The 64025-nt window shown below is 48.6% G+C and overlaps 2 protein-coding genes across 4 annotated transcripts; one reads left to right on the forward strand and one right to left on the reverse strand.

The window, feature by feature from the left end:
• The first annotated feature begins 24869 nt into the window (after window positions 1–24869).
• HAND1 (heart and neural crest derivatives expressed 1) lies at window positions 24870–28199 on the forward strand. 2 transcript variants are annotated; one of them, XM_014786154.2, is made up of 2 exons: window positions 24870–25639; window positions 27270–28199. In XM_014786154.2, exons 1-2 carry the CDS (start codon window positions 25088–25090, stop codon window positions 27369–27371), a joined length of 654 nt encoding a protein of 217 aa, XP_014641640.1. In that variant the 5' UTR covers window positions 24870–25087; the 3' UTR covers window positions 27372–28199. The 2 variants fall into 2 exon arrangements, with proteins under 2 accessions (XP_014641640.1, XP_004428668.1); XM_004428611.3 differs by having other exon boundaries at window positions 24884–25639; window positions 27267–28199.
• A 12325-nt stretch (window positions 28200–40524) lies between these two features.
• SAP30L (SAP30 like) lies at window positions 40525–54447 on the reverse strand. 2 transcript variants are annotated; one of them, XR_015551927.1, is made up of 5 exons: window positions 53735–54447; window positions 49662–49784; window positions 47340–47438; window positions 43379–45792; window positions 40525–43242 (listed from the first exon to the last, which is right to left on the reverse strand). XR_015551927.1 is itself a non-coding variant. In XM_087429517.1 (4 exons), exons 1-4 carry the CDS (start codon window positions 53930–53932, stop codon window positions 45664–45666), a joined length of 549 nt encoding a protein of 182 aa, XP_087285643.1. In that variant the 5' UTR covers window positions 53933–54447; the 3' UTR covers window positions 40525–45663. The 2 variants fall into 2 exon arrangements, 1 of the variants encoding a protein (XP_087285643.1); XM_087429517.1 differs by having other exon boundaries at window positions 40525–45792.
• Window positions 54448–64025: the final 9578 nt, after the last annotated feature.

The following is a 64025-nucleotide window of genomic DNA, read 5'->3' on the forward strand; positions in this document are numbered from 1 at the left end:
TGTCTGTCTCACTCACCCCTGTATCCACAGGACCTAGAATAACACTCAACATGCAGTAGATACTCAGTGAATACTTGCTGAACTCATTACCCAGCCTAGTCATTTATAAGGTTCCCCCCAGTTGTATCCAACCCCGGGGTCCCTGAGAAATGATGCCTTTTAAGCATCTGAGCCAAAATATTAGAGCGACTCTCCCTTTGTAATCCATCTGCCTGCCTCCCTCTCATCCTCCCCACCCACATGCATCCCTCCTGGTTCTGCCAAGGAAGGCCTCCTGTGAGACTCTGCTTCTTCCTGTTGACAGTATCTCACCTAACTCGTCTCCCTCCTGCCTCCTCTGCACCTGGCATTCTCCTCTCCCCACACAGCAGAGTGCCCTGTGTGCAAACGCAACTCCCATCTGCACAGCCTCTTCTTAAACTCTTCAGTGACTTCCCACCCCTCGCAGGATAAAGGTTCCAAGCCCTCTGTGACCTGGCTTCTGACACCCTCACCTCGCACAGCTCCCTCTCGTCTACTGAGCTCCAGCCTCACAAATCTCTTTTAGGTCTTTGAACTCAAAGCCCTCTCTCTTGCTGCTGGTCTCTGCACACTCCGTTCCCTCTGCCTGGAATGCTTGTCCTGCTCCCTTTTGCCTTCAGGGTTCAGCTTAAACTCAACACTTCAGCTTAAGTGTTGCTCCCTCCAGGAAACTTTCCCTGACCCGCAGCAGACTCAGTCACACCCAGGACGCCCCGTGCACGCTCGTTTCTCTGTGTGTACTGCTTCTCTGCTTACTTGTCTGTCCCCACTACTGGGCTGAACGCTCCCATGACTGGGGTCTTGTCGGCACAGGGCCCAGCCAGGGCCCGCTGTATATTACGTGCTTGTCAAACGTTCCAATCAACAATCGGGTGAATGAATAAACGCATCTCTTCTCCCAGGCCTTCACTGATGCCCGCCTTCCTGCCTGCAGTCCCTTCCTCCTTTCCCTCTTCCCCAATCCCACCCACTGAGCCAAGTGCAGTTCGAGTCCCACCTCCTCTGGGAAGCCTTCCCTGATGACTCTAGCAGAAATGCAACTCTCTCCCTTCTGCCTCCCATGGGCACTTGGGTGGCACCCCCCCCACCGAGAACTGGGCGCAGGTGAGCTCTGTCTCCCCCTTCACGCTGCCAGCAACGTGAGGTAGGCAAAGTGGCTATCCCCAGCCCCAGAGGCTCAGGCTCAGGGAGGACGCAAAGAAGGCACTGAGTGTAGACAGTGATTGGGAGACACAGTTGAGGATGCCCAAGCAAGTGCACGTGTCACCCAAGAGTTAATGTGTCAGAGAGTCAGAGGGGCTTACGGTCAGAATACATCTTCAAGCCACTTATCACACCTGGCCTGCCAATGAGGAATTTCATTGATGACTACAGAGAGCTCACTATCTGCCAGGCCCCGGCTGAATTCTTTACCATAGCATCTCATGTAATCATCACAACTGTCTTATGCGTTAGGCACTACTACTGCCCTCATTTTACATATGGAGAAAGTGAGGCTCAGAGAGGTGTAATAACCTCCCATGGGTCACACAGCAAGCAAGTACCAAAGAAGAGACTCTTAATTCCTCTTGATGACTAAGGCATGCCACCTCTAGAGCATTGCCCACAGATAAACATCCAGCCTCCACCTGCATCCTCTGTCGTCAGAGAGCTCACTATACGCCAGGTCATTCTTTGATTTGTTCATTCAGTTAATAAATATATATATATATATGTTGAGCACTACTGTATGCAGGCACTATGTCTGTCACTGGGGTTGAGGGAAGCACAAGATATCTGCTGTCATGGAGCTTACATTCTAGAAAGCGGGGGTAGACAGAGGCCAATGAAAAGTGAAAATGACAGTGGTAAATTCTAAGCAGAACTAAAATAGGCAGATGTAACAGAATGACAAGATGGCCCCTTTAGATAGAGTGGGCTGGGAAGGCCTCACTGAGGAGGTGATATTTTAGCAGAAACGTGAATGACAAGAAACAGCTAGATTAGAGCTGGAAAAAACATTCTAGGCAGAGGGAACAGCCAGTGCAAAGGCCGTGAGGTGGGAATGAGCATGGGGTGTTTGGGGAACCAAGAGCGCAGAGTTGGGGCGCGGGCGGAGGGGGATGGGGTATGAAATGAGGGGTGAGGGGCGGGCAGGAGCAAGATCCTGTCAGGCTTCCTCAGCCAGAATGATAGAATTGACTTCTGCGTGTGGGGCCTGACTCTTTACACCTGATGACCCTCGCTCCGTCATCAGGACCCACAAGGACAAGCCTGTCCCTCCCTCAAAGGAGGCCCACTAAGTACCTGAAGGCAGCTCTCCAAAATGTGTCTTCTGGATGCTCTGCCCTGCCAGGGGCCCATTGGTCTCCCGAGTGGGCCTCTCAGCCTGCTCTCTGCTCACCTGCAGAGCAGCAGAGTGGGTGCCATGGCAGCCCAGCGTGGAGACGGGGACCCGAGTCAGGCCCCGCCCGCAGGACTGGCTGGGCAGTGCTCGCGAGATGGCTCCCCAGGCTGGAGTTTGAGCTACAATGGAACTGGTTTCTTTGTGGAAAGAGCACTCGTTAGGGACTCTGAGGACAGGGTTTGAGTCCGTGTGACCTTAGATGGGTATCTCATCCTCTCTGGGCCTCAGTTTCCCTGTCCGCAAAATGAAGGGTTGGAACTTGCTCCCTAAGGCTTTCCCGGGCCTGAGATTCAAGTTCACGCCTCCCCCTCAAGGGCCTGGCCCCAAGCAGGACTCTGGGAGGCGGGCAACAGGAGGACAGGGTGAGGGGGCCGCAGCTGCCCCTGACCCCCAGGGCCTCGGTGCCTGGGACCGGAAGCAGAGATGCAGGAAGGACTCCAGCCCTGGTGTTAGCAATGCTCCCATTTCCTGCAGGGTGTGTTCCTGGGGAATTTTCCCCCAGAGCTGCTAATCCTCCTCCACTTCCCTTAGCTGCCTGAAGCTGAAAGGAAGCTGGTGGGAGGTTCTGTCCCTACCAGATGGATGACTTCAGGCAGGCCCTTTACCTCTCTGGGCCTCAGTTTCCCCAGCTCTGACCTTCCTGGTGTCCAGGAAAGGCTATCTCAGTGGGCCTAAAGGCTGCAGCAGGGTTGCCATGTGACAAGCTGACCAGCTACTGCTTTCAGAGGCCTCTGCGGGGGTCCTGGTGCCCACCACACAGGGTGATGGTGCCTCGGTGGGGCCCTTTATTGGGAGAGAGCCGGCAAGGGAGGCCTGTGGGGGGAACGTGCTTTACCCACAGGAGCAGGCCCGGGTCGGGTTGCGAGTCTGGTTAATGCCTCCGTGCATTAAGCCTGTCGCCCGTTGACAGGATTTTTTGTTTAATTGGAGGCATAAGAAAACAATAACATCTGTCGGCCTGAGGAAAGCAGCGGGAGCCCAGCGATGAGAGCTCTCCGGGAGGGGTTGGGGGGGTCTGAGGTCTGGGCTCTGCCATGTGGGCTGGGTGACCCTGGGCAAGTCTCTTCTCCATGGGCCTCAGTCTTGCCATCTGGCAATGAGCAGTTTGGACTACAGCTGGCCAACTGCGAGTGTGGTCCAGAGAGCAGTGCATCAGGATTTCCCAGGGAGCCTGTGAAATTCAGATTCCCAGGCCCCGTCCTGCCCCACTGACCCACAGTCTCTGGGGGAAGAGGCCCAGGAATCATCGTGTCCTGAGTGTGACCTGGCAGGATCTGCATCACGGAGCAGGAATTAGCCCAGCGGTTTCCAGATGTCACCACAGGGTCTGGCGCACGGGAAGTGTTAGCTGTCCTTATGAGCTAAAAGTCAAAAGGGTGTGCACCAGAATTAATGGGTGGTATAATTCTAGTGATTTCAGTTTTTTCCTTTTCTCTTTTTCACCTTTGAGCACTTGCTGATATTTCTACAGTGAACATGTGTAGCAGTGTAACTGACAAAAATAATTGGGGAGGAAAATGAGATGGCTCTACGGTTTGGAGTATAGTCAGTCTTCTTGGTAGGTGCTCGTGTAACTGTATTTAAATTTTTTTCTTAATTATATGACTTTCAGATTACAGCAGTAGTGCAGGCTTGCTAAGCCAAGTAAACAATAGAACACAAATGTGTGCACATGAACAGTTGCAATCCAGCCCCTCCCCGCCCCTACCCCTGCAGTACCCAATGTTAACACCCCGAAGGGGATCATTCCACACTGGTCCTCGTGCTCACACAGAGACTGACACCTTGGTGTGTGGTCTGTTTGAGATTTGTTGTTGTTGTTGCTTTTACTGAAATCTAATCATCTTGTACATACATTACTCTGCAACTGATTTTTCTCTCTTGACAATATGTCGTGGACATCCCTAGGAAAGAAAACCAGCTCTATTTCATTTCTTTTTAGATTTGCTCAATAAATATTCAATTTTCTTTCTTGCCTCCACAAATGAAAATAAATGAAAATAAAAGCTACTCTGAAACTTCAGGGTTCCAGCTTTTTGTTTTTGGTGAGGAAGATTAGCCCTGAGCTAACTAACATCTGTGGCCAATCTTCCTCTTTTTGCTGAGGAAGACTGGCCCTTGGCTAACATCCATGCCAATCTTCCTCTATATATGGGACGCCGCGACAGCATGGCTTGATAAGTGGCGTGTAAGTCCACGCCTGGGATCCGAACCCGAGAACCTCGGGCTGCTGCAGTGGAATGCACGAACTTAACCACTACACCACCAGGCCAGCCACCAGGGTTCCAGTTTTGAGCTCTGAGCTGGACTGTTCCGTACTCATCCCCCTCAAAATACACACAAGTACACATACAGGTGTGTGCACACACACATATGTGCACAAATGTGCTTACACACACACACACACCTGCCTTCTTTCTTCTCCTTGCATTGCTGGTGAACATGAACTCTCACCTCCTTCAAGAGCAGGGAGTAGGTCTTAGTCACCTGGCCTCCACTAACGCTGTGGAGTCAGACCCGCCTTCTAAATGAGCATCTAAAACCCTTAACAGCCAAAGCTGGAAGGAGCCCCCGAACCAGCCCCATCTTCAGGCTCTGGAGATGGAGCCTGCTGATTTGGGGGGAGGGTGGCTTTTGTTTTCACCCAGCCATCCACCAAAGCCATTAACCCAGAACTGCAAACTGAGGCCACATCCGGCCACAGGTGGGTTTAGTTTGGCCCAATCAGCATTAAAAATGTGTTTTAAGTTAAAACTTTTAAAAACTGGGAACTTTCATATAATAACTTAGATTCCCTGTTTTTCTTGAAAACTTCAGGATTTGGCTGCTCTGGGCCCAAATTCCCAAGTGGCCACAACCAGCTGGCACTGAGCATTGCTGCCCCCTTAAGACAGGGCTCTGCCCTCCAGCTCGACACAGCCCCCACCTGGCCTAGTCCAGCCCATGACTGCCTGCCTGGCCTGGAACACTCTGCAGGCCCTTGGGGAATCCTGAGGGGACACTGGGAGCCCAGGAAACGGCCCTTACCATGGGCCTCCTTTGGCTTTTCATTGGCTGAAATATGTTCCAAGTCACCCCAATGTGACGGGAGTGACAACACAACAATAACAATAGCAGCTACGATTTATTGAGTGCCCACTACGTGCTGGGCACTGGGCTAAACACTTCACGTTCAGCACCACCTTTAATCCTCCCAAGACTTCTGTCCAGGCACTATTGTCGCCACTCAACTGACATGAAACGGAGGCTCAGAGAGCTTAGGTAACTTGCCTGCTTGACACCAGCAAGGGGTGGAGCCTGGATTCTGATCGAACTCCAAAGCCCAGGTACCCTGCCCCACCACCCCACTGCCTGGGGGAGCAACAGCGAATTGCTCATTTGCGTATTAACCTCACCTGGGGCCCTGGCGGCTGTAGCCCACATCAGCCTGCCCTACCACGTGGAGCTAGCACACCAGAATGGTTAAAAGCTGGGCTTCGGTGTTAGACAGACCTGAGCTCAAAGCCCAACTCCTAGTAATACCGTTTACTAGCTATGTAACTAAGGCAAGTGACTAAACTCGCTGAGCCTCAGCTCCCCCATCTGTGAAATGGGAAGGATATTAACACCTGCTGCTCAGGGCAACTGGAGGATTGAGAGAGTGCATTGAAATGCTGTATCTGTAGAGTTCTTTGGTGGCAGGCATAAGAAAGAGAGTCTGCTAAAATGTGAGCAACAAAAAGATAGAAGGACATGGAATGCTCAGAATCCAAAGAAAAACTGAGGAACCAGGGGAGCTCCAGGAATCAAGAGAGCAGGAATAATGGACACCCTGGTCTGGCAGCCACCACTGGAACAGGGAGGTTCCGACCTCTTTTCTCCCCCGTCCTTTATTCAGTGTCCTGGGAGACTGGCCCGCCTTGGGTCACATTCCTACCTGGGTTATGTCAGGTTTCCAGGAAGCAGAGCTTGAGACGGGGATTCTTGTGCAATGTATTTGTCGAGAGAGCGCTGTCAGCAGAAGAGGAGGCGGGTGGCAGGCCTGGTAGGGGAAGAAGCTGGTGGAAGACGTGGTTTCGGGAGACTTCTGGTCTCCGTCTGATCCCACAGGCAGCGCTGGAGCCTGGATTGCACCACAGAGTTGTGGCCAGGGGCTGGGTTTACCCTACATAGTCAGTCAGTCATGGACCACAGGCCGCCCCCAGGGGGAGAGGTGTAACCTCTTGGGTATCTCCAGGTCATTCACTAGGGACAATCCTTCAGGGAAGGAGGCCACTGTGAGCCGGTAGCATTCAACACTCGCAGCGTCAGGGAGAGGGTGCACCAGCCCAGAAAGGGAGTCTGGGCGGGGCCCAGAGCCTCTGCTGCATCCCCATTACTGAACATCCCAACAGTCCACACACAAGGAGGGGGAGGGAATTACTTGAAAAGAAATCAGGCCGCTGTGTGCAGAAGAAGGAGAAATGGATACAGACAGACGGGAAAAAAGCAAATATTCACTGCAAATCGTCAGCCCTGCACCTGCTCTGTGTATAGTATCAAATTAATGGTGGCTATTATTATAAGTGCAACAGGATATTAAAATGGAAGTGGCAGCCAACAGGCCAAGATATAACAGATGCCACATTCCAGAGTAAGGTGCAAGACCGTGGTACAAAATTTACAGAGTACACAAAAACTAGCTGCTCTCAATCCCTCACCACATTGTGGGTGGGTTGTAAAGGATTGGAAGTAGTGGAGGATGAGGGGAGATTTTGAAAAGAGCTGTTGGTGTGCCGTGAGTCCCCTCTCCCCTCAGGAAGCAGTGATGAGGGCACTTCCCCTTTCATCTCAAGATAGGAGGGTGGTACTACGAGTAACTACTCAGAGCTCAGAATGTGTCTCCCACCTTTCAGTGGACACGGTGGGCTGCTCTTTGGCCCCTGCCTGTTCTGTTTAAAGGGCACCCTTTGTGCTGACCAGTTGCTTTGACCGTGGCACAGAGGAGCGGAGGCTGCACAGGGCAGCTCACCGTCAGAGCTTACTAGAGCAAAGGCCGTTTGGTGTGGACTCATGTGGGATGGTAGAACGGGAGCCAGCAGCGGGTTATCTCAGGGTCTGGGGTCCTGGAGGGCAAGCAGACAGCCGAAAGAAGCTGGAGGTCCTGCCGGGTGCCCAGGAGCTGAGGATGCAGTAAGCCGCCAGCCAGTGTAGAGATGTATTCACCTCACGGAGGACTCCAGGTGAGGCGCTTCAGAGATGGAGGAGGGCAGAGCGAGTCTCCCAAGGACCCCGCGAAGGCCCCGGGACAGTCTACTGTGGACGCCCGCCCAGTCCAGAGCCCAAACACCAGGCTGCCTCAATGGGACCCATCAAGTAAGAACTCCCTTCCTCCACCGCTCCAACTCCAGAGGGTTGGAAATCAAGCTTGTCAAATTCTACAGGGAGGGGGAGATGCACAGGCAGAAGATGAAGAAGCCAAACGTGCTCCCTCCCAGGCTTCACACAGACCTGCACGTTCGCAAGCTGGGGTGGGGCCGCAGGGAGAGGGCTTAACTTGCAGTCCAGTTTGAAGATGCGACCATTTGCAGGGACTGAGACTGAGTCCCCTGAGACTGTACTCAGTGACCAGAAGTTGTAGGACTTTTTACCAACTGAAGTGACCAGGAAACTCATGGCTCTGCCCAAGAGTTCATACAAGGGGCAGGATAACTTCCCCCACAGAATAAACAGAAAGGGACAGGGGGGCAAAATTCAAGTTCCTTCCACGTTGAAGCCTATATGTTCTGTGTGTTCCAGTAATAGCTACTTGAGGAAAGGCATTTGACACGACATTTCAAATATGTGGCTTTGGCAGATTGGAGCCTGAGTCAGGCCTGAAGTTCTCTTAGGAAAACCAGGCCCCATCACTTTGAGGTCTGGTGAGCTTGAGCCCAAGGTTGCCCTGAGACTTGGGTTCCAACCTGGGCTGAACAGTCCCAAATCTGCATGATGCCATCGTCAAAGGATCTAGTAGGTTGGACACCCCTCAGGTGTCCACCCCTAAGGGGTATGTCACACCCCTCGGGTGAGAGAAAGGAGTGTCCGAGCAGGCAAATGATGTGGCCATGGTCTCCAGGCTGGGTGGAAGAGGTTTCTGCCTGCGTGGTCTCCTTACTCTGGATTCTCAAATTCTGCCCATGACGTAGCGGCTCCCAGTGATGCTGCTCTGACATAACAGGCTATGAGTGGGTCTGTGGGTTTGACAGCTGGGGTGGGCTGACACACACGGCTTCCCTGGGATGGATGCAGTGTGTGCACAAATGAAGAGAGAAGCCAAGGGAATGACTTCCGGGTCTCATTCTGGAACCAGCAAACCGTCCAGAGCTAGAAAGCCTATAGAGACCATCCAGTTCCTTCAGCACACTTTACAGATAGGGAAACCAAGGCCCACATAGGGCCAGGGACTTCAAGGGGCTCAATCTGGGCTCAGCTGCAAGTAGATTTGAGCCCTGGACCTTCGTCTGAAGGGCACAAGAGGGAGATGCATTTGGGGCCAAGGAAAGCTCAGGCCAAGGCACCAAGAAGGAACAGTTAGGGCATAAGACAGGGGGTGGAGACAGGCATTGTTCCATGTGGATTTAACAACGGGGTATGTGACGGGGAAACAGGCTCTAAGAAAGTTGTGGGCAGGTACTGAAGAAGGTTGGCTTCCGCGCTGAGGAGTCCATACATCACCCTGTGGGCAAAGGAAAGTCCCCAAAGGGGCTGAGTGAGCGAGAGATGTAATAATAATAGCAAGTATTGATGAGTGTTTACCATACGCTAGGCACTGTTCTAAGCATTTTAATGTGTATTAGCTCAATTATTCCTCACCTGACCCTGTGAGGTAGGTCCTGATATAGAACACCCATTTAACAGATGACTGAGGCACAGAAAGGTTTAGCCACTTCCCCAAAGTTACCCCCTGGTTGGAGTCAGGATTCCAACCCCAAAAATTTGACTCCAGAGCCTGCTAAAGCCAGCCTCGCCATCTGCAAATGTCTTAGAAAGAGCACCCTGGTGGTCAGAGATAGATTGGGGTGGAGGTTTGGGGCAGGGAGAGCGATTAGGAGCACGTAGAATCTCTCTGCGAGCAAAGGCAGAACTATGGGACCTATGAGGACCACACAGACTTGCAGAATTTCCTGGGTGGGAAGAACACAGAATAGAGTGGGAGATCCTAAAGGGCAGCTAGTTTCTCCTCCTGGTGTTTGCAGGTGGGGCCGTGGAGACTCAGAGAGACAAGACAAAGTAGCCCCAAAGACACACTGCCAGCCGCCTCAGCCAGGCTTGAATCCAGGCGGCGTGGCTCCAGTGATGCTAAAAGATCTTAACTATACTTTCTGGGGACAACATGATATCCTGTAAGATAGCCTTTAAAATGGGCATATCCTTTGATACTTTTAGGAATTTGTCATAAGGAATACTCATGCAAAGACATATGTAATAGAATGTTTTAATAATAATTATAATTATTATAAAAATTCCCAATAATAGGGGGATTGGTTAAGTGAGTTATGATATATTTACTTGAATACTATGCAATCTTGAAAAAAAATATCATGTTGTAGGCCAGGAGTTCTTACCTGGGATACACGCCTGGGTTTCAGGGGATTGTGAACCTCCTAAAGTTGTGGGTGTGATAGGGGAATGTGGATTTTTCTAGGAAGTGGTTCCATAGCTCGCTTAAGATTTTCAAAGGATCTGTGACCCAAATAGGCAAAAAACTACTATTACAGAAGAATATTGAAAAAAACTTTTATTTAAAAATGTAGACAGAAGAGTCTCAACAACTACTAACTTCCGGCCAATCTTGTTTTGAAAATTGGATGCCATTCCATTCCCCTTCGAGTATTATTTTGAAGGGAACCCCAGACACCATTTGACTCAGAAACTGCTCAGAATGCATCTCTAAAAGGACTTGTTAAGAAAGCATAGGCACAATGTCATTGTCACACCTAAAATTTAAAAAACTAACAATAATTCTTTATCATCATCAAATATCCATGTGATGTAAATAACATTCATTGACCAAAAAAAAAAAAAAAAACTTCACAACCCATTGCTAAGTGAGAAAAGCAAAACAGGGTAGATTCTATGACCCCATTTTGAAAACCATACACATCATACTGGTAACATAGTTATCTGGGGGTGATAGGATTATAGATAGGTGTTTTCTTCTCTTTCCCAAGTTCTCTGAATTACTTTTTCAGTTAAAAAATAATACAACAGGAAGAATAAGAGGGTAGACTTCTTTTTAAAAGTCTAAATCCTCTGATTCAGCATCCAAATTTCAAGAGTTTATCCTGGTCCACTTTGAGATGGAGAAGACCTGGCCGCCCAGAGAAGTCGGGATCTCGGCCACAATCACCCAGGGAGCGGAGGCTGTGAAGGGAGATAGGAGGGTCCCACTGGCTTTCCCAGCCTCTTGAGAAGAAACGTAGAAGCAGAGGTTCTGGGACATCTCTCAAGCCCTGGTCCCCGATGTCCTGCCACCTCCACTCTCTTACCTTCCCACCTTTATCAAGCCTCACACCTTCAGGGCACTTTGCTGCTGGAGTTGACAGACCAAACGAAACAGAGGCGGGCGGCAGATAACCAGAGCCCTTTCTGGCCACACATAGGCCTGTTGGCTTGTCGGGCCTGGAAGAGAAGGCGTCTTGTTTCCCCAACACATTCCAGAGTCATGTCCCCCAGGCTGCTTGGCCTCCTGGCCAGATCCCCCCAGCCTCCCAGGTCTTTCATGGTTGGGACAAAAAGGGAATGAAAGACCTGACATTGTTAGGCTCCTTTTTCCAAAGGCATCAGTCTCAGATTTGCTGTGTTACTTTGGTCAAGTCCCTCCCCTCTCTGGGCCTGTGTTTCTGCATCTGAACAGGAAGACGGTTAATTTCGGAGACATCCATCCCTCTTCCCACCCACCCAACTCTTTCCTTCGGAGTTGCTACATTTATCAGAAATAGGAAGTAGATTCACTACACCTCTAAATGTCAGCCTGGAATTTCATGGCTGCCTCAGGCCCCGGTGTGAAGGCCAGTTGCGAAAACATTTTTTAGTGGAGAGTACATACAAGATAGACCTTGTACCTCAAGACCCAGTGTACACACATACACATGAAATAAAAGTTTCGTGCAGTAACACCTACCCTTCCTTCTTGAGGTGCACTCTGATATTTTCTATTTTATTCTTTTTTTTAAAAAAAAAAAATTCTGATTGTAATCCACTAAGATGTTTTCCCAATCCATGAAACAGGCCTCACTTGCACTTTGAAAAACACTGATTCATGCAGCTATGCCCCTATTTCTGACAAGGTGGTACCAGCCCAGGCAGGCACCAATGGATTCTCTCTCTCTATTTTTTTCAAATGGATTCTATAGTAACTATTACTGGACTTCCCAAACTTGAATGTGCATATGAATCCCTTGGAATGTTTTTAAAATGCAGATTCTGATTCAGCAGGTCTGAGGTGAAGCCAAGATTCTGCATGTCTCACTAGCCCCCAGGTGATTCCGGTGCTCAGTTAGACATAGAGATCTCAGACATCCATTTCATTGGTCCAACTCTTCTTACCAATGGGACAACTTTTCTCCCCATATCTTTTCTTCCTCTCTCCTTCCCTCTTTTTTCCGTCCTTTCATAAATGTGTTTGGAAGATCAGCAGGTTCAAATCACAACTCTGCCTCTTACCATCTGGGCACCGTGGACATGTTACTTAAATTCTCTGTGCCTCAGTTTCTTTACCTGCAAATGGGGATAATCACTGCACTTCTCCGATGAAGTACTTTTGCGATGAATCAGATAATCCATGTAAAGAATACTTAGTACATTGCCTACCACATTATGAGTGCCAAATAAATGTTGTTAGTGTTGTTCTTATTATTTTTATTGCCAAAGTTGTCTTGGCACTTTTTTTTATTGACTTACTGAAAATTCTTATTTTCTTATTATATGGCTCTCATAGGAATTATATTTTAGATTGTATATTTAGTTTGGAGTATGAATTTATTTAATTCCAGAAGTATAATTATAAAATACAACATTACAATAAGTTTGGAAAATTGAGGAAAGGCAAAAACATCACCCATAATTCCAATGATTCCACCGACAATGGTCATGTTGCGGTATCTTCATTCAAATGTCTATTTGATGGTTCCGGTTTTTAGCTGACACCTGAGTACATCTTTTTCTTTTATAAAAGCCAGTGAAATATCTCACTTGCATTTGGATGTGGGTTGATGCTATTTGTTTTGTCTTAAAAATAAAGCCTGGGGGGCCGGCCTGGTGGCACAAGCCTTTAAGTGCACGCGCTCTGCTGCCGCGGCCCAGGGTTTGCTGGTTCAGATCCCGGGCGCACACTGGCGCACGGCTTGGCAGGCCATGCTGTGGTGGCGTCCCATATAAAGTGGAGGAAGATGGGCACGGATGTTAGCCCAGGGCCAGTCTTCCTCAGCAAAAAAAAAAAAAGGAAGATTGGCAGATGTTAGCTCAGGGCTGATCTCCTCACAAAAACAAACAAATAAATAAATAAATAAAAATAAAGCCTTTCTCATTAAAAAAACAAAAAAGCCCAGCATGTGTAATTTTGTGTGCTGCTTTTTTTACTCAACATTGGATTATACTCACTTTTTTCCCTAGAAATTCATTCTAAAAGCGTAAATGGGAGTAGGTGCAAAGTATGACTTCTGGAGTCAAGGACTGGACACAAACCTCACATCATTCCAACAAACTTGTCTGAGGTCTGACTCCACACATTTCTAGCCCTGGTGGTGGACACACAACTTAGGACCATACAAATACATAGCCCTTCAGGACTGGATGGTCCCTGGGGAGGATCTGGGGCCTGGGATCACATAATGAGGGGGCACAGAGCTGAGATCAGAAAACATGGCCTTCCTTATGAAGAAGGCAGAGAGAGACTTAACTAAGGTGGAGAATCTATTTTAGCTCAATTTTACTAATTTGGGTGAGACTTTATTTTTAAAATTCCATGTGCCAGCTCTCCTCCTAAAAGATTGTTCCTTCAACCACGTCTTCCTAAGCACCCACCATGTGATGGGTCTGTACCGTATGATTAACTTCTGTGTGATCATATTGCCAGAGGCATCTCCTCAGAATTGGCTGTTATTAAGCAAGTTACCATTCATTCACTCAACAAATATTTGTTGAGTAATTTCAATGTGTGGGTACTCTGCTAGGTGCTGGGGATACCTTGGTAAATAGAATAGATTTGGCTCCTCTCTTCGTGGAGTCTGTAACCTCATTATGACAAGTCATCTATTTAGATGCAACCTGATGAGCACCTGACCCTACTATTAAAACCGATGAACATGAACTCAGTATATCAAGAAGGATTCTTAGTATATAGTGTCTGGGGTGAGGGAGTGAAACAGAGTTGCATTGTGTGGGTGATGGGTTCATATTCTTCTTTAATGAGAGTACATTATTGTGTTAAAATATTGTTGGAGAAATAAAAATATATATATATTTTTTGTGAGGAAGATCAGCCCTGAGCTATCATCCATGCTAATCCTCCTCTTTTTGCTGAGGAAGACTTGCTCTGAGCTAACATCTATTGCCAATCCTCCTCCTTTTTTTTTCCCCAAAGCCCAGTAGATAGTTGTATGTCATAGTTGCACATCCTTCTAGTTGCTGTATGTGGGACGCGGCCTCAGCATGGCCGGAGAAGCCGTGCATCGGTGCGCGCCCGGGATCCGAACCCGGGCCGCCAGCAGCGGAGCACGCGCACTTAACCGCTAAGCCACGGGGCTGGCCCCTAAATAAAAATATTTTTAGCATTTTGACTACCCCTCCCCAACACACACATCACTGTAGTGGCTGAAAGCAAGGACTTCAGAGTCATGGAGACCTGGGTTTCAATCCCACTTCTCCAATGTCCTAGACGAGTGACCTTGGGCACCAACTTCATATCTATAAAATGCAGTTAATAGTGTCGCTGCGAAGATTAAATGAGAGATGTGTGTAGAGTGCATGGCATACAGTAAGAGCTTAACACAGCTGTTGCTGTTGTTAGTGTGCGGTGACAGAAGGGGAGGGGTCTGCCTCACGGTTTCAGGAAAGAATTGCACATTTGCGAACTGCAAACACCCCACTATCCTGTTTCTGGGTTGTCTGTGCAATTTGGCTGCAGTCTTCAAAAATTTACCCTGACTGTTCTGTTTGGTACCAGGTGGGGACCGCCCCACTCAATTCCAATCCACAGTGACGGCTGGGCCGCCTCAGGCAAGGACAACCCAAACTGATATCAGACAGAGCAAGCAGAAAGCTGTCAGATCAAGTGACAGACATGGAGACGAAACATACGCATGTTTAAATGTCACGAGTTCCAGTGACAAATACATCTGAGTTTATGCAATTACATTTTTTTGTCCTAGAGAATGAAAAGTAGAATGTTAGTGTTGGAAGTGACTTTAGAGATCATCTAATCCCACAACTTCATTCAACCAATTATTTCTTTCAGTGAATATTTTTCAGAGGCCCTACTATGTGCCAGATGTGTGCTAGGTGCTGAGGGCAGGAGAGGTGAAGACAAGAGACTTGTCCCTTTTTGGAGTCTGTAGGATTCAGTGGTGAAAACTGCAGCCCAGGGAGCTTAAATAGCTTGTTAGGATCAAGGAAATTTTAATTTTCTTCTTATATTCATCTATATTTTCTAAATTTTCCACAATAAGCATTAATCACATTTAACTGTGTATACACATTGACTTTGCTAGACTCACACAGCTAACAAGAATTTATGTTGGTAAATAGGTTAGTCTTGAGTCTCTACCATATCCATATAAGACATGTCTCAAAGTATGGTTCCTGCATCAGAATCTGCTAGTGAGCTTTATTGAAAACGAAGATCCCATGCCCACACCTCTCCCACAGGATTCCCTGCATTGGAAACGTGTTCTACAAGGGGATTGTGATACCCACTAAACTTGGAGAATGGACGCCTATTAGGATAAGTCCCATGTAGCAAAGAAAGCAGCAATAATTTTTTAAATTGGTTCCCGAAATTTAAATTAATGAACTAAGTTCACAAAAACAAACAAATTTATCTTTTATTGGAATAAAGTCAACTCCTCCCTTTTTTCCTCTAGTGCCACAGCTAATTGCATCCATTATGTGTTTTTAACAGGTGCTATAAATCAGCGTGCCTGTGACAGAGGAGTGCTCTATGGAGAGGGCGTGGAGAGAGGTGCGAGGGAGGGGGCGTTCTCCATCTCACAAAATGGAATACGAAACAAGTGGCATATTTCCTTAGAGCAAGCAGCCCAAAGCTCTAGTTTCTCCTCTGCTGAATGCTAGTCCCCTCTCCCAGCCGCCCTGCTTGCCGTGGGTTGCATAACAACCTTTTCCGGGCCCTACAAATCACAGCCCTGTCTTAGCTCTCGAGCAGACGCCCTTTACACTGCCCAGCTTTGCAACCCTCAGCATTTGTAACCTCTCTCTTTCCCAGGTTATCATCATCTGTCAGATCTGAAGTTAAACAACAAGAAACATGTCAGGTGAGTGGCTGGGAGAGACAGTTGGCTGTTTATGAGAAATATTCCATTACAATCTGACGCAAAATGTTAGGATGCATCTGCCAGCGCCCAGGCTCAGAGAGGTTCCTCTTCTCCGCTAGCAAGCTGATTAGTGTGTGGTTCCAACTGATGTTTATCCTCTCTGGCTCCGTGGCAAACGCCCTTGGAAAAACCTGGCTCAGTTGATGCCTGGTGGCCTGGTACATTCAGATTCATTCAATTAGGATACCCAGTTTGAGACATAATGGGTTTTGGCGAGCTCAATAGACTGATTGCTTTTTATACACATGCACAGAAAGATTTGATTTCCTCTGTGGAATTTATGGCAGGGGAGAAGAGGTAATTAAATTAATTTCTGCTCTGGTTTCTAGGCTCTCCTTTCTGTTCTCTCTTCTCCTGCCACCTTTGTTGTTCCTTTTTATAGACTTTTGGGAGGTCTTGCTTGCATGGATGAAAATGAATTTAATACCTGGCAGCCGTTGGTTTGGGTCTGGGGGCTGGGTTCCACTGCGACCTCTTTCTTGTTCTTTGCTCCACGCTCTGGATGGTTGTGTGTGGGGGGGTGCTAATGAGGACAGTCGCATGTCCTGTGGCGTGTGTGGGTGAGGTGACAGTGGTGTCCATGTGGCTAGGGAGCGATGTTCACACCAGGAAGAGGTGGTCAAACTCAGGTTTTCAGGAAGGGAACTGGCTCTAATATTTGATAATGAGGCAAAACCACAGTGTCCTTCCCCTTTCTCCAGACACCATTCATGTCTCTTGCCTTTCTTTTCCGATTTCTGTTTTTTCCATCATTCACTTATCTCCTCATCTCCTCCTCTCCAGAGCAAAATTCTGCGGCAGCCAGGCGAAGCTAGGGCAGAAAGAGGCTGGAACTGAGAAAGGTGCTGGTAAGAAGGCTGACAGGACAGTGAAAGGATCAAGACTCAGCCAGCCAAGTTTGCAGCCTTCCTGCCCCACTGGCTTCTCCTTCCTGAAGCCAAGGCCCTTTTATCCATCCTTGACTTTTTAAGGAAGGACTTCTCTCATTAAACTAAAGAGACAAAGAAGACCCCTAAGAGATTTAGAAATTCAATGGAAAAAGTGAAAAACACTAAGCACTTAACTTCTCTCCCAAAGGACAGGAGAGCCTGCCAATTCCCCAGCAACACCAGAGCTAAGCATTTTCCCAGTGTCAACATTAAATCCTTTTTTTTGTTTTTCTCTTTTAAAGTGTGTTTACAATTGGCCATTATGAGAAAGATGATGGATGTAGCCTGGCCCCGTTTAAAATAATAAGAGTAATAATGATACAGTTTCTTGCTCGCAGACTCAGTTTCTGAATGCCTACACGCAGAAGGAAAGAGTGGGGAGCCTAGAATATTCACCAGTAAGTGTAGCCAGCCGCTGACTTAGCCCCCCAATCCAGCGTCAAAACGCTTAGGCTCCTGCGGACTCTCCGTCAGACAGACACAGATTTCCCAAGATTAATACCTCGGCCTCCAACAACTTTCAAAGTCCATTTCTTTACAAGTCCGGTCCAGTCGGCAGTGCGCGCGAGAACTTGCGGATCCCACGGCCCATTAGAGCAAGGCCATTCTAGATTGGGTGAACTGAGGCCCAAGAAAGGAGGGGCTATCCGTCCTCTACCCCCAGCCCCAAATTATAAGGGGGGATAGTGGAAGAAGAGCCCTCTGTCCCCTCACCCTTTCTGAGCCATGCTAAGTCACATCAGTTCTTAATCTTCCAGAACGAATTAGGTTGATCCAACTGGGTTTTCTCTACCAAAATTTATTGCATTTCTTTGAACCAAATGCTACTGCGTATAGATCACCCCTGGCAGGTAGTGGCGGAAGGCTGTGGTGAGCGGATGGGCTTGCAAGGCAGGCGGCCGCGGGCTGGTGCGTTGGGATGAGTTGCTACACAATCTCGGATTTCCGCACTACCTTGCTGCCATTATTGCGCAGAACCGCGTGGCTCCAGCGCGCTCCTTTACCCTCACTGGAGAAAGGAGCACAAAAGTTTTGAGTGAAATCTCCAGATCCCTCTTCTTGAGATAGCGCTTAGACGGACAAGCCTGGAGCGGAGAGATTGCCCTGTTTCCCGGGGGGACGCTGCCAGAGAAGTGCACGATCGACAAAACGGAGCGATGTGGCTCAGCCCCGTATTTCCAGGAGAAAGCCGACTCGCTGGTTGCTCGTGAAGGCCCAATGCGTCCAGGTCTGCCTGAACCAGAGGACTCCCCAGTCTATGGGGCCCGCGGCGCCTGTCCTTGGGGACAAGTCCCCAGCTCCAGCCTTTCCCTAGTCCTCAGCTGGCGTCTGGTTAGGCAACAGGATCCGGGAGATAGGTGGAGCGGGTTGATTCCGTCCTCCCGCGGAATTCAGATTGGACTGAGAAAGGAAAAAACTTCCCTGACCTGCCTGGGAAGCAATGGTCAGGCTGTGAAACAGAGCTTCATGTCACTGACCGGAGATAAACCTCTTGGCATAAAACAACTCGGCACACAATTGATCAATCGGTTAGGGACTGGCTACAAGCGACTCGCGGAGCCACCTAGCACCACAAAACTAACCAGTGTGCAATTAACGAAAAAACCAGATATGCGTAAAACAAACTGGTGCACAACAGAACACCCTTAACTGACCACCTGAAACTGATCGCTGTGAGGCTGACCAGAATAAAATTGCCCCGAAAGCAACGGGACTGGGGTGAAAGGAGCCATTATGAAATCCACCTGCCTGCTAGCAAGCAACTAAGCACCGCGAGGGATGGGAGCAGGGAGGGCCGCAGAGGCCCGCAGGGCGGACGGGGAGGGGGCTCGTCTCCCGGGGATCCGGAGAACCTGACGAGCTGCTGCGGGGACGCGGCGGGGGAGGGGTTGTCCAGTGCTTTCTGATTTATGACCGCCGCGCCCCAAGCGATCTCATAAATTTGGGGGCCGTTTTCACCAAAACTGTGAGTTACGATTTTTCAAATAAATACATTTTCCAATCAGACGGGGTTCTGTTTAGGTTGAACGCCTCCCGAAGCAGACATCTCTCTGCGCGGAAAATACACAGAGGAGGAAACGGAGCCGGGACGAAGCTCAGACGACATAAAAACTTGTGTAAACACGTTGTCATTTACGGACTTCGGAAGAGAAAGGGAATGGGGGAGGAAGATGTTTAATTCTCCCTTGAATCCTCAGGTCCCAGCCCCAAGGGAAAACACGGAAAATTTAATATTCTTTTTCCATAAGCTTGATTTATGTTACTTATCAGACAATGGGCAGCATCAAGTTTACCTTAAATAGATTTTGCATTGTGGAGGCTGTTACAAACCTAAAACCGCCAGGGTTGCCTCTCTCTCACTCTCTCTCTTAGTTTTTCTTTAGGAAAGAGTGTGGGGGAGATGAACCAGAATGGATTATTTTTGCAGTGAAGAGTCTTCGATTTCTAGCTGTGTGCCTCATGCTCTGGGCCTGCGTTTTGCCACCTGTAATAGAAATGAGGGGCCCCCTTTGCAGGCAAGAGCATTTACACGTATTTCTGTGCATGATTACAAGAAGCTCAGTTATCCTCCAAGCTAAAAGGTAGAGGATGTCAGTGTCGTGGATCCTCTCTGGCCAGATCACCCCTATCCCAGGAGAGGGAGGAATAAGGGGAAGACAGAGGCTGTCCTCCAACCCAGGTCTCCCCTAGAGGTCTGGGCTCTAGCCGCGTCACTGCCACTCATTGGCTGTGTGCCCTTAGGGAAGCCCCCTTCCCCTCTCTGGGCCGGTGTCCCTGTCTATATACAAAAGTTGCTCCTAACACGGATCTCTCAGTAGACTTGCTAGTTTCCCCTACCGACGAAGGCAAGGAGGCCTCTCACTCTGCCAGCTTTTAGGAAGAGAAATCAACTGGCTTTCTATCTCTTCCCTGCCCTGTCTCCCGCCCCGGAGAGCAGGTTGGGCCAGATTGGAAAGTCCTAGACACTCTAGATGAGGCAGAAAAATGTTTAAGGGATTTGCGCGCTCAAGCTGCGGGGTAAATGGCCCGCGGGCTGATTTATGGCGCGTTACCGCGCGACGCGATTCCCCAAGACAGCGAGAATATTTTACACCGCGCTAATATAAACAGGCGGCCGGCCGGGTCCTTTTTATGGAGTTCCTGTAATTACCCGGGCCCTGACAGGTCCTTGATTTACGGCCCTATTTAGATAAGGGGTCCGGTGCGGGGATAGCCGGTGGCGTCAAGGTCACGGGACGCGGCGGGAGAAGGTTTTGCGGTAGGCGCCGTGGCGCGCGGGCTCTCCCAGGCCTGCCAGTCCCAGACGGGCGGGGGCGGGAGTGAGGGGAGGAGTGGGCAAGGGCAGGAGAGCGACCCCGAGTTCGAGGTCGCCGTCACTCCGTAGCGGCCAAGGCTTGAGTACAGCTGGGTACAGCCGGTCCACTGTACAGATGGGGGAACAGAGTCCTGGAGGAGGCAGGACCTGCCCCCAACCATACAGGGAATGAAATGCGGGTGGGTGGGATCCAGAACTGGAATTCAGGTCTCTGCCAACATAGTCCCCACACCTGGCGATTCTCGGTCTTCGCCACCTCCAAGCCTTAGGACAGTGGGGTTCAGCAGGGTCCACTGGGAAAGAGGACTCCAATGCGGTCAGAAACAGGCCTGGTCAGATGAGAACAGAGCACTGCAAGGGGAGAACTGTACTCCTCTCCCTATCCAGGGCTATGTAGTCATGTGGACGTGGGTAATTTCATTTCTTCCCCTGTGACATTAATATTCCAAAAAACAGAGCCACCATTTATCCAGGTTTACTGTTACTCTGCTAAGAGCTTCACCCCTGTCATTTGGCTTGATCGTAAACCAGCCCTCTGCAGCAAAGTACATTGGCCCCCAATTTACAGAGAAGGAAACTGAGGATAATGTTCACAGGCCGAGGAACGACAGTGCAGGTTTTCCACCCGATGGGCCTGATTCCACCTTGAGGATCTCTTAAGCACTCCGTTAACACAACTTTTTAATCTCTACATGCTTAAGTTCTCTACTCTGTAAAATGGGGTGAGAGTTCTGGCCGGGCCTCACTAGCATGACTGGAGGAAGAACTGAGAAGCGTGCACTTGAAAATGCTTGGAGCGCCAGACCTCCTGAAGGCGCTATCTGGGTGAGCACCGAGGGGTACAAGGAGGGAGGTGGGAGGGGGCGTGTGAGACTAGGGCGGGCGGGACCCTCCGGTGTCCCTGGCTCCGGGTCCTTGGTCTGTAGATGTGGGCTGGGGGAGACTGAGTGCTTCCATTCGGGGAGAGAGAAACCAGAGCGGGGTCCGTGCAACAGCCGGGAGCTGGGAATTTCAGAACTCCAGACTATCGATCCTATCCCCAACTTCTGAAAATGAGAAACTGAGGGTCAGAGAAGGAATGGAACACTAGGTGCTAGGCAAGCCAGAACTCAAAGGCACGTCTCTTGCTTCTCAGCTTAGAGCAATTTCGGCCAAACTCCTGGGTCCCAGACCTCCCCCCACACCATATAGCCTGGGACAGAGAAAGAGAACAACCTCACCAGGTCTCGATTACCGCCTTCTGCCGCACTCCAAACGCACCTGAGCCAGGCTGGAGTTAAAAGGGCATTGGGGTCCCAGAAAGCCGGGTCTGGAGCCTAAGCGCCTTGCTGTCTACACAGGCCATCTCCCTGGCGGCCAGCCTGCTGGAGGCTGCCCAGCTCGGAGCCCCAGCAGGTCCCCTAGGGCTGTGCTCCCAGTGCGGGCGCCTGCTTCACAGGAGACTTGGAATCCTTGCAGGGCGGGGAGGAGCACTTCCTGCTGCCCAGGTGTCTGGGGGCACTCTGCTCTTTAACCACCCATGGAGGGGCTCCCTGGTAGTCTTGGGGACCCTCAAGGAGTCTCATGGGACTGGGACTTATCACCCAGTGTGGACAATGCATTCCCCACCACACTAACCAGGCCAGGTATTTGGGGGGTGAATACGGCCCTGAGTGATCTGTGTAACCTCATGAAAACAACGGACACACATGTGGGTGGATGCTGGAGCTGTGAGTGTGAGTAATTGTGTGTACCTGTGTGAGTGCTCATCATTCACATGGGTGCTATGACAATGTGCATACTATTGTTCAACTTTATTTCTTGTGAATGTGACTATATAGGTAAGATAGAATATATGTCAAATTGAGCATTTGGAATTTGTGTGGCTGTGTGTAATGGGCGAACATGCGAAAACGTCCATTTCTGAGCACTTATGCGTATATAGCAGTCATCGTGGCTGTGTACTTGTGTGTGTTTGTGGGACCAAAGCTTTAATTGTGACACTGAGAATACATGAAATGTATGATGGGGTTTTTGGAAGTTTGTGCTGTGAATACAATTGTGGGGAATTGTAAGAAAATGCAAACTGGTTGTAACTGTGCATAACTGTGACAGTAAGACTATGTGTACAACCCTGCAGCCATGTGATATTTATGTAGAACTTATGTGCCTCTACAGTATGATGGGATCTTTGTGCGTGCCTGTGTGTAGGGTTGGGAGTGGCTCATAGCTGTAACACATCTGAAGAGAGATGTGTGCCCTCTGGGTGACAGAGAGATCCTAGGAATGCATGATTATTGAAATGCTGTGTGTCGCGAGGGTGTAAATGTGTTACCCTGAGAATACACATACTTTTTGGTGTTTGAATGAATATGTGGACTTTCGTGTAGGCCAGTAATTTTTTGTGAGCCCGTGTGGATATATATATGTGCCTGTGTCATCGTGGGCCCGAGTGTGCCACTATGAGAGGCTGTGGGTGAAGATCGCCTCCGGATGAGGACAAAGGTTGGGTGCGTGTTGAGGCTTGAAGCCCTTCACCACAGAGTAATTACTTTCCCTACCCGCACACCCTCACTCAAGAGCGCCTACCGGCCGGAGAGGCGCGGGACCCTGCGGAGCTGCGGCTGAACCGGGCGCCGGGCGCTCCCTCCCAGGGAGCCTCCGGCTCCGCGCTCGGCCCAACCCCAGCGCTGCTGGCGCCAGGCGCCGGGGAGAGCGGCGGGTTTCCAGCTCGCCTCAGGCAGGAAACGAGCACCTCCCTCCCCCCGCGCACCTCTAGGGCCCACAGCCCTGCAGAGCTCCCACTGGGGAACCGGCTCAGGACTAAGCGTTTGTCCCCTTCTCTCCTGTAGTGTCCCCCTCCCCTATCCATTTACTCCCTGGTACAGGAGAGGAATACCGTGTATCCACCCGCCACTGGACCCCAAGGAAAATCGTTATCTTCTTGAGGCCTCACTTTTTCCTATCTGTAGAAGGAAAGAACTTGTACAGATGGGTAACTCAATTTCTTCCTCTGTGACATTAATATTCCAAAAAACAGAGCCACCATTTATCCAGGTTTACTGTTACTCTGCTAAGAGCTTCACCCCTGTCATTTGGCTTAATCTTAAACCAGCCCTCTGTGGGGAGTACATTGCCCCCCAATTTACAGAGAAGGAAACTGAGGATCTGAAGGTTTACAGGCAGAGGAGTGACTGTTACCTCCTTCCTCCCTCTGCCTTTGGACTACTAGTGTGCCAGACACACAGTGGGTGCCAATAAATAATTGTCCAATGACTGCATAAAGGAATGAATCTGCCCTCTCAGAAGAGCAGCCCCATATTTATCTTCCCCTTTCGCCCTCGCCTCCACATTGGTTTTGAGAGAAGGGCACCCTCCCTCTATTCCACCTCGGGAAGGGGGTTGGCTGGGAAAGGTGGTGAGAATGGAGCGACCCGGGTATGAGACAGAAACTGGGAAGTTACCACGACCAGAGGTAAGACAGAGAACCCCAGCCGGAAGTGCCCCCGCCCTGGGAATTCCAGGTCCCCACGCGAGCCCAGGGAAAGCCCCATGTCGAGAGAATCAGACAGGCCGGGGATGGCCCTAGCCCGGAGGGGAATAGTGGAGGTCTGGGCAGCCAGGACGACGTCTCTGCGCGGGTGGGTGTGAGATGCCCGGCATTGCGTTTCTCCCCTTGCGCGCTCCTCGCGGTTAGTCTGGAGGTCGTGGTCCCCTCTGTGTGTGTTCACTGCCAAACGCTGACTTCTCGCTGTGTGAGCTTTGGCCCTGGTGTCTCTAGAGAATCGAACATTCTCCAGCGGTGATGACCTGGGTGGAGTGGTCCAACAGAGCCGCGCTCCGGCACCTCGGTCCGAGTCCCGCGGAGAGGAGGTGGCCTCTGCGTCAGACCGGCCGGCCTTTGGACTGGATCAGGCGCCCGGGAGCCGAGAAGAGCGGATCTCAGGCCTTGGAGCCCAGAACAAACTGGTAAATGCCTGTGGGCTTGGAGCCCGGCTGCCCCCACTCGCCCGTCCCCCACCCCCAAGGTTTCTTCTCGGGTTAGTCGCCGCCTGCCCCGTAGTATACACGACTTGCCCAGAGTTGGCGGATGCACGACCGGTGCACGAACTGCTCCTAGTCTCACCAGATGGGGCGGATGACTAAGGGCTGGGGTGCTTAGGGAACAACTTCAGGGACCTTTCCTGCCTCCAGCGGCACCCTCTCATCTTCTGGCTCTGGGGACAAACGGAGCAGATGGAGCTCGGGACTGGGAACCACTGGAATTCCTATTTTGAATTCTAGACACAAGAACCTTTCTTTCTTTGGGCCTCAGTTTTCCTATCTGTAAAATCAAGGGGTGGGCTCTAGATGAAGACCTTCTTTTCGCTGGATGATTCTAGGTTCGTTTTCTTGGGTCCGGGGGTAAGGGGTGGCAGCCACCTTCCAGGGCGTTGACAGGCCTGTGCCTCAAGTACGTAGCCCCCTTCTCCCCCCAAGCCGGGAACTGGGGGGTGGGGAGGGGCGGAGGCGGGGCCGCCTCCCTGTCCCCGCAGGCGGCCTAGAGTCGAGTGGCGCTAGCTGAACTTAAAGCCAGGGACGGCCACCCCCCTTTCCTCCTCCCCGCCCCCCTGCCATTGGCTCCAGGCAGAGGTTGACATCAAAGCTGCGGCCTTATATAAGCCAGACTCTGAAGGCGAGGCCGCAGAAGGGTTAAACACGTCTCGGCATCGGCGTCGTCGCCCGCGACAGAAACAGGCAAGAAGGCGGCGGGCAGCGCGTCTCATCTTCAGCCTTGCCCCGGACTCTCCCAAAGCCGGCGCCCACCAGAGCGCCGCCCCAGTGCCCACGGGTGGCCCCGGCAGTCTCTGGGGCGCATGGGGCGGCGCTAAGCGGGCTGGCGGCGCAGGCCAGGGGCCGCTCCAATATGAACCTCGTGGGCAGCTACGCACACCATCACCACCATCACCACCATCACCACCCGCACCCCGCGCACCCCATGCTCCACGAGCCCTTCCTCTTCGGCCCGGCCTCGCGCTGTCACCAGGAGCGGCCCTACTTCCAGAGCTGGCTGCTGAGCCCCGCTGACGCCGCCCCAGATTTCCCCGCCGGCGGGCCACCGCCCACAGCCGCGGCAGCCACAGCTGCCTACGGTCCAGACGCCAGGCCCGGCCAGAGCCCCGGGCGGCTCGAGGCGCTCGGCGGCCGCCTGGGCCGGCGGAAAGGCTCAGGACCCAAGAAGGAGAGGAGACGCACAGAGAGCATTAACAGTGCGTTCGCCGAGCTGCGCGAGTGCATCCCCAACGTGCCGGCCGACACCAAGCTCTCCAAGATCAAGACTCTGCGCCTGGCCACCAGCTATATCGCCTACCTGATGGACGTGCTGGCCAAGGACGCACAGGCCGGCGACCCCGAGGCCTTCAAGGCAGAACTCAAGAAGGCGGATGGCGGCCGCGAGAGCAAGCGGAAAAGGGAGCTGGTAAGTGCGGGGGCCTGTAAGATCTAACCAAGGGCGCGGGCGCGGAGAGCACCCGCAGGCGGTGTACGCAGGGGACGGAGTCCGCGTTGCCGTGTGAGCGATTTTGAGAGACTTCGGGGAGTTCTGAGGCGGTCGAAATGAGGGATTGTGTGTGTGGAGGGAGGCAGATCCATATTTGAATTCGTTTGTAATGTGGGATAGTGTTTGCTAGACTGTGAATGAAGACAATTTTAAACTTTTCGGAAGGGCTCATAGGGTCCCTTTTAAGAATCCACTGGAAGCCTCAGACACCAAGAAAATGCACACATATATTTCGCTTCCGATTTCGAAGGGTCCTGATCCATCCCTGGGCTCTCTGGAAGCCAGGTTAAGACTGCCGTTGGAGGTCGTTACTTTAAATTGCCTGAGTGAATTTATGCATATGGTCTCGGTTACTGTTTTCAAAGGGCCTTTGCTGGAGAGGCTAGTCTATTTCCATCATTGTACAGATAGGGAAACTGAGGCCCAGACTGGCACCTTACGTGAAGGCCACCTACCCGAGGAGTCAGAAGCGGGGCTGGGGTAAAACAAGTCAGGTCTTCTACTCCCAGGTCGGAGCGGCGTTCCACCGCTCCCCTCCCCGCGGGCTGGTTCCGAGGGCCACCTTGACGGTTTTGTGTGTAAACGCTGACAAGCAAGAGCCAGGAGTCTCATCTACTTCTTTTGGCTTTGGAGACCGCAATCCCTCTTCGACCTTTCTCGATTCTCTCCCGTTAGGGCAACACTTCCAAGAGCTCGGTTCCGCTGGTCCAGGGCTCTGGGATCTCTGAGCGCGGCGATTTCCACGCTGGCGAATTGGTTTCTCTAGGTTGGAGCGCTCGGGCCCGCCGCGCGCATTGGAGCTGACTAGGGTGCGCGCCGGGTTTTATCTGACCCGCGGGGGCTGTGGTAAACTAGGGAAAGCTCACCTGGGGGAGACTGGGAAAGACAGATAGACATCGAGTCTCTAAACCACCGCCCGGGGCTGGAGGAGAGACAGGCCCGGGCGACGCCTAGATGGAAGTAGTTATTGGGCGTATCCCCACCCCTTGCACGTCGCCGCCTCCGTCAAGTAGCACCGCTTCGTTCCTGCTAAGAGAGAGGGGAAGGGGGATGCTAGGCCAGGCCTACTCCCCCCTCCTTCGCCTAGCCATCTGAGGCTCCCAGCGCCGGCTCTGAGGGGACTCAACCCAGTATCCAAGCCCAGACGCTATACCAAGTTGGAAAGCCGGTGGGAAGTGAGAGGGGAGCAGGTATGCAAGTGGGAAAACTGTTGATTCCCACCCCTTCCATTCCAACCCTGCAGGCTCCCTTCGGCGCCATAAAGCCAAACCTACGCGCATCAGTTTCACCAGACGCAGAAAAATCTCATTACCAAACCTCCAGAAGCTGCCCAGCCCATTCCGGCCCTCGGGAACTCGGCGCATAAAGGCAAATTTATGAGCCTGTTTGCCTATTTCGCAAACAAAAATCCGTCATTTACTTAAAGGCTCCCAGTTCCTGCTCCCAACACCTTTTACACCCCCCCCCCCCCACTCTATGCCCGGGCGATCGGAGCAGAGAAATTTAAACCTGTCTCTCGCCTCTTTTTTTGTGTGTCCTCTGGCAGCAGCAGCACGAAGGCTTTCCTCCTGCCCTGGGCCCAGGCGAGAAGAGGATTAAAGGGCGCACAGGCTGGCCGCAGCAAGTCTGGGCGCTGGAGTTAAACCAGTGAGCCAAGGCCCGCGCCGAGGACCCCGCCACGGCTGTCCGACCCCGGAGCCCCTTGAGGAGAGGAAGGCGCGGCGCGTGCCAGGCTCTGGGTGCCAGGCTTATAGGGGCGCATCCCGCCGAGCCTCTGCTGTGCGCTGGTAGCTCGCTGGCTGCAACAACACACTTGGATCGCACGTGCAATGTCATTTGAAATTGTTTTTAATACATTAAGAGAAAGAGAAATATATATATATCCACCCCCCCTCCGCAACCAAGAGAGCGGCTCTTGGGGGCACGATGCGGCGGGAGGGACTGCAGGACCCAAGCGCGCTAAGACGCACCCTTCCAACCCTTCTGGGGCAAATTTAGAACCCCCAACGCCTTCCCCACTACACCATCTGGCTCTCCTTCTCGTCCCTTCTCCACTTCGAGTCAAAACCCTCAGGCGCCGTCTTCCCTAATTAAAATGCAGTAAGAGGAATCAATAGTTTTCTGCAAGGGAAAGAGAACCAAACCAGGAAGACGGAGCGCTGCCTTTGTTGTTCTCCCTCAAACAGTGGTGTTTTAATTTTATTTTATTTTTTGTCGCTGCACTTCCTACTTATTTCCAAGGGAAACGCTCTTTGTCTCTTTCTCTCCTTCTCCTTCCTTCCTTTGTAAATAAAAACTTTTCCCTACGTTGAAAAGTTTTTATGTATTTAAACTACCTACCGTGCCTGCTGTGCTCAGGTGTTTATCTTCCCATCCCCACCCTTTTTCTACCTCAAGTCTATATGACCACTCACCACCCCCTCCCTTTGCCAAAGCAGTATCTATGCTCTTGACTAATAAAACGTTTTCTGAAATTGGAGGAAGCCTGTGTGATGTCTTGGCGGTATCCCCACCCAGCTTCACGGTTGCTGTGGTTTCCGCTAGGTGGAGAGCCTCCTGTTCCTACTTCCCTTCTGATAAAGGCCAAGCCAAACTGCGAATCGAGTCGAGGGGAGGGGGCGGATAAAGGATTTATTCCTGGAAGGAAGTAACAAAGTTCTTAGAATATAAGGGCGGGACAGGATAACTTGAGTGAACCCAAAGAAAGGAAAACTGGAAACGAATTGGACTCAGAGAGGACCGGCTAGGATTTATGTGGGTCAGCATTTGGGCTTGTCTGTGGGTTAGTATGCACACTGGTGTCTGCAGGCAGTGGCTTGGGGTTATTGGGAAGGTGTCCTGTCTCACAAACGAACGGCATCGGCAGTGTAGCTGGGAAGAGAGGGATGCACTCGGGTGTATATTCATGTATGTGAAATTCTGAACACAAAGGTGTACGTGTAATGGTGCAGGAACTCACACGGAGCTCCTTGGCTGTGAGGGGGGGCAACGAGCGTATGCTTAGCACAGCTCCCAGCACGCAGTAAGGACTCTACAAGTCGTAGCAGCTATTATTTTATCTGTGAGTAAAATAAGCTCGTGAGTGCTTATGGTTAAATGGAGACATTTAGGTTTCTCTCCAGCAACAAAGCACTCAACAAATATTTGTGAGAGCGTATGGATTTGTGCAAAGGGATGGGGTATGCACATGCTAATTCGGGCACTCGTGCAGGAGAGCAGGTCTCTGTGCTCCCACTTGCGCACGTGTGGCTGGGTGTGGGGGTGAATATACGCGGGTGCCTTTGCCAAGGCGCGGACGCGTTCTGGGCTAAACCGGGGCGGGCAAACGCAGGCGTTGGTGTGTCCCTGACTAACAATGTACAGACAACTGGTTTGGTTTGAGCGCAACTGTGCGCTAGGCACTATGCTAGGCGCTTTTATGTCTGCTAACAGCTCCCACGATTGCCCGAGGGAACGCACGGTCTGCGGCGCTTGCGCTGGTCTCCGGCGCTCACTGCCAGGAAGGCGCGAGGACGCGCGGGGGTCTCTTGGCGCTTTCTGGCTCCACATCCGGAGCTGGAGGCCCTCGGCTTGGGGCCAAGAAGGAGACCCCGGGCAGCTCCGGGGCCAGGCGTGCCCCAGGCGCCTCGTCCTGGCATCGGGTGAATATGGAGCCCCATTAGTCTTGGCTGTAAACACCGTGGCAGGGGCTGAGCAGCCACGCGGGCCTTTCCGGACGCGAAGGAGTTAATAAAAGGTGTTTTATGGGCGCGAGGAAACGGTGGGGGGAGGTGTGAGCTTCTCTCTACTCTTACCTCTTACTTTTTTCTTTTTTCCCTCTCGCCACCCGCCGCCAGATCAAACAGGCCGGCGATTTAACTAGGGCAACACCTCGCGGTAATGAGCCGTCCCGGCACACCCCTCCCCCGGCCGCAGGACCTGGCCCGAGGCCCCAGGGCCCCACGGGGAGGAGCAGAAAAGAGTTTTTTCTTTTTTCTTTTTCTTTCCAAGAGTTAGGAAGCCCCTTAGAAATCCTAGCACGCACGGGGAAACTGGGACTCATGGAGCAAGCCGATCGAGGTTCCCCAGCACAGAGGGGACCTTATCTGGATTCGAACCCAGGACTCCAGTTTAGTTTACGGAACGTTCACGGAGCGCAGCGCCCGCGACTATTTTTAGCTTGGTGAAGTATCCTAGGCACGGGAAGAATGCGCACCGGGTCCTGCTTTCCTGTAGCCCTGGCCAGTGAAGGGAGAGAGGGTACCGAGGGGTACCGCCCGCGGCAGCCGGAGCCAAGTTTGCCACAACCAGGGCCTCCTCATCCTCCTCAGAAAACCCCATCCAACCGGGCCAAACCCTCTTTGAGAAGTCGGAGCTGGAGCCTCATATTCAGTCCCAGGCCTGTCGGGTCCCAATCTTCGACCTAGCACCTAGGAGCTGAGACGGGCTGCCGGTGCCCATTGAGGGGGTCACTGGGATGTCCTCCCACTTCCCCCAAGCCTTACTCCAGGGGCCTAGAACGCCCGAGCCACTTTTCCAGCCGTCACTCGCCAGCTGGAAAAGCCGAGCTCCAGCTGAACAGTGTTTAGTAACCTGGGAGGGTTACTGGGAGGAACGCCTGGAGGAACGGCGTTCCTCCAGGTTTCAGAAACCAGTTTGCGCCGGGGTCTCCAGACTAGAGGTCCTCCTCTCCTCGCCGCCACCGGCTCTCAAACCTCTCAGCCTTTCTGAGCCCTCCCTCCTTCGAAATGGCTTTAGAGCCAGGCGTTTACTTTCTTATTCTCTCTCAGGGTTTAATGCGGTTTGTCAGAAACCTACCTCAACCCTCCGGTGGCGGAAGCAGTGTCATTATTACTATTTTTAAATAAAGGACATCACCTTTTTTTTTTTTTAATCTAGGGGGAGAAAGTGATTCCACTTCCAAGGTCACGAACTTAAAAGTGAATTCCAGGAATTTATCGTAAGGAAACACTCACTAATATTACAAAGCTTTAACTACAGGACTATTCTACGAAAGAGTGAAAATAGGAAGGACCCTGATATGTTATAATCACAGAACTTGTTAAATAAATCCATCAGTACATTGGGTCACTTCTCAGCCACTAGAAAAAATGTGGGAATTGACATGGAGATTGTTCATGATATAGCAAGTCGAGGGAAAAAACCCTCCCAGGTTACTAAACACTGTTCATCATGACTTGCTTTATATTAAACTAACAACTAACTAACTAAATATCATTCATGAAGAAAAAGTGGAAGAATAAACACCAAAACATTTATACATCTACCTCTGAGTTGTGGGAATAAGGATAATTTTGACTTTTCCTCCTGCTTAGCTATATTTTTCTACTTTTTTTTTTTACAATGAATAAATATTAATTTTGCAATAAAAAATTAAGCTGCAATTTCCTTCTAATTTCTCCTGTGGCCAGTGTACTTTGAGTACACTTTATTCAACATATATTAATTGAGCGTCAACTTTGTGCTAGGCACTGTGGGTATAAATATAATGAATAAGAATCCTGATAATCACCACCAATTAACAAATAGTAAATACTTCTCTTGAAGAGTTTATTGTTCTTTCCACACAGTAAATATAGTCTTTTTTTACATTTAAAACCTATTAATGCATGAAATAATCGTACCAACAACAGCTACAATGTGTTAAGGAAATTATTTCAGCCCTTAGGATGCATTATTTCATTTAAGCCTCACGAGGGTTGCAGGAGGTTAAATCCGAGGCCGCTGAGGCTCGGAAAGTTGAAGTACTTTGTTCAAGGTCACAAAGACGGTATGAGTGGGGTTGGGCTTGGATGAAAGGGCAGGTCTGGCTGCCTCCAGAGACCAGGTTTTTCCCCACATCCCGGAGCACCTGTGTGTGTGTGTGTGTGTGTGTGTGTGTGTGTGTGTGTGTACAAATACATGCTCCTTAGTCTGATCTTCCTTGATCCCCAAAGTAAGGTAGAGAGAGAGGGAGGTTTGTGAAGATCAGGGATTCTAACTCCAGACTACACCTGGAACCCTCTTCCTCTGTCCCGGCTCAGAGTGGATCCTATCTATAAAATGAGGAAGGGGTAGGCTCCTCAACCTCTAGGTTTTTTCTTGACTGTAACACCGATTCCAGGAATCTACTTTCTGCCGGTGAAAAACTCAGCATGCTATTCTTCGCACCAGCCTCTGATGGTTGTATAACGCATTCACCTCTCCTTGGTACTTTCACTTCCATGAGCGCATTTTTCTCCCCATAAACTAGAAGGGAGCAGGGCAGGAGTTAGGCTCCTCGTAGACAGAAGGAGAAAGGAAGACCCAGAGTGGTGAAATGACCAGCTCAGGGTCACACAGCCAGTCCAAGCCTGAGCTGGGATTAGAAGGCGGCTGCAGACTGCAGGCTAGGGGCTCTCTTGGAAAAGGCTCTGGATCCCTTCTCCTCGTGCACCCAGCAGTTCAGCTTATGGTCTTGCTAAATCCTCATAAAAGAAACGAAACTAAATCAGCCAGTCTCACTTTTAAATGAAAAGTGACTGGGAAGAAAAAATATGCAGGCTTTAAAGTGTCTGAAACCAGCCTCCTGATTGAAACCTAATTTGTTTGAAAAAAAATTTTTTCACCCAAGAGAGTTTTTACAGCTGAGCTCTCCCAAACCCATAAAAAACCAGGTTTATGTGGGCAATAGTGAGAGACTCTTAACTACAATACACGGCGTCTAATGTAAGCAGACATAGACACTCTATAAAGCTCCTACAAATGTTATTACAACAAACAGAAATGCACATTTATCCCCACAGAATGGACGATGGAAGGCATCGGACTTTCGAGGAGTCCCGGAAGTCTTGTGTTCACTGAAATGTTCAAAGCACCCCATAACACTGGGACCTCAAATATCCTTACCCACCATCCAAACATTTCCCTCATTTTACAGAAGGGGAAACTGAGGCCCACAGAGAGGAGGGACGTGCCCAAGGTCACACAGGGAGTTTTAATCTTTTCCCTTTGTCTGCTTGACACTTTCAACTTCTAGTGCAGGATACATACAGAATAATACAGTGGCCAAGAGACCCTGTATGATTTACTAGACACTTAGGAGCCTCAGTTTCCTCATCTACAAAATGGGAGAGACCATGGCCTCAACTTCCTGGGGTTTGTGAGGATTGAATGAGACAAGGCGTGCAAAGTACTTTGCACGCTGTCTTCGGTAGAGCTATTTTTATTATTTTATTTAATCCCCGCAATAGCTTTGTGAGGCACTGAGGATTTATTTTGGTTTGTTTGCTTGTTTTGGAAAGTTAGGACCTATTTCCAACAGGCACAGAAGGTTGTAGTAACCCGCCCAAGGGCACACAGCTAGCCCGTGGATTCCTGGTTCACAGCCCTCACATTCCACATTATCAAGGTAAACCGAGGGGCAGGCGGGCTGCAGTAGTGGAGCTGGGGAAACCCTCTAAGCCAGAGCTATACAGTAGAAATATAATGCAAGCCACAAATGTGAGCCATGTATGTAATTACAGTTTTTCCAGTAGCCACATTTAAAAAGTAAAGAGAAGGGGCCGGCCGGGTGGTGCAAGTGGTTAAGTGCGCGTGCTCTGCTGCGGCGGCCCAGGGTTCCCTGGTCCAGATCCCGGGCGTGCACCAACGCACCGCGCGGCAAGCCATGCTGTGGCGGCGTCCCATATAAAGTGGAGGAAGATGGGCATGGATGTTAGCCCAGGGCCAGTCTTCCTCAGCAACAAGAGGAGGATTGGCAGATGTTAGCTCAGGGCCGATCCTCCTCACAAAACAAAATAAATAAAAAATAAAAAGTAAAGAGAAATAGGTGAAATTAAATTTAATAATATATTTTGTTATATTATTTATATTTATTTAATTCAAAGTCTAAAATATTTCAACATGTAGTCAATATAAAAATTATTAATGATATTATATGTTCTTTTTTTCATACTGACCCTTCAAAATCAGGGGTGTATTTTGCACTCACAGCACATCTGAGTTTGGACCACATTTCGAGCATTCAGTAGCCGCATGTGGCTAATGGCTGCCATCTTGACAGTGCAGGTCTTAAGGCTCATGTGGCAGGAATATTGAACATGGAGCTTTAGTTAATCATATCAGTACATAGCCACCACTTACTGAGCACTGTGTACCAGGCAGCAGTGCTCAACACGTGTGGGCTCATTTACTTCTCTGAACAACCACAGAGGGTAAGTAATTTATTCACAGTCACATGACTATTAAGTGGCAGGTCTGGCCTGCAGACCCAGGCCTGTCTGTCTCCCAAACCTGCAATTTTAGCTGCTGAGTTCTGTGACTTCCGGAGACGTCAGCGGGGCTGTAGTTGGGCAGTGAGATGTGGCGTGTCCCACGAAGGGGGTGGAGCCCTGGGCTCCAGATCCAAGTCTACTGTGAGTCAGATGGCCTCAGGCCAAGCAACTTCTTGGGCCCAGTTTTCTAATCTCTAAGATGGGCTAACAATACCTTCCTCAACCCACAGAACTCTTGTCAGGCTAAAATGGGAAAAGGTCTTTGCAAGTGTTTTGAAACATAGAGAATGCTATAGAGATCAGGCCAAGGTCAACAGGAAGGTCTGGACTGGCCCCCAGGCCTGTACTCACAACCAGATGAGCTGGTTAGATGAGCTGTGTGGCACTGGGCAGGTTTCTTAACCTCTCTGAGTCCCAGAGCCCTCTTCTGGAAAAGGGAAAGCAGAATAGTTCAGAGATGTGAAGATCCAATAATGATTAGATAATGATTGGACAGCGCTTAGCCTGGCCTGGAGTAGGTAGTGGTAAGCGTGAGCTATTATTACTGCAGCTGTTGTAGCTGGCCTTGGGCTGCAGGGCCTGATTCGGAAGCAACAGGGAATGGCAGGGAAGGGGAAGGGAGCATGGCCTTCCCCAGTCGCGCGAGGCCCGGCTTTTGGCTCAGAGTAGTATTCTGGCAGTCCAGTGGTGGGGTGCGGGAGGTGTTGGTGGGAGTGTGAGAACAGTTAGTGTGGTGGGAAAAAAAAGCAGTGACCAGCGGTCAATTCAGCCTGCTGTGTGTCCTTGGACACATCCCTGCCCCCACTGGACCTCAGTGTCATCTGTTAAATGAGGGAGTGGGACCAGAGATCTAAATTCCTTTCTGCTTTGACTGTCTAGATTTTTACAATGGTGTGAATCAAAACGTTCACCAAACACAGCATCTGTGAGGGGGACAGAAAATACCCCTGAGCCTTCCCATGTGGCCTGGGGCTGCCACTGACTAAGGGGAGGGCGCCACCTGGTGGCCACACTCCCTCCTCTGTATTCAGTTTAGGGAAACCAGCCAGGACTCCAGACTCTCCTATGCAGTGACCCCAGAGCCTCAGGGCACACTTTTTCTGCCAAACTTCCTTTGGCAGTTCAGGGGAGCAGAGAGGGGACCCGGAAAGTTCACAGAGCCAGGAGTCCTGGGCATGAGGCTAACTCCCGAGGAACGCGGGGGCTTTGCAATGCAAGATCTCTGAGGCCTCTACCCTAGGGCACCTTGGGGCAGGGGTGGGTCTGTGCTTCCCTATGTCAAGTCTAAAAGGCATCACGCATTTTATTCTGTTTCTTTGGATAGGAGCCACTGAACGAAGCACAGTCTTCTCTGGGTCATTCAAAACCCTTGTGCTACTACTGCACTGGGCTAATGGAAGGCAGAGGGCTGTTCCCCTGCACTCAGTACCCGGGACTGCTGGGGTCCTGAGTTCTCCTAGCAGCTTTCACTACTCTTCCATCCCCCCACACTCGATATTCTACTTCTCTCTGTGGTCGAGGTTGCAGGGTGCACGGAGGAGTCACATCGACATGGGTTCAAATTCCGGCTCACCATAAGACCTTAGGTAAGCCATTGAAATTCTCTGAGCCTCAGTTTCCCCATCTGAAAATTAGGGATGATAATAACTGCTTTGCAGCTTTGTGTGAGGATTACGACCGTACGCATAAAGATTCTGGCACAGGCTCTAGCACTGGGTAGGTGTTTAATAAATAATAGCTATTATTCCTGCAGGTATGTCATCCTGGTCACTTTTCATATTCAGCTTTAGAAATATTCCTAGATAGAAACATGAATAGTATGCATTTGAGAATGATATTCACAACGAGAAATAAAACACCCTTACTGATGGAGATAGTGGAGCCTCCTTGGAACTGTTTAAATTGGCTCAGCCAAGTTCAACTTCGTCTAATTGAGATAAAGCCCGGTAGGCAGGCTGGGGTCTTGTCAATAACTGCTTCCCTCAGTCCTCATTCTTCGGGGCTTCACTAAGCTTCATTAGATATGATTTCACCTTCAGGCGGTTGCTTGTTGACAGGGCTGAGTCTGACCCCTGCCCAGCTAACTGCTGGGCTTCCCCTGAAGCCTGGTCCATGCCTGCATGCCCCCATTTCCTAAGCAGCATCCTCGGAGGGGTCTGGTTGGGCACAGGTGTCCTCCCACTACCCACTTAGCAGAGTCCAATTTTGCCAGTGGCTGTGAGCCCTCAGGAAGTCTCATTAGCCGCCTTAGCTTAATTAAACTCATTACACTCGCTAAGCCTCATTGGCTTCTCTAAGACGGCACGCGCCCATTACAGACGGCGCCTTCATCAAAAGTAGGGCTGGCGCAGGCTCTGAGGCTTCCCACAGATCCTTGGATTGTAGCAGTGGAAGGACTACTTTCCACCCCTGTCTACCGACTCCTCTGAAATTCCCAGCTCCCCGAGGACAGAGTCCGTCTCCAGATTCCCTCAGGTACCTGGCGCACAGCAGACGCTTGAACATCTTCCTGACCATGTTTCATTGTTTGGTTTGGTTTTTAATAATAGCAGGTTTGGTGACTCCGAGGTCCAAGCTCCTCCTTCTGGCATCTGAGGCTTTCTGCTCTGGCCTGGGTTTCCCCTCACCCACGTCTCCTGTCAACCTTCCATCTCCTCCAAGGGCCTGCTTATGAGCCTCTTCTTCCAGGAAGCTCTCTTGATTTTCAGAAAGCCTTTTCCTTCCTATTTCCCCCTTTGAATCATATAGATACAGATATAGTGTGGCTATACTTGGAGTTGGTAAATGGATGCTCTGATATGCCTACAGATATGGCCATAGTCACAGATACAGGTGTGTGTGTGTATATACGTGTGTATACATATGTATACATATATAGCCTGTATATGATATATAAATATGCATATTCACATATGTATATTCTCATATTCATATAATATGTATACATATATAGTATACATATCTAGTGTTTCTAAACTGGTGTGAACATCCTTCTATGTCATTAAATATTATTTTACATTTTTGACATGTGTGGAATACTTTTAAACCAGTCCCCTATTATTTGACATATAGGTTGTTTTCAGTTCTTAGCTGCTCTGAACAAAACTCCCCTGAGATATTAGCTTATCCAATTAGCAGGCAGCAAGGCACAGTGGACTCTGAGGCCAGAGAGACCTGTGTTTGACTCTCATCCCCACCACTTTCTGGTGACCTTGGACAGGCCGTTTCACCTCTCTAAACCTCTGTTTCCCCGTCTATAAAACAGAATAATAATACTCATGTCACAGGGTTGTAAGGCATGGAAAGTGCTACCACTGGACCTGTCACACAGCGAGTGCTCAGTGAGAAAAGGGCAGCAGTCTGGGAGGCAGAAGAGGAGGATGTGCTCTGGCTTCCCCACTGAGCCGTGTGACCTTGTGTATCACTATTTCATAGTGTGTGACACAAACCCACAGAGATAACGGGTGACAGCCCTTTACAACAGTTAAGTGTTGCCCAAATTGAAGGCTGTATTATTGTTGTTGTTTCTACTTCTCTTACTGTTTTCTACAGGTTTTAGGACTAGGTTACTTAAACTATGCAGGCAGAGAGTAAGTGCTTTGAGGACACATAAAAAATGCTTTGCTATTTTATAGATTTGGTGAAAATGATTCATGCCCGTTATAAACAATTTAGACAATACCAAAAAAGCATGAAGGAGAAAGTAGAACTCCGAATCCCACCAACCAGACTAAGCGGGGTTGGCACGTTGGCATGGCCTTCTTTTCCTTGTCCCCTGTGGTGCCCAGGGCAGGGCAGGGCAGGCTGCAGCTGTTTCATAAATGTCTGTTGACCTCAACCAGACTGACTCGTTAACAGCGGCATGCTCCAGCTCCGTCCCTCTCAGCCAACCTCTGACAGTTTCATTAACCCCATTAAATCATGCAGGTGCCTTGACACCTCCTGCGCTTGTTAATCTCTGTTCCGCTCTGGTAAGTTAAAACCTGGCTGGAAAGTTGGATGTACCTTGTTAACCTCCATTAAACCCTATTAAATTTCCTAACTAGAGTCTTAGTGACTTCTCGGACTCCCTCATTAAAGTTTAGTGAATCCGGTTGATCGGGACAAGGGTACTGTTGTGGCTGCACTGCTTCAAAGTGTGGCATTCCTGAGTTCTTGGACAGTGGTGCTGACAAGTGTCCCTAGGACCAGATGACCCTTGGACCCAGTCCCAGGAGTGCCTCTAGCTCTCATTGTTACTCGGGCAAGTTCCTCAACCTCTCGGAGCCTGCATTTCCACCTCTGTAAACTGGAGTTCATAACAGTTCCTACATTATATGATTGTGGTGCGATTGAATGAATCAGTGCATGTAAAACCAGTAGCATGTTGTCTGGCATGCACTCTGTACTTGATAGCTATTATTTTCTTGATGTGAAAGATCCTTAAACTAAACAACTGTTACATAAATGGAAGATTCCATTCCAGGCATTTATGGTGTCCTCCTACATGTCAGGCACAGTGCTAGGAACTGCGGAGTCATCCATTCTGGTTTTATCCGGACTGAAGATCATCCATTCCAATGATCATCTTAACAGTCTCTGTGGCTGTGCATGTCCCTATATTTGCTCCGACTTGGACACGTCTGAGCTGTGTGAAGTTGAGCACAGCCACTTTCCCTCTCTGGGCCTTAGGGGATTGGACTCACCAGTTCCTAAACCTGGATATGCATACAAATTCCCCCGGAGATTTTGTAAAAATAGTTTTCTGGGCCCCACTTGAGGAGATTCTCATTTAGTAGGTCCCACTGGGAACTTTTAACCAGTATTCCTGATGAGGCTGAAGCCGCTGGACTGGGAGACCTCCGGGCCAGATTAGTGCTTCTCAACTTTATTGAGCTTCAGTCTTACCTGGGGAAATTAAACAATTCGTATTCCCGGAATTCAGCCCCTGAGCTTTTCACGCTGAGAATCCGGGATGGGGGCCCAGGAATTGGAACAGAATTCTCAGGGGATTCTGATAGGGGTGGGAGGTGGCAAGTGCCGTATTTCCAAAAATGCCTGACCTCCGGTGATCTGATAGTCAATATTCTAGAGGGCTATTTTGAAAAAAGTGTGTTTGGTTCCTAGTGAAACTTCTGCTCTTATGATACATTAAGATGTGGGGTCATCCTTCCATCACAACCGATGTCTGTGGATCTTCACAGGAGGTCGACTCCAGCAGGGGTCAGCCAGTTTCGGGGAAGCTTGGGGACAAAGTTCCTCTTTGAGGTTCAGTGTGTGAGGGATTAGAGGACAGAGGGCAGCCCTCAGCGGTTAGATGCGGAAGAATGGGAGGGCAGCAGACAAAGGAGTGAAAGGAACTACTCAGGTGATACCTCAAGTGGGAAGAGACAACATGTTATGAAAATGGGAACTTCTTTTGCTTTCTGAAGGAAATCAACTCAGGGATCCTCTAAATGATGGCATCCTTCAGCAACAATCCATCACTAATCCTGTGGGCTCCCAGTGACAGCCAAGACTCCCTGCCCTCCTTACCCCTCAAAACGCCTCCTGAAAAGTCACCCTCCACACTATTTACAGAGGAGTGGAACAGGAGAGGGTGGGGGCGGCGAGGGGGGGAACTGCACTTCGTAAATTTCAGTGCTGTTTAAAATTTTAGGACTAGCATGTATTACCACCAGTTAACCAATACGCTGAAGAAAAATATCGACTGCATCTCTTTCCTTTCACGCTGCTAAGGACAGAGGTGTGCTCAAGCGGCACTAGTGACAGATTTGAAATGAAAGACCTGAGTCTGAGGCTTGGCTGGGCAAGGGGCTGGATCCCATGAGGCCTCAGGGACCTCCCCCAATAACGCCATCAGACGGCCCCATCAGGAGCACGGGACTTGCCCGGGGACTCGGTTACAGCACAGCTCTGATTCACTAGACAGCTGGCAGGTGAGGGGGGCAGAGATTCTGCATTTCCAACAAGCATTCAGATGATGGACCAACTTTAAATAGCAAGGCTCTACTGTAGGTGAAGAAACACCAGTCCATGCTCTTCAAGTTTTTGAGGCATTTAAACGTTGGGACATTTAGATGAAGGTCTGTATTTCCAAGTCCTCCTGTGAAATTTCAAGAACTGGCCCCCCGGGGCTGGCGTTCCCACATGGAGCTGGAGCTGAGGAGTGGCTTCCCTTAGAGGGACCCGAGTTTTCTGGTTTGGAGCACACCCCCTACAGGCATTTCAATTTGTAACCCTCCACCCAGTTTATTTGGGACTCTCATTTTATAGACGGATAGCTGGAGGCCCAGAATGAAGCTATTTGCCCAGGGTATCTGGTGTGCTACGCAGTATTCAGGATCGACTCAGGCGGTCAGACATCTCTTTCCACATGAGTGAGTGGGAGAGCAGAATCACGCTTCTGTGATCTGAACTCTCTGTGTGCACTGGCATTGGAAGGGGGAGTGCAGGAGCGAGTTCTTGGAGCCAGGAGGAAAGACTGCTGTCACCAGTCACTGAACTGTACTACACAGCCAGGGGCCAAATGCAGATGTGAAAGTGTCTGAATTCCACGTGGACTCAAAGAGAACAACAGTGTGTCTCTCATTACTCATTCAGATCGTTTATTAAGAGCAAAGTCGGGCCGTCCCATCTGTGTGATACCGCAACATGAAAAGTCACACACATACTAAGGAGACTCCACAGAATCGAGAGCCTTTCAACAGTACAGAGCCATAGATTACAAAATTAAAATACAAATGATCCCCCAAATTTGGCAGGAAACAAGTACAATATGAGGAGGCCTGGAATGGAAGGGCACTTGCTTTTCAATAAGGCAGTTACAAAATGGAAAACAAACCAACCCACACCCCAAATCACTCTGATGGGTGTAGCGGATAACAGATGTGTAAAACAGGGATCCTGTACAACCTTCTGTCATTGGCAAAGATGTGTTAAGTGAAAGCAACTGAAGGGTTTGTGTTTTAAGATGCACGCTAGATGAAATAACTGATTGTAGACATTCCTACCTTAAGAAAAGGTCCCACCTTGCCCCGGGCTGGATTCCACCTGAAAATGTCAGATCAACTTTACCCTTCCGAACCAGACACTTGGAAACAGTCTGTAATAAAATAAAAGGAATAAAAAGGCACCCCTAAAGCCCCATGCTTCCCAGGGCATGATCTGAGCTCACCTGTCCTTCAGTTCAACTGCCCAGCTCAGTAACAGGGACCGGGAGGCTGCGAATTGCAAGGCCACAGAGCTGTGTCTGTCCAAGTCAGGGCCAACTGAATTACAGAGCCTCAAAGGACAACCTGAAAGGCAGAAGTCTGACCAACAGATCACAGAACAAGCCCATTTCGTGAGAATTTAGATTCTAAGACAATACTACATCTCCTGCTAGGACTTTTGAACCTTGGTCTTAAATTATAGGCTAGTTCTTTTCTCCCCTCCCATTTGTTTTGCAAAACTCAACTGACTGCTTTCCTAATCATTTCACACAACCTTGAGTTCTGCAGGTTGGCCTTGGAAACCTCTGCTCAGTTGCAAGGTCTCAAGAATCTGAGGGCAGCTTACTTCAGACCGGAGTAAAGTCACGCTGCAAGTTGGCAAATGAGGAGAGCACTGGACAGGCCAGGAGGATGAGAGGTTACTTACTCTCCAGATGCCAGGTGACTCTGGCAAGTCTTTTAATGTTAGTTTCCCCATCTCTAAAAATGAATGACTGGGCAACAGCAACCTTAAAGAACTTTCCAGCTTGAAAATGACACTGAGACATGTGGTCCCCCCGACCCACGCCCCCAAATGGCTAAGATTTTCCCAATAAAAACAATGTATGAAATATTGCAGGAATCTTAAGGTGCAAGCCCTCAGCAGCCATGGAACCTTTAAACTCCACACAGAGCAATGATAATATTTTAAATTTTCTAGCTAAAATTTTCCTAAGTGATGTGAGCATCAGTTTTTGTGGGGCAAGCACAGAACTAAGGCCTCATCTGTCTTACGGTACTTTTCAGCAGGCTGACAGCATGCCCCCCACCCCAACTCCCTCCCCATCAGCTTCAGCACGAACAAGCGAGTATAACTGGGCTGATGGGGTTCCCTCGACATTCTCCAACAAGGACCTAAATGGACCAATACTCAGGGGGAGGACAGTCAGGACTATCTGCTGCCTGCTCCTTTCCAGAAGACAAACGCTTTGCCCTGGGACAGTGCAGCAATGAGGTCGTTGGCCAAGATGAACAACTTGTTCCAGGTGGGCCCCACTGGGCAGAGACTAAGATGGAAATTACAGAGAACACAGAAAAGCCAGAGGTTTACAAAGCTAGAACAGGCTTCCCCAGGAGGTAGTGAGTTCTCTGTCCTCAGAGGTGTTTAAGCCCAGACTGCTCAATCCCTTGGTGGGACAGTTGTAGGCAGAAAGTCAGCACCTATGGGGAGACTGGACTGGATGACTTAAGGCCCTTTCCCAGCTTTTAGATCTTGTCATTGTAATGACAGAGCCTTCAGATGATTTCCACACAGCACATAACTCTGGTTCCCAGAGTAAGTTCCCTCTCCTGCTTTCTCCCTTCTCCAACCAGGCAGCTGTCCTTCAGGATATTAACAAAAAAGTTCCCACAAAATAAACAGCTGAAATGCCAAGGTTCGATGCAACATTCCAGCTGCAAACAGTTACTACTATCCGTTCTCTGGAAGGCTAGCAGTGAATACTTAGCTACCACAGGAACATCTAGCAACCTGGCGGCTGTAATACATAAGTGAAATTCCTCTTCATTTTACAACACCGGTCTTGAATCCTTTGGTTTCAATCTTGCATGGGATTCAGCTATGATCTTTCTCACTTGCTGTTGCCAACCTAAGAGTTTGTTCGTTGAAATAAAGTTTGTCCGCTTGTTTTTGAAAAACCTTAAAACAAAGCAACATGAATGGCAGGATACTGATGTTTCCATGTGACAACCTTCAGGGCATATGCAAGACCCATACCAGGCCGGGACTGAGGCAGGAACCGTACTCTTCAAGAAGACAATGCCAGTTCTGGATTGCGAATTCCAGTTTTGCCCAGGAGCACCAAGAGGAGAGAAGGCAATGTTGCAACGTGGCGGGTGGAGAGAAGCGCGAGTCCTTGACAGGTGATATGAAAATGCAGGCGGCCAGGATGAACACTGCTTTCCCCAAACCCCACTGCTCCCTGAAGCCAGAGCCAGTCGCTTTGGAGGGCCTGGCCATTTCCAACAGGCAGGTCTCCTGCCCACAGGTCAAGCCATGGGAAACTGCAGAAGAGGCTAAGGCAAGTGGTTTAGTGGTTGATGAAAGAACAGATTTCTGCACACGGGAAAAACGTAAGTTCAGACAGCTTTGTCTTTTCTCACCCGACATGTTTTCAAAGGCTGAAAAGATACCCACAACCTCCGATTTCCCAAAGTACCTCTCTTTAGAGGAAAGATGGCCTGGGACTCACCTGCGCTCAGCATCTGGCTGAAGGTGGCAAGTTGCCCCAGGCTTCACTTTGGAACAAGAGCATTCTTACAGACACACTTGAACAGATGGATCCTAACACCACATCTTCTTGTATAGAAATGTACTGCTGTCTCGCAACTGGGAAAACAGATTTGCCATTAAAGAAACAGTGACATGACCTACACATCCACAATTTTGGTTTAAACACAGAAAGATACACGTTTTTTCTCAATAAGATATGGACATTTCTAGAGAGCAGGTTACCAATATGCCTTAACCTATAGGCCCCATCTGCCCCCAAACTCCACCCCAATGAGAAAACCCTCCTCCTGACAAAGGAGGCTTGGTGTTTGACTCCTTCAGAGCCTTTCTAACTCAGTCTCTCAGGAAAAAAATCTATATAAGTCGCATACCTTTGAGGCTTCTTGATGTCTACACATCAACGTCCCTCAGCTAGAAGTAGTGAGACAATCTCTAAATACACATCGAATCTGAATGACTAAGAACACTCAGAGAGCACCTTGCCATGCCGTCCACAGCCAGGTGTACGAAAATAAGATCTCCTCATAGTCTAGAGTATGTGCTATGTACACTCATTTATATGTATTTAAAAAGGCTGCAATCTGCTAGACATGCATTTTGAACACTGGCGAAAGCTCTGCAGCAATGGAACGCACTGCGTTAGTGAGAGTGGTGGCCGTGTCCCCAGTGCACAGAAACCACGGTACTCTGCTCCACAGAACCGAGACCTTCAGACCCTCCACCACACTGCTCAGTGGGGACGTCTGTTCTAACTTCTCTGTGCTGACGCTCAGATTAAGCCATCTATGAGACATTAAAACTCCCTGCCAGGCCAGGCTGTCCACTGCTCCTTTTATTATTTAAGGCTTAAGTAAGAACTCAGAATTAAAACTGAGCAAGAAAATGATACTTTTGACCACAGAATATGTCAAGATGGTTAGAAATTGGAATCCAAGTCCTTTTCTTCTTTTTCTCCTACCCTCTATCCACACCCTCTGCCCCCCAACACTGATTAGAAAATTTTGCAAAAGCATACTTTTGGACATAAAGCTTTGTTTTCAAAGGATACTCTGGCTCTGATATAATTAGATAGAGGAATCTGAGTTTTTGAACATAAAAAAACAGGTAATTATTAATACTTAAAAAAATCATTTTAGTAATCTTTCCCCCTAAAAGGGAGGCAAATTGCTCACAAAATGAACATCAGATGGCACTGACCTTTGTTGCTCAAACCCATGATTTGCCGCTGACCCCCAAGAGCCCCGGGGGTCAAGGTCAGACAAACTTTCTATCCCAGAGCTGGACTTCTGAGCAGGAATCACATGGTCCTTGGCAGCTTTCTTGGGTGGTGTGAACTAAGGATTAGTACTTCTGAAAACATGAGCCCCAAGCCACTAAACATCTCCATGTTTCAAAGCATTTATGGCCCAGGAGAATGGCTGAAGTCATGATACATAACTTCACCCCAAAGAGTGAAGTGCAGAGGGGTGTGCAAAGGGCCACATCTCTCATGAGGGTCTCTGCATTAGTGTTTCTGGAAGCTCCACAAATATAGCTTGGCAAATGCGACTGCCCTGAAGTCCTCGTTTGACTTGAAACCTCCTGTTGGTGCATCAGGATTTCCTCCACACTCTAGAAGTTAAGTGGCGAGCAACACAAAGGGCAGAGGTCTCATTAACTAGAGGTGTGAAGCAGATGTTACAAGGCTGGCACTGGCAGTGACAGCTCAATTAGCCAACAACACTGATTGAGTACCTCCTGTGTACAAGGCACAGAGCCAGTGAGCGAGACCAGTGTCAAACTGATGTGCTGATAAATGACAAGGCTTGCAACAAAGCGGGGCAACTACACCCCCAGCAGACTTTGGTCTGCTCATGCACCTCCACCGTCAACAGCACCCTGCTGCTAGTCCAGGGCTATTCCCCTACGTGGCAGCGTGGTACAACAAGGTGACTACCAAAATATTTTTTATGCCACATTTCCAGTTCAATTCTAGACTTAATGCTTTGTTGAATGCTGCAATACATAGTTTTAATTCTTTTTATGATCTTGTTTTTTTTGTCCAGTAGTTGCCTTAAAAGAAAGTCTTTGTATACACATGCTGAATCATGAGAATATAATCCTCCTGACCAAAAAGATTTACAGTATTCATCATTCAAACTTTTTTATTTACAATAAATTTAACAGTCTTTATGGGCTTAAATGGAGCAGATATCACCTGTGCACTAAGCATTATACTTCGTTCCTTGAAGATGTGCTTCACCCTCACTCCAGCTGCTTGCCACCCTCTGCTTTCTGGTCCAGTCTACTCTTGTTACTCTTCACCATGTAGATAAAGTAGGCCAGGGTCTCTTTTTCATTCACAGGTATGTTCCTGAAGTGTCGGCTGACAGTCTACATGGGGGACAATAAACCAGAGGCCATTAAAGCACACACAAGTCAGGGCCACAAATTCTAAATTGTGCAAAAGAGGGACTAGGAAGTTGCTTCCAGAGCTATGGAGGGGATTCTGATCAGTACTATACAACTTCCTGTAGTGCTGCAGACTCAGAATGCCCTTCTTCCCAGGGGTTTAGGTGACTTGGTTCCCAGGCTTCCAAAAGTGGCACTTTAACCCAAAACACTCTCAACGTGCAGTTCTAGTTCAGTGGCAGCCAACTGTCCATCATGGCATAATCTCCAGGTCAGCCCCATGGAAGAAGAGATTGGGACTGCTCTGATTGGCCAGTTGCTACCATAACCTCTCAGGCACCAGAACTAGGCAGAAAAGTGTCATTTTAAAATTGTGTCAAATGAACAGCCAATTGAACAGATGTGAGTGTCTGACCCAAGAATTCATCTAAATAGTACATAACTGACATATCAGATTGAAGAAAAAGTCATCATCTACTATATATTCCTGATGCTTTGCTTTATTTTACAGGTCCTGAGAATGCAGGTCTCCTCTCACCCCACCTCATCCTATCCCTTCCCCCAGGGGTGAATACCGGCCAATGGGTGATGTTAGCTTAAGTAGGACAGGCTTGTGTGCTCCTATGTTTTATCCAGATGCTGGTAAAGGAGAGGTTTAAGAAAAAATGATGGATCAGCAAGAAACCTCTAAAGGAAGACCAAAAACCAATGGGGCTGTGAGCCTTTAAGGAAATCTCTGAATGAACTGAGGTGGCCGGGACAGATGAGAGAGTCAGAGAACTAGAATTACAGCGTGGTCAGCTCCGGATGATAGGACTGTATTTTCCTTTTCTCCATTTTCCAAATTTTCTACAATAGGCAGAAAAACACAGGAAGAAAAGAAGGATGAGGGGTACCCACACAAATGCCAACAGGACAGAAGTATTAAGCCAGGCTGTCAGTATGTTAGAATAATGGCCAATAGAGCATTCCCCGCCCCCCCCCCCACCCCCGAGTGGGTTAGAACTCAGGGCAGGAGAAAACTTTCGTGGGCTCCATTCGTCTTAATATATACTTCCATTACCAACATCAGAGTAGAAGAAATCAAGGAAAAGAAGAAAGAAAGAAAAACAGCTCCTACAGAACATGAAGGAAGGTTCTGGTATGATTAATCTGAGACACATGATGCACAGAAAGGAACCTATCTATAAAGAATCTTGCAAAACAAGATTTAAACAAACAAAAGAACACTCAGGACTTAGAATCAGGAGTCCTGAGATTCCAGGCTCAATTCTGCTACCAACTTGCAGTGTGATTTTAAGCAAGGCCTTTCCTCTCTCTGTGCTGTGGTTTCTTTTACAGAAATAAGGCCTTTCCAGGTCTAAAGCTGTGGGATTCTAAACTGTGCAAAAGAGGGAATAGGAAGTTGCTTCTGGAGTTATGGAGGGGATTATGATCGACAGACACACACAGTAGAAGGCAGAATCAAGGTCACCATCAGAAGCACAATGCTGGCTCTCTCTTTTTAGAGCACAGTTTTGTCCACCTACTTCTGCTAACTGGGCCTTATTGAAGCCTGGTCTGGTCTGCAATTTGTAGTGTCGTTTATAACGTCGTAGAGTGTTCACCTGCAGCTGGAACAGATCAACCTAGAGAGAAGAGGAGAAACACATTATCCATCACCTGACCAACCACGACTCACCAAGAGCCCACTATGTGCCTAGCACTACACTAGGTAGGGGTGGGGATGAGAGGACTACAAAGAAGTCTTAGAAATGGTCCACTGAGTACTAATAACTGGCTGGGAGGACAAAAATCACAGTGGAAAGAGTTCTGGCTGGGGATGGGTGGTCCCAGAAGGCTGATGGAGTGGTGAGGCTTAAGCTCAGGAGAGGCAGGGTTTAGAAGGGCAGTGAGGAACAGAGCTGGAGTAGGGAATAGGAGAGACGACCATGAACACAGAAAAAGCCAGGAGATGAACAGATGGGCTAGGGGGTCACAGGCAATCGTGATGGGTTTAAAGGGTGAGATTGGACGGCAGCATGTCTTGAAAAGCAGAGGGAGCTATCATAGGTGGTGGAGGGTGATGTTCCAGGAAGATGGATCTAGTGGTGGTTTGTAGGTAAGACTGATAGGGGGCAGAGGGATATGCTGTCGCAGCGATCCAGAAATGAGATGATGGAGTTGAGCTTTGGAGGGGTGGTGATGCTAGAGGGGACACAAAACATGGAGAGCAAAGGTAAAACCAGACAGACATCCTGGAGGAAGACAGGCCAAAGCTTGGCAGCAGACCAGACAGAGGGGCATGAAGAATGACAGTGGGAAGTACTGTTATTCTCAAATAGTTCTTTCCGAGGCTCAGCCTTCAGGTATTAGAATCCTTAACGACCCTCTAGAGCAAGCTCAAAAGCTACTGTAGTGAATGTACAAATCAGCAGGTTAGGGTCAGGGTCTCTGCAGATGACTGGATAACAGAGGGGAAAGGACCCCCCCTTTTTTCTAACACAGGAAGAGAGGAAAGCTGCACAGTCATGAAATATTGAAGGCCCAGAAAGTCGGGCTGCCTTTACCTGCCTCTAAAAGAGATGTTCTTGCTTCAGGCAGGTGGAGAGCACTTAAAAACAAAATGAATGATCAATATGAGGGACCAAAGTCCTTCATTCTTTTCAAAACATTCCTCAAACCTTTTTTTTTGTGAAAAGCATTTAGAAAATGAATACATCCATTTCTTTATAAAATAATAATAATAATGCTAAAGGCAACAGAAAGATATTGTAAACCAATGCTAGAAAAGGGGACACAGGGAGGGGCAGAGGGAAAGGGCCGTATTTTCAAAGGTTCCCTCATGTCGGCAGACAAAGGCCCGCCTACTCTTTCTATTCCTACACAGTCATCTTCACTCTGAGTGCTAACAGGCGGTTGCCTTATGAAATATTCATGCGTCAAATATTCAATGTACATTATAAACGGTTCTTCTTTTGCTGAGTCTTAAGTGAAAACAATTTAGATAGAAAATCCAATATTCCTTCCTGGAGCCTTGCTTAATAGACACTGGCACCCTGAAGGAAAGGCAGGCTTCTGGTTTGAGAAGTTTAGGTCTCATCGTCTAGTGCAATGGGTCTCAACAGGGGACGAGATTGCCCCTCAGAGGGGCATCTAGCAATGTCTGGAGACATTTTTTGATTGTTATGACTCAAGGGGTGGTATGACAGGCAACTAGTGGGTAGAATCCAGGGATGTTGCTAAACATCCTACAGTGCACAGGACAGCCCCCACAACAAAACAATTATCTGGCCCCAAATGTCAACAGTGCCAAGGTTGAGAAACCCTGGTCCAGTGAAACTGACTTTGAAATGGATCCTGGGGAACAAGCCTGGACCAGGAACCAGAGAGCGATAGAAAATCAGAGCTGATATGAGCAGACGACTTACACCTTCATTTCTGCAGACCAGAAAATAGAAGGGAAGTGACTTTCCCCAATCCATACACACTGTCTCCAACTTTAAAGGCAAAAACAAAGTTTTAAAAACTTGACATTGTGGTTGTATTTAAGCATTTGTCGGGGGCTTCTTGAAGAAAGACAGCATGGCCTACTGGAAAGGGCTCTGGACCAGAGCCCCGCGCTATACATGTGACCTCAAGTCTCTGTGCCTGTCTGTAAAATGATGGGGCAGTCAGACCAGCTGATTTCTAAGCTTTCAGCTCTCAGATTCGATATTACTGTGATTCTACAATTTACTTTTCAAATAAACCACAGCAGAACAAAGGGGACTAAAATGACTTCTTAGTACAAAAAGCAGATCAGGCCAGAGGTAAGGATCAGATTAGAATCCATTCTTCCAGCTTTCTCAAGCTGGATTTGTGACCTTTACCTCAGGAATGTCAGCGTCGTGCTCAGGAGAATCTCCACCATCGTCACTCGTCTTCCTCTTCCTTTTATTTCGTACACTCTGGATGAAATTTTTGTGGAAATCGCAGATATACAGGTGCCTTACCTGATGGGAAGCAAATTAAAGTCAGATTTGCCAATTCCCCGCAAACAGCAACAGATATCTATCCAATTATGGGGCTTCTCTCCTTTGCAAGGCATTAGAGAGAGAGAGAGAACAAGATGCAGACCATAATTTCCAGAAGTTTACTACTGAGTGGCAGAACAAGAAACCCACAGAGAGAACGCTAACATCACACTGGGCTGTGTATTATAAACCAAGTCCCCACCGAACGGTCAAGACAATAAATGGTACAGATTTAGCAAAGGGACAGATCCCTGCGGCTGAGGCAGTCAGGGTGGAGGTCCCTGACTAGAGGGAGGATTTGTAGGTAGACAGGAAGCATCCCAGATGGGAAGAAGAGCCAAGGCTTAGAGTTTCAAATGAGGATGACAGAAGGTGTGGGTGAGGCGGCCCAGGGTAAACACTGTCAAGTAGGCGGACGTGACCACCCTGTAGGAGCATAATGAGAAATTCGGGGATGGGGGCACTGAGAAGAGCTCAGACTTTCCTTCAGACAAGACAAAGTCCCCCAAGGTTTTTGAAGTAGGGAGTGAGGTGACATTTTCAGACCTATAGGAGCTATGAACTTACAATGGGCTGGAATACAATGCCCTGGGGAGGACAGCAGGAAAGAAGGGACTGTCATAAGGGAAGACGGGACATCCTATTTTTACACTGACAATAGCTACTATTGTAGGATGACAACTCTGAAAAACTGTATTACTGTGTATCAGTTGATAATTCTTGCATTACCACACATCTAATCCACAAAGAGAAGCAGAAAGAGATGTAGAAATTCTCACAAGGTAGAACCACATAAAAGAAGCTGGATACTACTGCTGATTTTCTAACACAGGCTGGAGGCATAATTGTAAGTAAAGGCGGCAACAGCAGCTAAGATGTGAAGAACATGTTTTTATTTAAGAATCTAAGTACCAGGGTTGGCTGGAGGAACCATTCAAAAACCTCACAGCAACTGAATGCCTGTGTGAATGACTTGGGGTTGTTGACACTGAAACAGATGTTCCAAAACGCTCTCGAAAGACTTCTGAATTTGAGTTTATTCCTTAAATTCTTAAAGATAAAAGTAAGCTGATAGGACGGCAGCATCCATTAATTCAGGCCTTTTCGTGGAGAAAATAATGAAAACTGCTTTTTATTCATATAAATGATCACTTTCATGTGGTTGCACCAGTGAGTCATGAGTAGTTTCAAGTTTATATTGTGATGGTGTCTTGCAGACAGCAGGTGTTCAATAAATCCTGTTGCATCAACACAGGCAGTCCCCTTGCATCTGAAAGCGGCTTCAGCCAGTAAAAGCCACCATTTGCACATGGTTACAAATTGGAATAGCTTTGCCAGATTAATTCTGTCAAAGGACTTTCAGAGACAGCATGAGTGACTGTGCCCAAGAATCCCGCCTGGTTGATGTGCAGACTATATCTTTTATCAGGGAAGAGAGCACAGTCACAGCACACTCCACGCCCCTGAGAGGAAGCTGGCCCTCATGTTAGCTCGTGCCACACACGGACTCTGAGAGATGAAGCGGCTCCTCAATTTCACAGAGTGACAGACTTGGTAGGAGAACAGGCAGAAGACGTGACTTCCTAAAGCTGTGGCTGGGAGATTTCAGGTTGGGACACTAGAATAATGGAATCCTAGATGGAAAAGAACTAAGCAATCACCAGTGTGACCCCACTGGCCTCAATCTCATTTTCTAGAAGGATAAACTGAAGCCACCCAGAGTCGGGGCATGACCTGGCCAAGGTCACCCAGGCCTTCTGACCCCTGGCATACGTCCTTTCCTTCCTCAACATTTTCCTTATACTATTCTCAACTTCCACTTTTCTCCAGAAAAAAGCAGAAATATGTCAATTGGAGAAATGTCTGAAAGCATGCTATATCTTAATAAGTCATAGAACACTGCCAACGTCTACAGGAAATGAGTTAGCCTGCCTAAGTTGGACTTTTGCTGCCATTATTTCCAAAGGTTCTCTGCTAGACCCTTTTACAAGATAGTCATTATTTCTCCTTAACCATTTTCAAGTACATACTGGTTTTCAGCAATTTCAGAGCTCAGTGGCTGGGGTGGGGGCGGAGGAGGAGGGTGGTAGCTCTAGTGTTTTTTTTCCCACTTTCCGCAACAGCTAAAAATTCTTGTAACACAGCAGTTACTTAGAATTGAATTCCTGCCCGAGCCTGTGAGAATGAAACAAATCCATTTCAGAAATAAGGACTCTACAACACCACCTTGAAACAAACTGTGAGCGAGTCCACCTCAAACCCTACTCCTTCAGAAGCACTGCCTTTCGGGAACGCCAGTGCCAGGCTAAGGCTGCCTCTCTTCTAGACAGTGTGTGTGAAACCATCAACATGGCTCAGCACAGGTTTTCCAGTGGTAAATAGAGCCCCAGTTGCAGCAGCACAATTGTTCAGATTTGACTGCATCCGAGGGATTAAAAGAACTGGAAACTTCTTTTTTGTAAGGACTGGAAACTATTATTACTATAAGCTGTTCAAGCAAAGGCTCCCAACAACCTACATAGAAGGTAGGCAGTGTTTCCAAGAGGATGAATTCACTGCTGTCAGAATTAAGCCTTTCACTTCAACATGTTTCCTAATCTGCACCACCTTAGTGTCTATCTAGCCAGTTTGCTCTCAGATGAATTCCTTTCATTCATTCATTGATAGAGATTTGTGGTAAGAAAGCCACTAATTCACCCCCAACCATCTTAAAATAGCATCTTTCCATTCAAGAGTTGCAAATGCATTATAATTGTTAACTTTAAAAACAATTGGGGGTGGGAGGAAAGAGCCTGGAAGAAAGGGCAGGGAAGATTTTTCACTTAGGAAAGACTTAATCAAGGCTTATTCATGGGGTTTGGAAGTAAATCAGACAATGCGTTTAAGAAATTAACCAGCCTCTCAAGTGCTGTGTGATTTTGGCACGTCACTTCCTATCTCTGGGCCTCAGTTTCAACTGTAAAATCAGAAGTGGAAAAGTGGGCGTCCTTTCGGTTTAACAAGCAATCTCTGATTTCTCCCAACAGTGGAGACATTTTGGTCCTAAAAGAGAATAGATGTTAACCGCCTAAGCTCCCAGCTGGTCTACCTGAATATTAAATACCCCCTTAACTCATTTCCAGTTCCTAATCAGGAGGCAGCCACTTAAGGCTTGCAGCAACAGATGTCAAACCACAAAGTTCTTAATTGGTTGACAATAGGCACATATTTAGAATTGTTAATTAGAAGAGGTGAAATCACACAGGAAAAGTTTTCCTATAATTAGGCACAAAACACGGGGCAATTCTATTCAAATTGAAATCCCCCCTCCCCCCCTCCGCATTTCTAAAGAAGTTACCCCTAAGAAAATTGATTTTCTTCCTTCTAGTCGTTTCGACTTGCAAGAGCCACCTCCCAAGACCAGGTCTTGGCCTTATTTCTGCCACATCCTTGAAAATCCCATTTCTTCACAGCCGCATGCGAAGCAGCGAGCTCGGTGACCCTCTGCAGAAGCTGAGGCCGCGGCAGACAAGGAAGTAACTGCCACCTTTCCTTTTCTGAAGGAATAACAGGGCTCCGAGAAGGAGGGAGAAGTTGGAGAAGAGCCGGGTCCCTTCATCACCCCCTCCCCAGTACTTGCTGCTTCGTGGGTCAACAAAATTAACCCACCTCTCCCTGCTCCAGTATCTCAACCAACGAGACAAGCTAAAAACTGTTGTCAAGTCTTCCCAGGCAGGCAGGGTCCGCGGAGCCCCCCGCCCCCAGCCTCCCGGATTTGGGCAGAATCCCAGCCAGCGCCTGTCAGAGCTGAAGCGGCCTTTGCAATCCCGAGTCCCACTCCCCAGTTTGCAGATAAAGGGCGGCGAGGCCCAGGGCGGGGAGGGCCCCGGAGTCCGGCCGGCAGCCGCAGGCGGCGGCCCGAGAGCTGCGGGGCGCGGGGGCGGACTCACGCTCTTGTCGATGTCCAGCTTGAGTTTCTTCTGCGAGATGCTCTTCTGGACTCGCTTGCTGAAGGAGGCGTTGCCCGCTGGCCGGACGCAACGCTCGCCGTCCTCGATGAGGCAGCAGCTCTGGCCGTAGCCCGGGGCGGCGGCGGGGGCGGCGGGGGGCCCTTCGCGGCTGTCCTCCTCCGTGCTAAAGCCGTTCATCTCCCCGCCCCGGGCCGGCCCCTCTGGGGGAGGGTCCCCTGTAGGCCACTCCGCGGCCGCGCGTCCCCGGGGGCAGGTCGCTGAGGCCCCCGCACCTGAGGGTCCCCGAGTCCGTCTCCAGCCGAAGCGCTGCCCTGCCCCGCGCCCGGGAGGCCCGGCTCCGCTCCGCCGCGCTCCGGCTCCTTCGGCCCCGGGCCCCGCGTCTCCGGAAAGCCCCTGCCTCCCCGCTCGAGGCCCCGGGGTCGGCTCTTGCGGCTCGCAGGGCCCCGCCGGGGGTCACCCGGAGACGCCTTCGGCCGGGGGCCCAGAACCGCTACCCTTCGGCGGGGGCGTCAGGGAGGGCGTCCCAGGAAGCAGCCGCTCCCCGGGGACTCCGCGCCCGGGTTGCCAGGAGGTTTCGAGGGCCCCCGCCGGCTCCCGCCTTCTTTCGGCTGCGGGGCAAACTCGCCGCCGGGCAGATCCCCCGGGGTGGCACGGCCTCCCCGCGCGGGACCCGGCCTCGAACCCGCGGCCCCCGGGCCCCGCGGCGCGTCCGGCCCGCCCCACCCCTGCAGCCGCTCGGCTGCGCCCCGAGTCCCGCGGCAGCCCCTGGGCCGTCCGGCCGCCGCCCGCCCAACGCTCCGCACCACAACAGTTCGCTCCCCCCGCCCTCCGCGGGACAGCGGAAGTCCCGCCTCCGCGCGCCCATTGGTAGCGCTTGTTCTCTGGGCGGGGCCGCCGCCGCCGCTGGCGCGCCCCATTGGGCGCGACAGCTGCCAGTCCCCGGCGCCTGGCTACTTCCTGGACTCTGCTGGGATGGGTTCAAAGTAGAGAAAGTGGAACAGGGAAGAGTTCCGTGGGTGAGGGAGGGGAAGGGGCCGCAGACTCTCCCGGCCCAAGGAGGGGCGGTGAGCAGGGGCCTGAGTGGACAGAGGGGCAGACTCCGGGAACAGAGGACCACATTCAGGGGCGGACAGAAGTACAGACGTGGGCGGGGGCGCAGAGGAACAGACGTGGGGAGGAGCATATGAGGGGGAACCTAAAGGGAATAGAGGTACTGTCATGAGAGGGACAGACTGGGTAAAACGGGAGGGCCAGGGCCAGAGGACCCGCAGACTGGTGGGGGAGGTAGGGTGGGTGATACAGGACAGAAAGCCAGTCATGGTGGGAAAGACAGAGGGACAATTCCGTACTGATACGAGGAAAGACGTGCAGGGGAGATGATGGGGGTCTCATGGCCGGTCTTGCAAGGTAGGAGGATGCTTGAGGGTGGCGGAGACCCCAGACTGTGGGGACTGGGGATGGTTTGGTCCGCGCGGAAAAAGAAGGGGAGGGGAAGGAGACCCTCCAGGGGCTTGGGTGACCCCTCCGCCGGGAGGAATCGGAAGTCACGATAAGGTCTGGAGGGTGGACTAGGGGAACCGCGGAGAAGAGGGAGGCTGCGGAGGAAATGGAGAAAAGGCTGGGGATGGAGGACCCAGGGTCAATCTTGGCATGAGGAAGGGCTTGCTGAGTCTTGGGCCCTCCCTGGAGATCTGTAAACTGTAGCTTCCATTGCTTTAAGCCTCCGGTACTACTCGCTAGGTGACCGCGCCCTGCCAAGCCCCATAGCTCGGGGTTCGGCGTCCAGGGCGTGACACATATCCAGAAAGACCATAGGGAAATACTCTAGTGTAGCACCCCTAGTCAGGCCACCTCTCCCCTGGGCAGCTTGGGGACAAATGAGGGCTAAAGATCCGAAGGGACTAGCCCAGTGTCATGCCGTGATGTAATCATTTAGGGCTGGGTAGCATTTTCTAGGGGAGAGCGGCGTGGAGGGGATGGGGAGTGTTAGGTGAGCACGTGTACCTATCTTGGTAGTACTAGGTGGCATTGAAGAGGCTTCTGGTTTGTGTCCTGTGGAAAAAGGGAAAGCCACCAGTTTCTATGTTTACAAGCAGATGCCCTGTGATCTTAAATTTTCCTCAGTGGCCTTAAATGTATTTGTACCCTCTAGCCTAGTAATTTCACAGGTGGGACAGCCATTTTAGGATATTGACCTAGCAGAGTCAATTTTAAACACAACAATGTTCATTATGGGATTATTTATAATGGGAAAAATAAAAAAAGAACCTAAAATTTTTACAAGGGAAGTGGTTAAGTAAACTACTTGACATCTTCAGAATGAGATATTTTGTAGTCACTTATGATGTTTTCAACATTTAAGGTAGTTTCAACATCAATTTTCTATAAATTTCTGTATACAATAATTCAGCATTGACTCTTCAACAAGGAGTTGATGATGAGCTAGAGAAATGCTTTATTTATGTTAAGTTAAAAATGCAGGCTATAAAGTTGCATGTGGGATATGATGTGTGTACATCTATGTTTAAAAAAAAAACTTTGTGCATAAGAAATACACTAAAGTGTTAATAGCAATTATTTCTGGGTGGTGGAAATATTGTTGATATTTTTCTCCTTTTCTATCTTTGCATTTCCCCCCAATAAACATTTATTGCTTTTACAGTAGGAAAAAATAGAGTAAAAAATTAATGGAAAAAAGGCACAGTTTAATAGGATTCCTCCTTCAGAGTTCATATATTCAAAGTAAATTATTGAGCATATTGCATACACTCATTTCAGGGTTGGCTACAAGAGGAGGATGAAACAGAACTCAGCCCTAAAAGAGAATATCTTCTTCAGGGCCGGCCCGGTGGCTTAGCGGTTAAGTGCTCACGCTCCACTACTAGCGGCCGGGGTTCGGAACCCCGGGTGCGCACAGATGCACCGCTTCTCCAGCCATGCTGAGGCCGCGTCCCACATACAGCAGCTAGAAGGATGTGCAACTATGACATACAACTATCTACTGAGGCTTTGGGCGCGGGGGGAAGGAGCAGGATTGGCAATAGATGTTAGCTCAGAGCTGGTCTTCCTCAGCAAAAAGAGGAGGATTAGCATGGATGTTAGCTCAGGGCTGATATTCCTCACAAAAAAAAAAAAGAGAATATCTTCTAACAGGAGAGCTCAGACATATACAAAGAAAACAGCTGGGTATCTGTACAAGGCAGTGTATAATGTTGGTTCCAAAGCTGATTGGTATGGATAAGACTTCTGTATTTCCCACATGTATTTTGCACTTAGATACTTTTTCAAAACAGTGTTTGCATCCAGCACCAGGCTACTACAGTACACACAGCTTCTTTAGCACCAGCTTCCCCAGGCACCACTCTTCTGGTAGGGGAGGTGGTGGGGGCCTTTTCCTTGGGTGCTCTATCTCAGCCCTAGGGGGACTGGCTGCTCCTTCTATCTGCTATGCCTGTATTCTTTGGAGTTCTCTGCTTCTTACTAGGCAATACCTCATTACTACAGTACCCTATTATAATTAATAAATCTTTCCCTATTCAAATTAGTGTGTGGTTTCTCTTTCCTAATTGGACCCAGATTGATACCCCCAACCTCTATGTATTTTTTTTTTGGTTGGGGGTCATGCTTTTAACTATCTTTTATGCACAATTTTATAGTCTTTTTTCAAGGAATGCTTTATCATAAGCTTTCCCCATGTTATTATGTAGATTGGCTCTAAATAGCAATATCTGGAAAAAATTCTGATCCCTTTGCTGGGGGAGTAAATCTGTAACTCCAGAGAGGAAATATAAATAAATATTCAAATAATGAAGAAATAAATGAATACAGGAGAGAAGCTTCTGTGATCCTTGTTCTGCTCTGTGTAGGATTTAAGATTCTTGAAATGGCCAAGAGAATCTGATTTGCTACATTTATAAGTTTAGATAATTAATTTACAACAATTGTTTAAGTGCTTAGAAAGATCTTGCGTTTTAGATTTATAAGTCTGCCTTGTTGGGCATTTAAAGTGTTTGAAAAAAAATCAGGCATATTAAATTTGTAACTGTAGTCTGAACTGTCTAAGGAAATTTGATTAATTAAGGCTGTAAGTCTGTTAAATCTTTAAGGAGGATTGAATCTATTGAACTTAAGAATTAATTCAAGGGCCGGCCCCGTGGCTTGGTGGTTAAGTGAGCGCGCTCCACTGCTGGTGGCCCGGGCTCGGATCCGGGCGTGCACCGACGCGCTGCTTCTCTGGCCATGCTGAGGCCGCGTCCCACATGCAGCAACTAGAAGAATGTGCGGCTATGACACACAACTATCTACTGGGGCTTTGGGGGGAAAAAATAAATAAATCTTTAAAAAAAAAAAAAAGAATTAATTCAACAGTAATCAAAGAACAAGTGAAAGTGATTGTCCCTATCTTTATATGAAAAATTACTAGATTTATAATGGAATAAGATTTGTAAGTTGAACTTAAAGCCTTTAAGAAAAGCTAGATTTTAAAATGGGCAGCTTGAATCAGTAACTATAACATTCTTTTCCATACCCAAACCTACCCCCAGATATTTAAAATTATAGGTCGATAACCCCCCAACTTTATAGTTCTGGCTGAGACCTCTCCTCTGAGCTCCAGATAGCATCATTCAGCTCTTTGCTTGGAATGCTCCAGAGGCATCACAGACCAACATGTTCAAGTTATAACCTTCTCTGACACCCAAATCCATAAACTGCAACCTGTCCCACCCTTAAGTCTCCCTTCCTCTCCCCTCACTCCAAGTCAACCCATAGTGGAGGCACTTTTGTCTACTTCTGATACATATTTACTCTCTCTCCCCTTTGCTTCATTTCCTATGGCAGGCAGCCCAGCCCAGGCCGCCACCATCTTTTGCCTGAAAGATGAGATGCCTTTTCTTCTGAACTGGTCCCTAAGCCACTCTTCCATAGGTGACATCTACACAAACCAGACCATGCCATACCCTCTTCAGAGCCTCTCACCAGCTTCCCAGTGCCTTCTGACAGTGCCCCTGTGGTCTCTTCGCCCTGTCCCCCATGCCTCCGCTCTGTTTGTTATTCTTCCTTAAGTTCCTCAAATAAGCCAAGCTCCTTCCTACCTTGAGGTCTTTGCATTTACAGTTCCCTCTGCCTACAAGGCTGTTCCGCCTGCTCCTCCCATGCTGGCTCCATCCTTCAAGTCTTAATTTAAATGTCACCTCCCCAGAGAGTCTTCCCTGATTAAAAGGAGTTGGTCTCCTGCACTCCTGCTCATCACTATTCTCTATTCAGTGTCTTCTTATTAGCATTCATGACAATATGCAGTTATTCTATTTTATTATTATTTTTGCTGTGTGACTGTCTCTCTCATTACAATATAAGCTCCATGAAGGCAGGGACCATGTCTATCCTCTTTGTTCGTGTCACTCCAGTGCATGCAACACTGATTCTCCAATCCTGGTGGCTAACAGAGTAGGGACTCAGTAAACATTTTTTTCAATAAACTAGTTTAACCATACCCAACTATACCAAGATATTTATTAAGTAAAAAAAAAAAAAAAGACACAAAGCAGTATGCAGAGTGTAAATTCCATTGTATTTCTTAAAAATTTTATACACACATACAGACACACACATTAAGGATACACAAGAAACTAGTAGATGTGGTTGCCTCTGTGGTGGGGACTGCAGGTCAGGGGAGGAAAGGCAGGAAGAATTTGAATTTTATAATCCTTTTTCCTGTTTGGATATTTTACTATATCCCTATATTTCTTTTATAATAATAATAAGAAAAATACCATCTTTTGGTACTGTAATTAAGTAGGAAATATGGAATACCAGAAAAGTAGGAGAATCTCAGAATAAAAGACAGTCATTTAAATGGAATAAATTTAGCTTCATGAAAAACCCACAACATTGTCCTTATTTCCTTCATTCCACTGAGGACCTGTGAGCGCTTCCTCTGGCTCTGGCCCTGGTCTGCAGCCTGGCATGTGACAGGCATTGTAGCTGTTGGCACCGTGGAAAAGAGCAAAGGCTCTGGGCTCAGAAGCACTTGGTTTCGATCCCAGCTCTGCCACTTTACTAGCTGTAGGACCACTGACAACTTACTTAAACTATATGAGCCTCAGTTTTCTTCATCTGTAAAATGGGATAATCATAGCACTTCTCTTTTAGGGCTATTGTGAGGATCAAATGTGATCATGCAAAGCACTTAGCATAGTGTCTTGCACATAGTAAATGCTCAGTAAGTGGTAGTTGTTATTTGATCTATTACATGTTGACACCCCTAAGCTTCCCATTGTACCCTGAGTTCAGATATCTGCACGTTAGGGAAGGAGACATCATATTTCAAGATGGCAGGGGGGTACTGCTTATCTGCCAACGGTTCAGCTGCCACATAGGTGGTCTCCAAATCCATCTGCACAGCAATGATTGGGAAAGTATTTGATTATTTTATTGCATCTGAACCTCATTTTATAAAATTGTGTAAATGGAAAAATATAGTAGTGATAAGAAGTATGTGTATATCAAGAAAGTGAAAAGATGATCTACAGAATGGGAGAAAATGCTTGCAAATCATGTATCTGACAAGGGACTTGTATTCAGAAATATGATAAACTCTTATAATTCAGTAATGAAAAGACAAACCAATTAAAAAGTGGGCAAAGGGTTTGAATAGACATTTCTTCACAGAAGATATACAAATGGCCAATAAGCACATGAAAAGATGCTCAACATCACCAGTCATTAGGGAAATGTAAATCAAAACCACAATGAGATATTACTTCACACCTATTAGGATGGCTATAGTCAACAAGATAGACAACAGCAAGTATTGGCGAGGATGTGGAGAAACTGAAACCCACGTACTGCTGCTAGTGTGCAAAACAGTAGGATGCAAAAATAGTGAGCTACTTTGGAAAACAGTTTAGCAGGTCCTCAAAATGTTAAACAGAGTTACCACACGACCTAGCAATTCGACCCTTAGGTATCTACCCAAGAGAAATGAAAACATACATCCACACAAAAACTTGTACATGAATTCTCATAGCAGCATTATTCATAATAGCCAAAAGGTGGCGACAACCCAAATGTCCATCAACTGATGAGTGGAGAAACGAAATGTGGTGTATCCAGACAATGGAATATTATTCCATGATAAAAAGGAATGAAGTACTGATGCATGCTACAACGTGGATGAATCTTGAAAATATTGTGCTGAGTGACAGCCAGACACGAAAGGCCACACGTTGTATGATTCCATTTATGTGAAATGTCCAGAAAAGGCAAATTCATAGAGACAGAAAGATTAGTGGTTACCAGGGGCTGAGGGACTGGGGGTGTTGGGGTGGGGAGTGACTGCTAACGGGTATGGAGTCTCTTTTGGAGGGGACAAAAATATTCTGGAATTAGGAAGTGGTGATGGTTGCATAACCTTGTGAATATACTAAGAACACTGAATTATACACTTCAAATGGGTGAATTATATTTCAATAAAGGAAGTATGTGTATCATTAACTCTTCATAATTGATACAAAGATAGAAATCATTAGATTTGTTGAAAGGGATGAATCTTTAGCCTCCACTCGATGTTCTTAAGCCTGTTTTTTGATTAGCGAAGGAAAATAATCAAATTGAAGATATAGTAGGAAAGGCAGAAAATATATCATCAAAGATTGTGTCCAAAATTGCAAGTGTAATTGGAAATGTTACACCATTTTTTATTCGCTAGGAATAGAAGTGCCCTGTTGATAGAATAAATTTGTTGTTTGGCTTTTGTACTTTCGATATTAGTCACATTTTCAGAAACCTGTAAAGGAAGTAGGGGCCTGTGTATATAGTACTCTGCCACGGGAAGGCAAAAGATCCCTTAGCCTCTCCACGCCTCCTTTCTTTAATGCTGGATCACCAAGCAAACTTCTCCTAAGGAGTAATTCAGCTGATACTAGGACACTGCACATAATTATTTTGGTCGCTGGAAAATTCTAATGTCCATAAAAAATTAACAACTTTTGATGTATATATCAGTCTTTTGTGAGTTTGGTCAGAAAAAAGTCAGCCCTGGAAAGCTGTTTTATTTTGCCCTTAACTAAATATGCAGCTAATGGTGATATAAATAGTAAGAATTCTTAATAAATTTCACAGCACTAAAATTCCACAGATAGATGGTTGGTTCATCAGCAGCTCAACAATTTCCAAGATCCAAATCAGTTCTGCTAAGAGCTGGGGACAAAAATGTGGACAATACAGACAGAGCCTTGCGCTGCTAAAGTCAAGTGGAGGAGAAAGACGTTAAACAACTAGACAAACGAATGAACAAAATAATTAATAATAATTAACCCTCATTATTCACTGATTTCGTATTTGCAAATATGCCTATGCACTAAAATGTATCTGTAACCTCAAAACCAATACTCGTGGCAGCTTCCAGGTCACCTGTGAACATGTGCGTGTGTAGAGTAGTGACAAATCTGAGTCACCCAACACGCATGTTCCCAGCTGAGGTCAATTCAGCTCTCATGCTGTAAGCAAGTGTCCTTTTTGTGGTCTATTTAATGCCGCATATTTTTGTTGGTGATTTGGTTTGAAATGCCTGCCAGCATAGTGCTGAGGTGCTGTCTAGAGTTTCTGGGCACTAAGTGTACCTACAGAGAACATGTACATGTTAGATTAGCTTCACTGAGGCATAGTCACCGTGTTGTTGGCCAGTTCAATGTTAATGAACTCACAATCTATATTCGATACGGTGTCTTTAAACAGAAATGCACATAAAACAAGGTTTCGTATTGGTCAGTTGATGAAAATGTGGTGACCAGAGGCTCACGGGAACCTAACCCTGTCCTCTCCTAGGAGCAGTGGTTCTGTCTTCACTAAGTCCGTGTTCACGTGACTTTATAGAACATAACCATTGTGAATAATGAGAATGAACTATATATCAGGATAGGTGCCAGGGAGCTACAAAGGTGCTGAGAATGACAGAGGACGATGTGTGTGGGTCTATACTTGATAGGGTGGTTGAGGAAGCGTCTTGGGGGACATGACAGTTAAGCTGAGACCTACAGATGAAAAGAAGCTGCCAGCAGAGGGAGAACATTCCAAGCAGAGGGACCAGCAGAGGGAGAACATTCCAAGCAGAGGGACCAGCAGAGGGAGAACATTCCAAGCAGAGGGACCAGCAGAGGGAGAACATTCCAAGCAGAGGGACCAGCAGGGGTCTGGAGGTGAGAAAGCCTTGGCCTGTGTGGGCACCTGAGCCCTGCTGGAGAGGTGATGGAAAAGCAGGCAGGGCCCCGCCCCAAAGGACCTTTTCAGCCTGGCTAAGAAGTTTAGGATTTATTCTAAAGGCCTGGAGTAAAGTTACAAGCTGTAAAGTTATAAGCAGAGCAGTGGGGATCACGTGCTTCCCTTCTTACCTGTCTGGATCCTTGTCTGTTCCCATCACTAGGCTATAGAGGTTGCAGATCATCCCTTAGTCACCTGTATCTCCAGGGCCTAGGACAGAGCTGGGACCAACCACTATGGGGCACAGAGTCAGACCACCATGGGCCCACAGTACATGTTTCAGTATATGTTTGTTGATTGAATTACCAAGCAGCTGTAGCTGTGAAGAAAGTGTAGCAGGGACTTTTCCCCGAACCTGGACAATCCCAGAATTCGGGCCTCAGCTTCCCAGGCTGACTGATAGGCCAATAGCTCAGCTCTCAGCTCCAGCAAGGGCAGACCTGCCACCCCTTTCTGCCCATCCCCAGGCAGGAGCTGGTAGGAGATCAGATGCTACTTCAATTCCAAGTAGCTCATGAACAAAGACTGTAAAGTTGCTAAGAAACCCACTTTTCTGAGAGTTCACCGTGTGTTCCTTTGTTTCTACGGTGTTGTGTATGTGAGTGAGCATGAGTACACCAAGGGCCATCCCCTTGCCAGCCCTGAATCAAGTCAGACTTGCAGGTTAGAACTGCAGGCTGCTCTGGGGCACCATCACGGACCCCAGGTATTGCCAAGCCAGGCAGCCCAGGTGTCGAGGGTGAACAAAAGAGGAGCCAGCTGCCTGAGGCCAGAGGTTGGCAGAGCTGTGAGCAGCTGCAGGAAGGAAGCTTTGGATACTGAATCCCGGACCCACTTCAGCAAAGCCCAGAAGCCCTAACGTGGGAGACACCAACCATGGAACTGGGAGGGGGTCCCACTCCCATCCCCAGCTGAGCTTGGAAAGTGAATCCTTAACAAGATCAGGCCACTGCAAAATACTAGATGCCAGATTTGTAGAACTGTAAGGGTCCAGGCTGACCATTATCTAATA

The sequence above is a fragment of the Ceratotherium simum genome, chromosome 4, assembly GCF_057802395.1.
Source record: "Ceratotherium simum simum isolate JZ-2026a chromosome 4, ASM5780239v1, whole genome shotgun sequence".
NCBI lineage: Eukaryota > Metazoa > Chordata > Mammalia > Perissodactyla > Rhinocerotidae > Ceratotherium > Ceratotherium simum.

What these genes read in the sequence shown, in the direction of transcription:
- HAND1 (XM_004428611.3), top strand. Translation starts at nt 25,088, where the DNA reads ATGAACCTCGTGGGCAGCTACGCACACCATCACCACCATCACCACCAT. An exon ending in GCAAGCGGAAAAGGGAGCTG is followed by an intron (nt 25,640 to 27,266) that starts GTAAGTGCGGGG and finishes GTCCTCTGGCAG; the next exon opens with CAGCAGCACGAAGGCTTTCC.
- SAP30L (XM_087429517.1), bottom strand. Translation starts at nt 53,932, where the DNA reads ATGAACGGCTTTAGCACGGAGGAGGACAGCCGCGAAGGGCCCCCCGCC. An exon ending in AGCTGGACATCGACAAGAGC is followed by an intron (nt 49,785 to 53,734) that starts GTGAGTCCGCCC and finishes GCTTCCCATCAG; the next exon opens with GTAAGGCACCTGTATATCTG. An exon ending in ATAAGGCCCAGTTAGCAGAA is followed by an intron (nt 45,793 to 47,339) that starts GTAGGTGGACAA and finishes TCCCCCATGTAG; the next exon opens with ACTGTCAGCCGACACTTCAG.